At 37.8% G+C, this 72,089-nt stretch overlaps 4 protein-coding genes across 7 annotated transcripts; 3 read left to right on the forward strand and 1 right to left on the reverse strand.

Annotated features, from left to right (window-relative positions):
* The first annotated feature begins 14,484 nt into the window (after positions 1-14,484).
* On the forward strand, positions 14,485-15,505 carry LOC131019869 (uncharacterized). Its single transcript, XM_057948477.1, has 2 exons — positions 14,485-14,618; positions 14,701-15,505. The coding sequence occupies exons 1-2, from the start codon at positions 14,568-14,570 to the stop codon at positions 15,346-15,348; spliced, it is 699 nt and encodes a 232-aa protein (XP_057804460.1). The 5' UTR covers positions 14,485-14,567; the 3' UTR covers positions 15,349-15,505.
* A 29,337-nt stretch (positions 15,506-44,842) lies between these two features.
* LOC131019883 (protein SOSEKI 3-like) lies at positions 44,843-47,781 on the forward strand. 2 transcript variants are annotated; one of them, XM_057948489.1, is made up of 6 exons: positions 44,843-45,527; positions 45,625-45,694; positions 45,784-45,899; positions 46,210-46,990; positions 47,081-47,331; positions 47,435-47,781. In XM_057948489.1, exons 1-6 carry the CDS (start codon positions 45,287-45,289, stop codon positions 47,458-47,460), a joined length of 1,485 nt encoding a protein of 494 aa, XP_057804472.1. In that variant the 5' UTR covers positions 44,843-45,286; the 3' UTR covers positions 47,461-47,781. The 2 variants fall into 2 exon arrangements, with proteins under 2 accessions (XP_057804472.1, XP_057804464.1); XM_057948481.1 differs by having other exon boundaries at positions 44,851-45,527; positions 47,078-47,330; positions 47,433-47,781.
* A 37-nt stretch (positions 47,782-47,818) lies between these two features.
* LOC131019895 (E3 ubiquitin-protein ligase RZFP34-like) lies at positions 47,819-50,209 on the reverse strand. 3 transcript variants are annotated; one of them, XM_057948511.1, is made up of 13 exons: positions 50,023-50,209; positions 49,837-49,937; positions 49,663-49,750; positions 49,483-49,542; positions 49,365-49,397; positions 49,199-49,276; positions 49,075-49,118; positions 48,923-48,963; positions 48,772-48,854; positions 48,597-48,688; positions 48,389-48,458; positions 48,257-48,298; positions 47,819-48,181 (listed from the first exon to the last, which is right to left on the reverse strand). In XM_057948511.1, exons 2-13 carry the CDS (start codon positions 49,929-49,931, stop codon positions 48,056-48,058), a joined length of 852 nt encoding a protein of 283 aa, XP_057804494.1. In that variant the 5' UTR covers positions 49,932-49,937; positions 50,023-50,209; the 3' UTR covers positions 47,819-48,055. The 3 variants fall into 3 exon arrangements, with proteins under 3 accessions (XP_057804494.1, XP_057804485.1, XP_057804500.1); XM_057948502.1 differs by having other exon boundaries at positions 49,837-50,003; positions 50,093-50,198; XM_057948517.1 differs by having other exon boundaries at positions 49,837-49,942; positions 50,023-50,181.
* A 17,807-nt stretch (positions 50,210-68,016) lies between these two features.
* Positions 68,017-69,896, forward strand: LOC131019903 (transcription factor FER-LIKE IRON DEFICIENCY-INDUCED TRANSCRIPTION FACTOR-like). Its single transcript, XM_057948526.1, has 4 exons — positions 68,017-68,616; positions 69,014-69,199; positions 69,275-69,451; positions 69,560-69,896. Exons 1-4 carry the CDS (start codon positions 68,101-68,103, stop codon positions 69,653-69,655), a joined length of 975 nt encoding a protein of 324 aa, XP_057804509.1. The 5' UTR covers positions 68,017-68,100; the 3' UTR covers positions 69,656-69,896.
* Positions 69,897-72,089: the final 2,193 nt, after the last annotated feature.

Below are 72,089 nucleotides of genomic sequence, written 5' to 3' on the forward strand. Positions count from 1 at the left end.
TACCACCCTTTGCCACTAATCGACCCACCTTACAACAACTTTATCATTTTTATATTCTATATTTATTACACTTTATCACTAATGGACCCACCACACAACACCTTTAACACTTTAGTCAACTACTTTATCACTTTAGTCAACTACCCTTATATTTCACCCACAACACCTTTTTCAGCTTTTTTAGTCTCCGTGCCCACCCTCAAATGGGGCTTTAATTGGTGGACGGAGGGAGTACGAGACTTGAATATTCGGATGAAATATTTTTTTATGAGACGAGCAACGAAAAATGTGATACTTTTTTATGAGATGAAACGAAATACTCCCTCTATCCCACGAAGCACGACACAATTTTCTTTTTGGTTTTTCCCACGAAACTTGACCTGTTTTTAAAAATGGTAAAAAAATTACTTTTTATTTATCTTTTCACTTTTACACCTACCACACTTAACACACAAAATATTAATTTCTTAATTTCTGTGCCGAAAAGAACTGTGTCATACATCATGGGTCGGAGATAGTACAAAATAAACAAAAATCAAATAGGAGTATGTATTGTGGAACATAGTAAAAAGTTGAGGTGCAAATCACATCAGAGAATCAGACTTGTCTTTACTCCCGCATTTGCCGCTGATTTGTATTTCTTTCATCTCATCGCTGCCTGTGATATCTAATCTATACACAGTGAAAACCAACTCCTAATTAAATTATAGTCGCAATTAAAATTAGAGATACATCCTCCTTATTTTAATATTAATCTTTTTAGGTTTGGCAGACTAGCCTCTTCCCCTAATCTGTCTTAATCAACCCTACCCGAAATATAATGGCCCACGAATTTATATTTTTTCAAAACAAATGTCATGTCAAAACCGAATAAAGATACTTATTAAGATGAAATACATATTTAAATTGTGTGCCATACTTATAAAGAACAAATTACATGACAGTTTGATGGCATCTATCGAGTTCGAAGTTAGATATGTATAATTGTTAATTTCATTTAATTTAGAAGTTTTATGGTAAAAAAAAAAAAAATACGGACTTTAAAAAAAATTACAATTTTTATGTGAATTTTCAATTAAGCTAAAAATAGATTAATTTATATTTTTATGGCAATTTTCACTTGAGTTGACTTTCAGCGGAATTAGAGCTTAGTTGACAGTCGGAAATTCACTTGTTGTTGGTCTAACTTATGATGAAAATTAGTATTTAGAAGTTCGGAGGTCTAAGAAGACAAAAATTATTATATTTGACTTAATTTCGAGTGTCAATTAATTTTATTGAAAGTCAAACTTAGATGAAAATTGCAATAAAAATATAAATTCATGTATTTTTACGTTTAATAGAAAGCTCAAGTGAAAATTACAACTTTTTTAAAATTTCGTGTATTTTTTTTTTATACCATAATCCCTTTAATTTATACATGCCACAACTCAAGAAAAGCCCTTCTTGATTAAGAGTTGGTGGAAGGGATGAATGCTTGCGGAATGGGCTGGTCTTGGGTGCGACCGTCGCACAGTGTGCGACGGGTCCGACCCGGCCCGCGCCCGACCCGGCCCGCGCCCGACCCGGCCCGCAATCCAGACCCGAAATCCTAAATCCTAAATTATTACATTTGTTTATAATAATTATTACTTTTAATAAGCATGAAATATACATTTGTTCGTACAAATGTATACTTATATAAATATAGGTATTTTTCTTCATTTAATATATAGTATTAGGGCTGGTCTTGGGTGCGACCGTCGCACAGTGTGCGACGGGTCCGCCCCGACCCGGCCCGCAATCCAGACCCGAAATCCTAAATCTTAAATTATTACATTTGTTTATAATAATTATTACTTTTAATAAGCATGAAATATACATTTGTTCGCACAAATGTATACTTATATAAATATAGGTATTTTTCTTCATTTAATATACAGTATTATATTTTCTAAACCCTAAATTCTATAAAGTAAACCCTAAACCCTGTAAACTAAACCCTAAGCGTGAACACTAAATCCTAATAGGTGAAGACTAAACCCCTAAGTCTGAACATTAAACCTAATAGGAGTATTTACTTTTAATAAGCATAAGATATACATTTGGTCGCACAAATGTATACTTATATTAATATAAATATTTACCTTCATTCAATATAAAATATTATACATATCAATATACATTTATATGAACAAATGTATATATTATGTTTATTAAAAGTAACCATTATTATAAACAAATGTAATAATTATGAGTATGGGTCAAACCCACGCGGGTCAGGGTTCCGGGTCAGGAGGGCGGGTTTGGGCCGGGTCGACCCGTCGCACACCTGTGCGACGGTCGCACAGGAGAATTAGCGTTGCGGAATTTGTCTGTAAACCCCTCAAAAGATGAGAAAGATTAACATTTTTTTTTACATTTTTAACATAGTAGGCAATAAATTTTTTTTTTGGAGGGGAACCAGGCAATAAAATTTTATTTATACTTCATCTCCATTTTCTTGTGCTATGAACAACATATTACAAATATTGTCTTCAACTTCCTTTGTGTTAATTTTAAGTGACAATATATAGACAAGAATAACTATTTTGGATAAATAGATTTGTTTTATTTTTATTTTTATTTTGATAAAATTATACTTCCTCCGTCTACAGTAAAACTTTCTAGAAAGAAGTGACAGGAGTTTTAAAAAGTGGTTGTTGAGTGTATTGAAAGTGATAAAAATGTATTGTAATTAGTGTTGTATTGTTTTAATTTGTATTGAGAATGGTGAAAAAATAAATAAAAAATAAGGATAAATGAAGTATTATTAGTGGTGGGGTATAATTAAAAAAAATTATGGATAACTAAAAAAAAATATATGACAAAGTTTTGCCGTGGATAGAGAGAATATGTTTTATAGCTTTAAAAAAAATGGAGCCACATTAAAAGAGAGATAATTAATGAGAAGCAATAAAAAATATAAAAAATATGATTATAAGGTTCATAGTTTTTTTTTTTGACTTAGGGGAGTTGGGGAGGGGGAACAGTGGGGTTTGAACCCGAAACTTCACTATTCACACATAGGAAGTTGCACAGCTTGATGTCCCCTTTAGGACTATACGGTTCACAGTTAGGCATGGTTGTTTGGTATAAATATGCAGTAAGATTTATAGCATGCACGGTTGCTCCACGGTTGATGACTACGCATGATTGACGTTATTCGATACTCACAAGATCATGGTTGATTTACATTCCACGGTTGGATTAGTACACAATAAGCTTTATTACACCCATGGTTGATTTAAATTCCATAGTTGAATTACATCTTGTTAATAAATCTCGTAGGTTCAGGGTCGAAGGTTGTAATTTGTTGAGTTATAATACTACTCCCCCCGTCTCTATTTAATAGACGACAAGGTTTGGACACGAATGTTAATAAACGAATAATTTATAACAAAATAGAAGAGAAAAGTAACTTTTGCTGATGATATATTTGTCCAAAAAGTAAGAGAAAGAAATAATGAGTTATGTAAAGATATTTGTTATGTATTAACTTTACATTTTGAGCGCATCTCCAAAAATTTACAATTTTCTAGTGCCGTACATGATCGTTCTTGGTTGGCTTTGGTTGGCGAGATGGTCTTACAGCTGTCTGACAGACTAACTTTGCATTTTGAGAAGTAACTTATTAAATTGATACGTCTAAATAAGGAAACATGACTCCATTGAACTTTCTCCTATATATATATATATATTTATATGTATATATATAGGAGGGGCTGCTCCAATGAGACCCCCTAATTTTAGTGAGATCTATGGCACGATCTGGTGCGTTTATTTTATCAATCCTATGGCTGATATTGTATCTTACAGCTTTCTGACAGACTAACTTTGCATTTTGAGAAGTAACTTATTAAATTGAGACGTCTAAATAAGGAAACATGACTCCATTGAACTTTCTCCTATATATATATATATATATATATATATATATATAGGGGCCGCTCCAATGAGACCCCCTAATTTTAGTGAGATCTAGGGAACGATCTGGTGTGTTTATTTTATCAATCCTATGACTGATATTGTATCTGGAGGGTGATTTTTTTTTCGCAGGGTTCGAATCCTGGTGGGAGCATAATATTTTAAATTTTGTTATTCATCAGTAGATACTGCATTGTTCATCAGTATATACATTTTGTTCATTAGTATTATATGTCTTATTCATTGTCCTCATGTTACACGAAAAATAGGGGGTCTCACTGGAGCATGCCCTTATATATATATATATATATATATATATATATATATATATAGGGGGCGGTTATTCAATAAACCACCCTTATTTTAAGAATTACGAACCAGCAAAAATGCATGAATTTTATGTATAACACGCATGAATAAACTGTATAAAGGCATGAATTGCGAAAAATAATTTTTTGCTACCTTTGGAATTCGAACTCAGGACCATGAATTTATCCAACAAGGTGATGAATCAACCGTAGATCTTGATGATCTAAGGGCTGAAAATGGTTCCTAATTTATATTTTAAGAACCGTTCTTATTTTAGCCTTCTCATATATATATATATATATATATATATATATATATATATATATATATATATATATATATATAGGGGCGCGCTCCAGTGAGACCCCCTATTTTTCGTGAAACACTAGGACAATGAATAAGACACATAATACTAATGAACAAAACGTATTCCTAATGAACAAGATGTATATACTGATGAAAAATAAAATTTTAAAAATTGTTAATGAACAAGATAATATATATTAATGAACAATGCAGTATATACAATGAATAACAAAATTTAAAATATTCTGCTCCCTCCAGGATTCGAACCCTGTGAAAAAAATCACCCTCCAGATACAATATCAGCCATATGATTGATAAAATAAACGCACCAGATCGTGCCCTAGATCTCACTAAAATTAGGGGGTCTCATTGGAGCGGCCCCATATATATATATATATATATATATATATATATATATATATATATATATATATATAGGGGATGGCTATTCAGAAAACTCCTCTTAGACTATAAACTATAAACTAATTAAAATGTATGAATTATATGTAGAACACCCATGAATCCGCTGTGTAAATGTATGAATTACGAAAATTAAATTTTTTGCTACCTATGAGATTCGAACTCAGGACCATGAATTATTCCAACAAGGTGATGAATTAACCGTAGATCTTGATGATCCAATGGCTAAAAATGGTTCTTATTTTATAGTCTAATTTTGATTTTTATTTTAGCCTTCCCCTATATATATATATATATATATATATGGGGAAGGGCTAAAATAAGAGCATTTCTTAAGATATAAAATAAGAATCATTTTCAGCCCTTAGATCATCAAGATCTACGGTTGATTCGTAATCTTGTTGGATGGATTTATGGTCTTGAGTTCGAATCCCAAAGGTAGCAAAAATTTATTTTTCACAATTCATACCTTTATACAGCGAATTCATATGTGTTCTACATAAAATTCATACATTAAAAATTGCTCTTATTTCTTATTTTAATATGTGCTCTCACGGTAGCCCACCCCTATATATATATATATATATATATATATATAAGGAATGGCTAAAATAAGAGCATTTCTTAAGATATAAAATAAGAATCATTTTCAGCCCTTAGATCATCAAGATCTACGGTTGATTCGTAATTCTGTTGGATGGATTTATGGTCCTGAGTTCGAATCCCAAAGGCAGCAAAAATTTATTTTTCACAATTCATACCTTTATACAGCGAATTCATACGTGTTCTACATAAAATTCATACATTAAAAATTGCTCTTATTTCTTATTTTAAGATGTGCTCTCACGGTAGCCCACCCCTATATATATATATATATATATATATATGATTGGGCTACCGTGAGAGCACATCTTAAAATAAAAAATAAGAGCAATTTTATGTAGAACACGTATGAATTCATCCAATAGGGTTACGAATTGTGGAAAAAAAATTGCTACCTTTGAGATTCGAACTCAGGACCACAAATTCATCCAACAAGGTTACGAATCTACAGTAGATTTTGATGATTTAAGGGCTAAAAATTATTTATATTTTATATTTTAAGAAGTGTTTTTGTTTTAGCTCTCTCCTATATATATACACACACATACTAACTTAATTATCATATAAAAAATATAAGTACAATAAAAAATACTCCATCCATTCTTATAAAAAGTATTCATTTCTAAATGGCACAGGTTTTAATAAAGCAGTTGAATGTGTTGTGAATGAAGCAAGGATTGTGAGTGGAAAACTTACCAAAAATAAATTGGTTACATTTTATGTGAACATAGGAAAATGACAAATTGGATACATTTTATGAGGATGGAGGGAGTATAATTTTAGCCAAATATAGAAAAAAAATTACATTAATAAAAATTGATATTATGAAAAAGTAAAAGAAAATTAAAAAAAGAAAATAACTTAAAAGTAAAAAAGAAAGAAAAAAAAATGAAAAATAGTCTTATTAAAAAAAAAGTAGTGGAGTGAGATTTTTTTTAAGGTTTTAATCTTTAACAAATACTCCCTCCGTCCCACGAATCTTGACACGTTTTCCTTTTTGGGCCGTCCCACGAATATTGACATGTTTCCATTTTGGATAATAATTATTACCTTCTCTCTCCTCCTTTATCACCTTTATTACCTTCTATCTTCTACTTTATTACTTTTATTACCTTCTTTTGACACGTTTTCCTTTTTGGGCCGTCTCACGAATCTTGACACGTTTCCATTTTGGATAATAATTATTACCTTCTCTCTCCTACTTTATCACCGTTATTACCTTCTATCTTCTACTTTATTACTTTTATTACCTTCTCTCTCTTACTTTATCACTTTTTTACTTTATTAATTAAACACTTAAAACACTAATCTACAACTCCTTAATTCTCGTGCCGAAACCAAACGTGTCAAGATTCCTGGGACGGAGGGAGTTAGTTTTTACATTTTGTATTCAATATTTATATACTCCTAAAAGAATAGGTCAGTGGTGCCTTTTTTCGTAAATAAGAGTATTTGTAAAAATAAAAAATAAGGAAAAGACGTGAGATCATGTCCTAAAAATGAAAATATCATACTTTTGGTGGACACCAAAAATAACGAAAGTATCATATTTTTTTATGGACAAAGTGACTACAATATATCTAATTAAAGTTTTTGTAGTGATCTTTAATTTGCTATGCATATCAAATATTTATAATTAACTGAATTTTACAATTTTAGAAAAGTATAAAAAGGTTAAATATAGTATACTAATAAAAATTTAATTTTATTATAATTTCAAAATTATCGCTCAATTTTGGAATTGATTTTAAATTGAAAGTTGCATTTTTAGCTTTTATATTTGGGCAAAATCGCAATATAGTATAGATCATAAATTAATAAACTTAATAATTTATATTTACTGTAAAATTTAAAAATATTTTATTGTTGATAAGTAGATACGGGTGATATTCATAACCGTTTAAAATTTGGTACATTTGATTTTTGTACACGATTGGCATGATTAATATTCGTACACAGTTTACATAGTTAGGGCGTGTTTGCTTCATAAGGTAATGCCAAATTGTTATTTAGTCTTGACTTGCTTTCATTGTTTGCTAGCTTGGGTTATTTAGCAAGGAGGCCCGACGGAGCCCGTTGGCCCGTAGTTAAATGCCAGAAATCTCTAGCTTAATTAACCAGCGAAGGGCACTAGATTCAGTGTTTGGAGGGCTTCAATACCTCAGACTAATTTTTTGAATTTCAATATTACCCCCAAAAATTAGATTTTCGAAATCAAATAATGAAAATAACAGCCTTGGACACTCCGCCATTCCCATAGAACAGCAGTCGTCGTCTTCGAGCTTCCATTAATTTGAACTTCGATTTTCTTCGTCAGACTGTAGTCCAGGAATCGATTTGCCCCTCGCAATTATGTATCTAGGTTTGCAGTGTCGGATTCGGTATGTAGTAGGGTTTTGTTTTCCTGGTTTGGGGTTTTATTCTCCTGGTGCCTGATTTCGTCATAGGGTTTCATATTCTTTAATTTCTCTATTGTTTCTTTTGTTATTTTTGTTCTGAAATTCGAACTCGTGCATCCATCGATATGTTGTTCGGTAATTTATAAACTTGGATTTGGGTAAAAAAGGCGAAAGCTTGCTTGAATTGTTCTGAAACCCAATAAAATCTTTTATGTTTGAGCATTCTCTCATACTTATTTATTTTCAATTCCTTTTGATAATGAACAAGGTTTGGGTTCTTCCACTTGCTATCGAATAGAACTTCATTTGGCTCGTCGGATACATAAGGGCAGAATCTCACTTGATTGCTTGGAGGTTAGAGTTCAGCTCTTTTTTAAATTCATTTTTACAACTCTTGCCATTATAATGAATCAATTTTAATCATTGTCTGAGGTGTATAATCTGGAAGTTATTTGCTATAAGTTTTGTACCGATGGTTTGGATGAATGAAGTGATATTAAGATGGTTCTTGTGTTTGCATATTTTTGTTGAGATAGCTATTTGATTTTAGATGGTTCTTTTGTTTGGATGATTTGGATGAATGAAGGGATGTTAGATGGTTCTTTGGTTTGCATATTTTTGTTGAGATGTTTATTTGATTTTAGATGGTTCTTGTGTTTGGATGATTTTGGATGAATGAAGGGATGTTAGATGGTTCTTGTGTTTGCAACCTCTGTTGGTACCTAATTTGAGCTACTCGTGTTTATTCTCATATTTGCTTGGTACAATAAGAACTTAGTTATTATATTGTGATTGCATACTAGCTGATGACGAGTGCAGCATTGTTGTTGTTTTCATTTGTTGAATGTGGTTGATACATTTTCATTGATAGATTGCAGATTACCCTGCTGGAAATTGTTGTTGGGTTTATAAAAAATGAGAAACGACAGACTTAATAATAGGATGCAAATATCATGGTTGATTGAGGAGAATATGCGTCAATTTTTATTTCAACTTGTAGTAATAATCGAGGTACTTATTATGCTGAAAACACAAAAGCGAAAACACAATGAATCTATTGAGCCGTATGCAATATTGTATAAAATTCCGACCAAATCAAATGCCTCAGTAGGATGACGAGTGTTAGCTATACAGATTGCATTGTAAACCTTAGGATGGATCGCAACACGTTTAGTCTATTGTGTGGTTTGCTTAGGCAATTAGGTTCCTTAAAGAAAGGGAGATTTGTTAGTGTTGAGGACAAAATGGCGATGTTTCTATCTATTTTGGCTCATTATAAGAAAAATAGTGTTGTCTGTTTTGATTTTTGGAGATCGAGGTAGACGATATCTCGTTATGTCCACACGATCTTGAAAGCAATTTTAAAGCTCTATGTGATTCTAATGGTGAAACCATAACCAATCCCCGAAGAGTGTGATGATCCTAGATGAAAGTGGTTTAAGGTAAGAACACCATGACTCTTGTGTTTATATTCTACCGTAAATATGAATAGCATGATGTTTTTCTATATGTACAAATCCGTACACGCTAAGCTCTACGTTCTTAGTAAGTTGAAGAAAAAGTTTGACGCAAAGCTTAGCCTTGTCAACGTCGAACAGAGGCTATCATTCTTGCAAGGGTGGTACGAGACGTTCAAGCGAATCTCAAGCCTCACTGCAACTCACTTCGATGTTGAGCGGCATATGATAATTGACATTCCACCCGTGTGGGAAAAGATAATTAAGGTAAGTCGTGTTGAGGCCGTTTTTAATATTCTTGATTTGGAAGAATGAATATATAGTGTCATGAATATAACTATGATAATTCTTGTGGCAAGGATGATGAATTTTTCGAGGCGTGTTACCACAAGGGAGAGCCCGAATACTATAGGTTATGTAGTTTATTCGAGCCGGCGATATCAAGACCGAACTAAACTATTCTCGAACAGTGATTCTTATTGAGGACTCCCCAACGGCTAAGCTTGTCCCGAGATTGCGCGCCGGAGGCTATGAAGACTCCTCGGAGGATGAGGTGACGTCCCCACCGCCTAATACTATTTCAAGGAGTTGTCACCGTTTGTTTCAAGATAACTGTGAGCCTATTATAGATCAACCACAACAGTCGACTACCAACACGATATGGCCACAAATTGAGAAAAAAGCTCAAGTTCCCCGGAAAGAATGTTGCAGCGACGCCGAGTGATGACCACGGTGTTGGTGATAGCTCTTGTGCGTCTTCATGGAGCTCGTGGAAGTAGTATAATCGTTTCAAAATTCCTTTCGTTCATTTTATTTATGTTATGTTATCCACGTCTTCATGTTAGCTTTTGAATTAGTTCCATATTTCTAAGTATTTTCTTCTCCCTAATCTTCATATATTTTGTGTTATCCGAAATTATATGGGATTACTAATATGGGATGAGTATTTTTTGGTTTTCATATCTTCTGACTCTTGCGATGCTTGGCAAATCTTCATATTTTTTCCATTGTTTGTTTACCAAAAGTTGTAATCTAGATGCATGGGAAAGATGTTTGTGGGAAGAAGTGTGCATCTTTGTTGGGCTGTTGCGATTTTCTGTAACTGGTTTTCAAGTTTGGCATAATCAAAATTTGATTAATGTTTCGTTCACTTGATTAAACTGAAGAACTAACTAAAAAACAAGTTATTTTTCTTGATCAAAGACATGGAAATATTTACTGATATATTGAATGATGCTTTTTTTTTTCGGACTTTACAACTCATAGATATATGCTACCAGAAACTGAAGGAGATTTAAATAGCATTGTCATAACTCAACATAAAAATTAAAGCAAGAGACGTGTTTGAAACTTTTTTTAACAAGAAATATCTTACAAATTCAATAGTGTTCACCTTCAAATCCTCATCATCAATAAGTAAAACCACAACCACATGCAATATAACTCAAAAGCCACCATAAACAACCAAAAAGGCAAATTCACCAAGTCAACCAATAACATTGAGTTCCATACGGAAGAGTACTTAGTATTATAAGCAACAACAAGTAAGCAACAATTAGCAACTATTCAAAAACTTAATCAAAAGCCTACGAAGGTCCAACAATATCATAAAGTGGCTTAATGCATAGATGCATTCCATACCACAAGACAAAAAGCAGATATAATAATTATACTGCCCGCGGGTCTCGAGAACGCGCAACAAGTAGTCAGATCTAGCTTCCTTCGGAAGACTCATGAACAACTCGAGTCTCTCCACCTTGTCACACAATATCTCGCACACTTTGAATTTCTCATTCTTGGATAGACCCGAAATTGCGACTAATGTTTCATAGACTTCAGTGTGTGCCTTGCTAAGATCGAATTTGTAGCCAATTCTATTCATGATGTGTTCGAGCCGCTTATCCGTGTTGCGCCTGAGCTCAACAAGCAGCTCATACACTTCATCTAGTCATTCATCATGTTTGCGCTTCTTTCTCGGTGCCCATGCCCTTTCACCTTCTTTCTGACTTTGACATACGCCATCCTCGGCTGCATCAATGTCAATCTTATCCTCCACATGTATATTTTGTCCATGTTTTTCCGAAATTGTGTCCCGTGCAATATTATCACGACTTGTCATGTCGTTGATGGCATTCATCAAGTCCTCTGCCTTGTCACCAATCGAGCGATCCTTGCCAAAGATCTTTTTCCAATCCTCGAAGAGCGGCCAACTCTTGTGACGCATGAGACGCACAGCCGGATCACACTACACAACATTTGAAATAGTGGTTATTACATACACACGGCGGATAATAGTTCAATCTTCAGCACAATATCCATTCACATGAAACTAAGACAATCAATCCTCAAAAAATATGTCAGCATCCAGAGATATAACAACATAGAATTAAAGCTCCAATGGAGAAAGGACCAGAGAAGATTAAATTCGTCAAAATATATGTCAGCTTCCACTTGTAAGTTGTATCAGTTTATCACTAACACTTGAAGTCGAGAATATTCACTAGACAGAAACAGACTACAATAATTCACGTGTGAAGATAAGATTGGCTAAGAGAGACAAACTTTTAAACAAACAAAGCATTTAAATCAATTTGTGAGGTAAATTTTGTTGTACCTATAATAGCAATAGCAATAATTATGAAAAGCAAAAGGTCACATTGAGCTAAAATAAAATGACCTAATTATTTTACCAATACCCAGAAATCACAATCTTCTCTAAAGTAAATGAAACAACGATTTGCTCAATTTGAAATACCTTAACGACTTGTTCCCACTGATCGTTGTCATAGTCGATCATGTTTGAATTGAATCCTTTCCCACTTTTCCCTAACATGGCTATCAAGGAGTAATAGTTCTTTTTCCAAGTTTCGATTTTGGAATTGATATGTGGTGTAGCTTTTAAATAGGTGCCCGAAAGCTCCTTCTTCAAGGCGTCCTCAAGTTTTCCGAGGAACCCGTCCCGAAACCCATCGTCCGACTTCCAGCCATTCGCAACTAATTCTTTCAACGAAGACAGCAACACATGCTCTTCCCTTGTAGACCAAGAAAGGCGAGTCTTTTCCGTTTTGTTTGCCCGACTACGACTCGCATCGTTGCTCCCCGTCTCAACTCCTTACCAAATATAACATACAAATAGATCAAACAGGGGCCTATACACTCCAATCATAGATGGTCAAAAGCTAACTGATGACATCGACAAATTCAGTTTTTAACCATGATGAACTGCTTAACAAATAGTCGAAAAAATCACACACAGAAAATACACTCAACATGCCACATTTCAAGGTGTAAAGTATTGTATCCAATCTAACAAATACATATTATATAAATAAATAAAAAAACAGTAAAAGAGCAAGCTAGAATTTAGGGGAAAAAAATCCAACCCACATTCATTCGCATATTGAACCACATTGTCTGAAATGCAACGACATAGCCACAAAAATTGAAACCTCAATAGGTAAAAACGAGTGTTATTCATTTTCCACATAATTCCGCACCAAAATTCGAAAGTTTATCAGCGAATTTCATAAACCCTAAACACAATTTTCAACTAATCGCCAAGCCGTTACCTTGGATATAAGAAGACATCTAGAAAATCAACAACAGTTAATCTCAACCTCCAATTGCAAAGTGCCAGTTATTGAGGGTTTGTGGCGCAGATGGCAGAGCAGCGGGAAAACGCTAGAACGTGAGCCAAAACTTTCCCTCCAAAGTACCAGTATTTTCGTGTGCTTTTTTCTTGAATCAGGGATGACGATTGTAATTAGAGAGGGGTAGGGAGTGTCTTTATTAAATTTAAAAGAGGGTAATACAGTAATTTCGCGTCCTATTATTTAATTGCAGAATGGGTTACCAAATGAAAATCTGTTATTAAATGCCAAATAAGCTCGTTAAGCTAATACAGATTAAGACTAATAACCAAGCCTTGTGAATAATGGGCCTTCCAAAAATTATTAATCAAGTATAATCTTGTACTTAGCAAACACGCCCTCAACATGTGAGGGCATCTCCAATGGTACTGCAAATCTCATTTTGTAGTACCAAATTCACTCCAATGGTGCTTCAAATCCAAACTTGGGGCCACTTTTTGAACATTAGAACACCAAATTTGGTGTTGCACTATTCACCACACCAAATCACTTTATTGAATTTTAGAAATTGCAAACTAACTCATCTTCTTGGTGAATATTGAGAAGGCGTCGACTTGAGCAAATGTTGAAATATTGAGAAGATGATGAAGATGTGCAGCGGCGGTTGAAGAAGACTCGTTGAAGAAGAAATAAGGCTCCTTTAATTTGTTTTGGACTTTTAATTGGGAGTTGGAGATTATATTGTGCTGTAAAAATAAGGGCTCTATTTAATAAATCAAAATGGATTCCAAAAATGAAATTGGAGTTCACAAAGGTCGAACAACATAATTAATTTCAAAATTGGATTCCAAAATGAAATGGTTCCGGGACTATGTAATTTTAATGAATTTTATTTTAAAATTTTGTATCTTTTTCTTATTTAATAATAATAAATTAATTTTGGTATAGTATTTAATTTAATATGAAATTATTAATTAAAAATTTGGGGCGAATGTATAATTTGAATGAAATATATAAGTATGATTAAAGAAGTATAAAAAGTAAGTGGAAAGAGAATATTTAAAAAATATTCTTTTGGGTTTGAGTTTGGTGTAAATGGTTGGAGAAGAATTACTGTTGAAACTTGAAAATAACATATACTGTAAAATGAGTTTGAGTTTGAGTTTGGTGTAAATGGTTGGATACTCACGTGGGGTAAAATTTTTATTAACTTTTGATTTAGAAAAGTACAAAACGACTAAGAAACATAAACTTTTATGAAATTAATGGTTGAAAAACATATACATTTATCGAGTAGTATTAATTTCTCCCATATTTTGAATAGGAAAAAAAGGCCACTTCAACTTCAAGTCTTCAAATATGAACACTCAAAAAGAAACAGTGATTTTATGGCACGGCGCAGACAGAAATAGAATTATCTAAAAAAGAAACAAACAGGATTGAAGGGAACAGTTCCAACAAGTCGTTATTATAAAAGAAGCAGAAATGAGTTCCCAACCCCACATTATCTCATTTGTAAATTAAGGAAAGATATATTCATGGATTTTGATGATCACGCTCTCAACTCCACCTATTTTCACCAACAAAAGGTAAATAAATCATTTTCATTTCAATTCCCACCTAATTATTCACGTCTGCATTTCTCAATTTCTGAGCGTTGCATGGCTAAAGCAATTGCTTGTGCTAAGCATGGAGCTGCAAGAAACCAGGCTCCGAGCAGAGGAAGACCTCAAATCGCGCGACGCCCAAATCCTCCGCCTCAAGGAGCTGCTCGCCGCCGCCGTCAAAGAACGCGACGAAGCTCGAGACAACTGCAAGAGAATCTTGTTCGAGAAGCTTCTGCTCCACCAATCAGCTCCCAATTCCGCCATTTCCAGCATCGAAGAAGACGACCCCACGCGAGGAATCGACTCCGCCAACGCCTTCTCCTCCTCCGACTGCGACGAGAGCATCGCCTCCTCGCCGCAGAGACTGCCGCCGCCGCCGGAGTTTCCGCTGGCGATCAAGGGGCCGTTGCCGGAAAAGGGAAAGCTGCTGCAGGCGGTGGTGCGAGCGGGGCCGTTGCTCCAGACCCTCCTCCTCGCCGGGTCTCTTCCGCAGTGGCGCCACCCTCCGCCCCCGGTGGACCCCTATCAGATCCCGCCACCGCCGGTGGCGGTGCCGCCGACGTCCACTCTGCCAGCGCTGCCCCCACACTTCTTACGTCACGGTGACGACATTGGCACCGTTAATGATTGGACAGGTGCAAAACGAGGTCCGCCTGAAATTTCTAATTGGTCTAACGAATTCAAACGACAAAGAACTGATGTATTAATTTAGTGATCTTAGTTTGTGAGTCTTGTCATTGTAATTTTAGAATTGGTAGTCAAGATTAGGAAGATTTGAGAAGTTGATGTAGAATTTGTACAGTGCTTCCACTTAGGAAGGGGAAAATTAAGTGAATTGACCATCGGAGGCTTTCTTGGGCCAGCATTTTTGGTTGGGGTGTCTCAGTCTCTCTCCACATATAATTAGACGTTTAAATCCTTGTTTCGTTTTGAGTCCATTTTTATAGTTAAATTATGGTATTTAATTTGGGCACCTTCCAAAGCTCTTTAGGTATGTATATTGATAATTGGAGAAGTATTGTATAATCTCTAGCATATTTACCTCTTTATTTCTTAATTTTGGGTCGTTTGCTCATCGACATCTCATAAAAAGTGCAAATTAAATCCTCTCTATTTTTGACGGACACTGAATTTCGTTCAATATTTTTATTTTTTTTACTTCTCAAGCAGGTCCCACTCTATATTTATCAATTTATTAGGAATAATGAACTTTTTTTTATTTGGTATAATCCTTAAATATTGTCTCAAACTTTGTTGAATCAGACATGTTTTGTGCCTTAATTTTTATTGCTTCATTTAGTTCTATTTTCTTTTGCTATCAGGTTTCACTGGATTTTGCTATGTTAAAGAAGAAAATTTTCATGTTTTTTTCTTTGGTTTATTTTTACATGCATTTTATTAATATGGATGCTAATAATTTGAGTAATTGATATTTTCAATATTCATGTGTGTTATTTTGTAGATTCAATCACGAGTTATAAAAAATATTTTGCTTATATAATGGTTGTCAGTAAGAATATAATCTTCAGTTGAAACTTTAAGAATTAGGGATCTTATATGTATTTTGCGCTTCTTTTTCCTCAGTTGACAGTTTATATCCCACTTGAGAAATAGAAAAAAAAAATATTGGACGGAGTTAAGTGTCCATCAGAATTAGGAGGAATTTTACACTCTTTATGAGATATTGAGGGGCTAACAGCCTAAAATCAAAAAATGAAGAGACAAATATATTAGGAGGTTATATGATAATGAACTATTTGTTAATTCTCCCGTGGTAAATATCTCTACACTAATTTTGGACAATAACAATTTCTCTTCAATATATGTATTCTTTTAGATAAGCTCGTGCATAGAACATGCTTAACTTAACATTAAAATTCATACATGAAACATATACTGTGTACCCTATATATATATATATATACTGAAAAAAAGAAGAAGGAAAAACTATAGTAATAATCGGAACCAAAATTAGCATCACATTTTACATATTACTGCTTTACCAATATTTTTATAGGTTGGATGAAAGGGCTCATACCAATTGATTAGTTTGAAAATCTAACTATTTATTTGATATTTATTACTAGTGTATATAAGAAGTTTTTCTTTTTTATTTTATCTCAAGTTGATAAAATGTCAGGAGTAAGTTGTAATTTATCCTCACATCTTGCTATTTTTGGGAAAATAAATCTTAATTTCTCTACTACATTTTCAAGATAGTTCGTGTGCACTAAAATTTTGGGAATTAAAATATACTCGTAGTCTTGTAAATGTAGAAGAGAGATTTATTTTCCCATTAATAGCAAGAATGTGAGCATGATCTATTTTTTTATATATCTTGAATTTCACATTCATGAAGATGCATGCTCGTAGCCTTGTACTCACATTCTACTATGTTTTGGAAAGAAAATTGTTTGTGTTTTGTACTTTCTAGATAGTTCGTCGGCACCCGCTTTGTATGGGATTTGGAAGCTCAATATGCAAGATTTTAGTTTTATATATTATACTATTAGGGCATGTTCTGCGATAAATATTTGTTTCTATATTTGACTATGTGTGTGAAAAAATGAATTTGATGGGTATGGGCAACAACCATGAGGTGGAGATGGGCCGGCATGTCGGGAGGTTGAGTGGGTCCCACAAATCACAATTAGGATCTAAACCCCTTGTCTTAAGTTGAATTTATATCCCTCTTAATCATTTCTTTCTTGGACTCTTTCAACTTTTGCTTCTGTCATTTAGTTTAACCTGCCTCCAATTTTTGCCACCTTCAATTATTGTGTTTCAAATGCCTTTTACATGAGAGAATATAAGAGCATCCGCATCGATTTACACGATGCGGCTTATTCGAGTAGGCTCGGCATCGTGTAGAGCGATGTAGCCCTCCATCACTCGAGAGCCTCGCGATAGAACAGGTGCCTCACGATCTCTTTAAATTCGGACGCGTGTTTACACGCGCCAATTTTTTTTAATTGAAAATCGCCGATTTTTGCAACGGCTATTTAGCAAATTTCCATTTTTTTTTTCTTTGTTTCTAACGGCTATTTTAGCCGTCCAACTTTAATGTTTTTATTTTATTAAGTTTTATGTAATTTTTAGGATTTCAAAATTAATGTAATTTAAATTTGAAGTAAATTGTGTGATTTAAATTTATGCAATTAAACTTAAATGAAAAATGGAAAAATCAAAACTAAAAAAGTCATGTAGGTTATCATGTAACTCCCAATGCGGCCTCCTTACTCAATATGGTCCCCCTCTCATCAGGTAGGCTATCATGTAACCCAATGCGAATGCTCTAAAACCTGTCGTCCAAAATTCGTTTTTCTTCTTTGTAATTGCAATTCAGAAACACACTTCAAATTAAGGAAAGTTCTGCTCACTATTGTAATATGCACTAAATAATTAAGCTCTGCTCACATCGTAATAATCTGTAAATTATAAATTGAAATATATTTTACTTAGTGTGTATGTCGAGTAATTGAACTTTACTAATAAAAGAATCAAACAATCATTTATGACAAAACCAAGATACATTAAAAATCAAACTCGTGACATAGATTATGTCGGCAACGGCAATATATGCTTCTGTCATTGCAAGTAAGCTATTCGTGTAATTGATTATATATTATTAGCGCCAAGACACCAATAATTATGAGGTACAGACAAATGTGTTACGAGATGCACGAGTTGGGAGCTTCGAAATAGTATAAAGGATTAAATTAATTAACTATTATTAGAGCAACAATTTCTTTTATTATTACCGTACGTCCCAAACGGCTGCAGTACTTCACATGTCCATTTGATTAAAACTTTTAAGAGCAATTACATCCCAGTTTGAACCTTGAAGGATTCTGAAATGGAGGCGTGCTCTCTTTGATAGAGAGATCGAGATGACTAAAGATCTTATGGTTGCTATCTCTCCTTTTTCTCCGAATGCAGGCACTGAAGACTCTTGGCGATGGAATGCAACGAAAGATGGTTTTTTCTCATCTAAGTCAGCCTATGATTTGATCAAAAGCGCAGGGATTCCGGATTCACAAGCGAGCTTCGACAAAGAGCTGATGAAACAAGTGTGGGACACACCGGCTCCACAGAAAGCAAGAATTGTGACATGGAGAATTCTGAGAAAGTGACTTCCAACGTGCGACAACCTTAGAAGAAGGAACATTCACCTCGGAGAAGAAGAGACCATGTGTAATGCATGCTGTCACAAAGTCGAGACAATGAATCACCTGCTACTGGAATGTCCGAAGACGACGGCGCTATGGAACGGAATTTTGAACTGGTTGGGGATCAGTGGCCCTTGGCCACGCAATGTCGAAGAGCACTTTAAAGCTTTTGCCAATTTGGGGAAGATAAAGAGCCGAAAATTTCTTACAACACTTTGGATGTGTGTTATCTGGATACTGTGGAAGAACCGGAATGATAGCCGCTTTGAAGGGAAACCCTGGGATATTCAGAATGTGATCCGCGACATCAAAGTTAGATTTTGGAGTTGGAACAAGATTTTTAATTTTTCCGATACTGAGCTCAGTTTTTCCTCTTGGACGAATGGGAAGGTGTCTTGTGAATTTGTGTAACCTTGTGTCGGTACTACTGGTACCATTTGTTTTATAAGATTTCCTATTTTCTGATTAAAAAAAAAAACATACGGTGTGTCTTAAAAAAAGAAAAAAAAAAGGACATGAATGATCTCCCAAAAATTTAAAAAGAAATCTTGAACTTGACAAATGGAAGAGACAAGATACATGTACAACATGTTAAATTTGGGCCTGAATTTCTGTACGACCCAAATAATATAGTTGGAAGATATAAGTGTTTGGCCCACTCATAAAAGAGTTCAATTTTGGGATGGAATTCTAGCTATAATAAGCCTATTAGCACCCACCTTCCCCCCAACCCGACCCCCACCAATAGAACACACACACACACACAACTTTACAAAGTAGTTAAAATTAATGCCTGATGGAGTTGCAGACTTGCAATCAGCCAAGAACTTTCTTCCCCTTTGGAGAGGTAATCTTCCACCTAAATCATGAAACACAACTTGACTAGAATGTTGTGCCATTAATGTTCCTTTGAATTAATTGAGGAATGATAATGATGTAAGGTTTGACGAACGAGTCGAACCAACTCATGACTCAATGAGCTATTTAGGGAAACGACTCCAAGATTATTAAATATATAGAGGCTTAGCTAGCTCGTAACTACTTTGTTCGTTATATTTAATACCTAATTTTATTCTATTTTTATACAATTAATTGAGTTGCACGAACTGAACTCGAGTTTTGCAAACTTTTAACTTGGCAAGCAAGTATTTTACTTGAATTTAATTGTAACATCTCCTCTTAAAGGGTGTTTGGCTAAGCTTATTTTAAAGAGTTTATACACGTTTTTGAAGCTTATAAGATGTTTCAAGAGCTTATAAGATATAGTTTCTTAAGATCTTATAAGTTGTCAAAGTGTTTGGATAATTAAGCTTATAAGCTAGAAAGATAATTTTTAGTTAAAGAGAGATTTTTTTATTAAAGAGATAAAATTGAAAAGAGATAAAATTAGAATGATATATAATGCAAATAAAAAATCATAGTTGAGTTATTTTTGTAAAATGAGTGTTGCTTATAAAAAAATGAGAAAATAAGTTCGGATAGAGAAACTTATTTTTTGGAGAGTTTATAAGCTCTTAGAGCTTAATTTTATAACTTATAAGCTCGTTAGGAGCTTATTTTGCCAAACACTTTGAAGGTGCTTATAAACTCCTAAACAACTTATAAGTTGTTTTAAAGAGCTTATTTGTTTAGGAGTTTATAAGCTCAGCCAAACACCCTCTAAATCTGATTGCAATTTTAAGAGAACCAAACGTAGGACAACATGCATTATTTGAATATTTTGGTTTGGATTTTTGTGGTTAAAATACACAAATTTTGGATCTATTTTAATTTTTTCCATAAACTTTGAAAGTTGTAGAAAATACACAAATTTTATGATTCGAGCAATTTTAATACTATTTCAAATTACATTTGAAACTAACATGACATCTCAAGTGGCAAAACATAAATGAGTTGTCAGAATCATGAAAAAAATAAAATGATATATGCCAAAATTATATGTTGTATTCTTCACGACATTTAGTCGAGTAGGTGGTGGGTGTCGAGCAGCTTCATGTGCTTTGCTAGGTGGAAGGACAACACCGATTTTAAGAAATGTTTGGTAGATATTATATTGAGTGGAGAAATGGTCTAACCATGTAAACATAAGTGGTTGTGGTTAAATTGATTGTGTGGTCGTGTAGAAATGGGTGATTGTGATTAAAAATAAAAAATAGGGTCATGTTTCAAAATAAACGTGATACGTTCTTAGAGCACCCACATTGGTACTCGATGGGGCTTACTCGAGTAAGTTTCCTGATGAGATAAGTATCAACACCTTTAAATAAAATGAACAAAGAACACAAAGATCTTACGTGGTTCGATCGAATGATCTACATCCACAGGAGATTGCCGAACATAAAGAATTTACACTTTACATATTTTCTGCTTTTCAGAAAGAGATGCCTGATCTTGATCTAAATGAATACAATACACTATTTATACAACAGATACAAAGGGGTAAAACGATAAATCTAACAATGTTCACGTACACTGCATGGTGTCTAACCAACTATATCTTTAGTAGCACTAATGAAAACCGATCGGTCAGCTTTTGTCGAGTGTCATTATCTTTGCAATGTTGATCTTCGATTGTCTTGGCTAGGTCAGTGCGGTCGCGACCTAGTCTTGCCTTTGTTAGGTTTTCGGTTGTCTTGGCTAGGTCAGCGCTGGCATGACCCAGCTCTTGACTTCCATGTTGGCTTTATACCTTTCATTCTTTCCAAGTCGAAGTTAGTATCGGTTCCCACATTTCATAGGGGTCAGCCAGCGTTGGCTTTTCTCTCTTGCTGGAGATAAACTTATGTATATACAAGAAATAATATAATCAATTATCCTCTATCTCGATTATCATCAATATGATGTATATTTCACTCCTCATCAGCTACTCCCCCTGGTGACAAAAATGAGTTGTTACAACGAAATTTTGTCTGAGTGTTTTCTTTTATCATCAGCGCTATCGACAAATAAAGATAATAATTTTCCTTGATTTTAGAGTCGTGGTCACTAACTCGATTTCCCTTTGGATTCTTTAATGTTGTCAAAGATAATCAACTTTCATTTCTTTGAGCGCATAAGAAAACCCAGGCTTGAGAAGAACAATACATAACCATCACCACTGAGTGATTGATGCGTCTTCGACTTTTGGGCCATTTGACCCTATTTTTCTCTTTATTTGTGTCAGTACAGGTCTGTCCAGGGGGGAAACGAAGTTGTGGAGGAAGGAAGGTCAGTAGGGCGGAAAAGGAGAAAATGTGGTCGGAATGGGCATTACCAAGTCCAGATTGCAATGTTATGTTTACCAGCATGGAGCTTCGGCCAACAAGTACCTCCCCAGTCTAACTTGGGGCATGGGAACCTGAAGAAACCCACCTGGTATGAATCACACCGAAGGAAGCAATCCGTCTGACCACTACCATGAACAACAGACAGCCGAAGCCAATAAAGGAAAGTAAATATCGGAGATTTTGAAGAAGCAAGTGGAAGAGGGAGGAAGAAGCTAGAAGGATCTGAAGAATGGGAAAGGTTGACTAAGCTTGCAGCTGGAAGCCATCTTCAATCTGATCAATCAAAGATTGAGCTAAAAAATGAAAGAAGATCCCGGCAAAGATTTGAGACTGGCGCAGCTAGGGTTAGACCTCGACCATTCGGCACTATAAAAGATTGATGATGTGCAGCGTGTACAAGCTCTTGGCACCTTTTGAACTTCTGTTTTACTTTAGCTACTACTTTAATTCGCCGTGTGTGGCATCCAAAATAATTTACGTTTCAGTACTATTTTCCTATTTCCGTTGTGTTTCGCATTCGAACAAGATTGAAGGTTCGAAGCCTTAGGTATTATTTTATCTACTTAAGTATTCCCTTTTGTTCCATAATGTGTTTAATTCATTTCGCATTTATGAATTCTGCTATGTGTGAGTAATTCCTTAGGTGAGGTTTTAGGGGTGGAAATAATTGTTGTTAACATGTAAACATTCATGAGGTATTTGTTCTTTCGGTTGAGTCTCGTGGTTTCGGAAGGATCTGTTCGAAACCATGGGCAGTAGAGGCCTAACGGGTGATCTCCGTTCGGTAAAACGCTGTCCGTGACAAGCAAAGGCCAGGGAATACCAGGGCGTGACAACCGGTATACCCAAGACCGAGTAGCTGAGCAGCGTCAACAAAAGGCGTTGTAAATCCAGAAGGTGGGGAAAGGATTGATGGGATACACTGTCCTTCCTCAGTCTTGGGCTTCTCTAGAGACTATCCATCAACTGTGACGAGGCATAAAGCCATGGTTATCAAACGAGGAAAGCAATCTCGGCGCCGTAGCATGTCTATGACTGGTCGGCTGACAAAGCCGGAAATGGTTGTGTCCAGGAGGCATGTGTCACTCAAAGTGCGGAGTTGGGGACCTCAGGAGAGAAGGTTGATGAGGGCCATACTTGGTGAGTAACGGGTATGACTACCATCTAAGGAGAAGTGAAGCACTGCCTTGTGACCGGGGAATGTGTGACCTTCGGACCAAGTGACCACAATGGGATCAACCATCCCAAATGTGAAGTATAAACTCTTGAAACGCCCCAATGTCTTTGGGCCACGCCTCGGTTTTATATGGATCATGGACGGATTATCAGTATGCCTATGACCGAAACGAATGTTAACAACAGTTATGACCTAACCGAATAACCTCACCCCTTTGTTATTATTGATCTTGTTAGTTTCTTGTGCAGAATATACAGATTGAGAACTGTGACACCTCAGTTTGTCGTTGGAGAACAAAGTGGTTCCTCACTCCCTGTGGGATTCGACCCTACACTTACCACTAAGACTGAGTTCTTGTTGTGAGACGTAGGAGCGTGTATTGTCTGTACTGGGCATACACAAGTATTTTGCCCGCACCGCACGACGGGTGAGTGTCAAAATTGGCGCCGTTGCCGGGGAATGACGCGCAGCAATTTTGTTCTCTCCTCATTCCATTTTCTGCTACTGGTGTATGCGTGGAACTCGTAGAGCTGTAAGAGCATTGGTGTTTGATCCTGATATTGATCGTACAGAAAGACGACTGCGCGCAGTCGCACGAATAGCGAGACGCGAAGCTATGGCAGAGGCTGAGCAGGCAGAAGCCGTACCGGAGCAGACCCTCAGACAGTTGGCATACCCAACTAATCTCAACCTGAGGCCGAACGGAATCACCCTACCCGCAAATCCGTTCGCACCTCGTCGGTATGACATGAAGCCTTCATTGCTTCAGATCTTACCGAAGTTCAATGGATACCAAGGAGATGACCCTCACACTCATCTCCAAGATTTTGAGATGACAATCATGCATCAATCCAATGATGAGCAGCAAGAGTATGTCAAATTGATACTCTTCCCTTTTACCTTGGTGGACAACGCAAGAAGATGGCTGTATGACCTACCCAAAGGCAGTGTCACTACATGGGCACAACTGCAACAGACTTTCTTGGAAGAATTCTTCCCAGCATCACGAGTGGAGCGGATGAGATGGGATATCCGCAGCATAAGGCAAGATGGGTTAGAATCCTTCTACGAATACTGGACAAGATTCAAGAGAATGTTAAGCTACTGTCCTCATCACCAAATCTCTCCAAAAGATCAGGTGGAGAGTTTTGTAAAGGGCATGCGGAGGAATGATCGCAGTTTGGTTCTAGCAGCCTGTAATGGATCGTTGATGAGTAAGACTCCCTTGGAGATCTTTCAACTGTTGGGCACCATGGCAGAAGAATCACGCGATGAAGGGCATGAAAGGAATCTGGAAAAACCAAGGAAAGCTGAAGAGAATGAGGAGATGTCCAAACTGGAGAAAACTATGGAGAAGAGCATGAACGAACTCAAGGAACTTCTGTCAGGCTTGACTATACCGAAGAAGATTCGCCAGTGTGGCCTTTGCGATGCCACCGGACATCAATCTGAAAATTGTCCCAATTTTGGCGAGGATATTGTTGATGTCAATGCCATCGGAGGACATGACGGGAATCCACGGAAGTATGATCCTTATGCAAATACTTACAATCCAGGGTGGAGAGATCACCCTAACTTTCGGTGGAAGCAAGATGGTCAGCCCCAACAGCAGAACAATATGGGCGCACCGGTACAACGTCCCCAGTATAATCAGAACCAGCATCAACAACAGTACCAGTTGGGACCACCTCAACACCACAACCAGAATCAACAACAACCCCCTTACCAACCACCACATCGGAGAGCACCTTGGGAAGAAGCCATTGAAAGCATGGCTAAGGAGAGCGAGAAGTTTCGCAATGAAATTCGTGCCGGCATGAACCAAACCAACCAACAAATTAGTCACTTGACTAAAGCAGTGGCCAAACTGGAGGAGAACGCTGGTAAACTCCCAGCCATGGGAATAAACCCCAGAGAACATGCCCAAGTTGTGCTAACTGAGTTTCCCGAGGGAGAGGAAAAATAAGAAGAGTTGTTAGCAGAGGCTGAATTGCTTCGAGGAAGCTGGAATAAGAGTGGTAAAGGTCCAACTAAGGAACAAGATGGAGGCAGCAACCCAACCGATGCACCCTACCCAGGACGCCTGAAACAGAAAGCTAGAGAGAAGGAAGCAAGTGAAATGATGAAGATGTTTCAAAAGGTTGAATTGAGCATACCCCTACTCGATGCTATCAGGCAAATTCCAAAATATGCCAAATTCTTGAAAGACCTTTGTTCAAGAAAAGTCAAAATGGAGGAAGAAGTCCGATACGTGATGGGAGAAAGTGTTTCGACAGTGATCCAACGGAAGCTACCCACGAAGCGAAAGGATCCAGGGATGTTCACCATTCCATGCAATATAGGAGGAACCAACATGGATAAGGCAATGATGGATCTGGGAGCCTCCATTAATGTGATGCCATTGGCTGTATACAAGAGATTGAATGTTGGCGAGATGAGGAACACCCGTGTGGTCATACAGTTGGCTGATAGGTCCAACGCTTACCCTGAAGGAGTGGTGGAGGACGTATTGATCAAGGTTGGGGATTTGATTTTCCCAGCAGACTTCTATGTTCTGGACACTGGACCCGAAACATGAGAAAATGCTATACTATTGGGAAGGCCATTCATGATGACCGTTGGAACTAAGATCGATATGAAGACCGGAATTTTGACATGTGAGTTCGATGGAGTCCAAGTGGAATTCAACATCTATGAGACCATGAAGAGGAAACAAGCAATGGAAACGGTGGACATGATCGATGTATTTGAGCCCTTGGTGCAAGAACAAGGAATTGCTTTCGGTTCCAGGGATACCACAGAGAAAGTAATTCAGTATGGTCTGACTGATCGGGATGCAGAACATATGGAGGATGATGAGATGAAGGAAGCCATCATGGAACTTTACTCTCTCCGAGAAAGCACTTTGGAAGCCGAGGTGGAGGTGGATCAGAAGATCAAGGAATTAATCCAGGAGGTCTACCTAGCTGGGGGAACAGAGGCAAGCAAACCGGAGTTATTGGCTCAGTATGGGCAGAACGAGAAGCTGTTACCTTCAATCCAGAAAGCACCCGTTTTGGAGCTCAAGCAACTACCCAAGCATTTACAGTATGCTTATTTGGGACCAGAAGAGACACTACCAGTTATCATCAGTGCTGATCTAACCGTTGTGCAGCAAGATCGATTGGTCAGAGTATTACGAGAGAACAGGGAAGCCATCGGTTGGACCTTAGCTGATATAAAAGGCATCAGTCCCACGGAGTGCATGCATCACATTTATCTTGAGGAGGGAGCCAAACCCGTTCGAGATTCTCAAAGGAAGATGAACCCGATCATGAAGGAAGTAGTACTGAAAGAAATTCTTAAGCTGTTGGAATTGGGAATCATCTATCCCATATCCGATAGCCAATGGGTGAGTCCAGTCCATGTCGTACCGAAGAAGTCGGGAATACAGGTTGTGGAGAATGATCAAGGCGAGCTTGTGCCCACTCGATTGCAAACAGGATGGAGAGTTTGCATTGACTACAGGAAGCTGAATGATGCAACCAGGAAGGATCACTTCCCATTACCCTTCATCGACCAGATGCTGGAAAGATTAGCTGGTAATGCCTATTACTGTTTTCTCGACGGATATTCTGGATACATGCAAATCTTTGTGGCACATGAAGACCAGGAGAAAACCACTTTCACCTGCGTATTCAGAACATTTGCATATCGGAGAATGTCGTTCGGATTATGCAATGCACCGAGAACCTTTCAACGGTGCATGATGAGCATATTTTTCGATCTATTGGAGAATTGCATTGAAGTTTTCATGGATGACTTCACCGTATATGGTAGCTCTTTCGACACATGTTTGAAGCATCTAGAGCTTGTATTAAAAAGGTGTGTGGAGAAGAGCCTGGTCCTCAACTATGAAAAATGTCATTTTATGGTAAAGGAAGGAATAGTGCTGGGGCACGTGATTTCGGAAAGGGGAATTGAAGTGGATAAGGCGAAGGTTGATTCCATCGCCAAATTGCCTTTCCCGACAACGGTAAAGCACATACGGGCATTCCTTGGCCATGCAGGTTTCTACCGGCGATTTATCAAGGATTTCGCCAAGATTGCCCAGCCCATGACCAGACTTCTTCAACAAGATGTGCCGTTTGAGTTTGATGACGATTGTAAGGAGACATTCACAATTCTGAGAAACAAGTTGGTGTCAGCCCCCATTATTCAACCTCCGGTTTGGGACTTACCATTTGAGATCATGTGTGATGCCAGCAACCACGCCGTTGGAGCAGTACTGGGACAGAAGAAAGGCAAAGAGAGTTGCGTGATCTACTACGCATCCAAAACTCTGAATCCGGCACAATGCAGCTATACTACTACTGAGAAAGAACTATTAGCAGTGGTGTTTGCCATAGAAAAGTTTTGTTCCTATCTTTTGGGAACAAAGGCGGTGGTCTACACGGATCACGCTGCGTTGAAGTATTTGATGGCCAAAAAGGAATCCAAACCTCGACTCATCAGGTGGATATTATAGTTGCAAGAGTTCAACATAGAAATAAGGGACAAAAAAGGAGCTGCAAACCTCGTGGCGGATCATTTGAGCAGGTTGCAACTGGAAGAGGATGATGGTATGCCCATTACCGATACCTTTCCAGACGAAAAGTTATACTCCATGAGCACCCGAGAGGAAGAAGAAGAACTGTATGCTCTGACCAAACAGGAGCCCTGGTATGCTGATATAGCTAATTATCTGATCACTAAAGAGTTGCCCCCAGGATTGACAAGGTTCGAACAGAGAAAGTTACATGTGCAAGAACGATTCTACAACTGGGAGGATCCATATCTTTGGAGAACTGGAGCAGATCAGGTCATACGGAGATGCATACCTGAGGATGAGCATGCCCAAATTTTGGACATGTGCCATGGAACAGTAAACAGTGGGCATTTTGGAGGAAAGCGCACGACCTACAGAATCTTGGAGAGTGGATTCTACTGGCCCACCATATTCGCGGATGCAAAAAAATGGGTACAGAGCTGCCCGAAGTGCCAGATGACTGGAGGTATTACCGCAAAAGATGAAATGCCACAAGTTCCAATCATGCCAGTCGAAATTTTTGACGTGTGGGGAATTGACTTTATGGGGCCCTTCCCAAAGTCAAGAAATTATGAGTACATTCTGGGGGCAGTGGATTACGTATCAAAGTGGGTTGAAGCCAAGGCAACCGCAAGCAATGATGCTCATACAGTGGCGGGGTTCTTGAAGGAGCAAGTGTTCGGGAGGTATGGTATACCCAAAATCCTAATTAGTGATCAGGGGTCTCACTTCTGTAATGCCACTATCAGAGCATTAACCAAGAAGATGGGGGTGACACACAAGGTCACCACTGCATATCACCCCCAAGCAAATGGCCAAGCCGAGATTTCCAATAGAGAGATAAAGAGCATCCTGGAAAAGGTGGTACACCCCAACCGCAAGGACTGGAGTAACCACTTGGGGGATGCGTTGTGGGCATACAGAACTGCTTTCAAGACACCCATTGGAATGTCCCCGTTCCGCTTACTTTATGGGAAAAGATGTCATTTGCCTGTGGAAATCGAACATAAGGCGTACTGGGCAATCAAGCAAATTAACCTCAGTATGACCCTAGCTGGAGAAGCAAGAAAGTTGCAGCTGAGTGAGTTGGAAGAGCTTCGGTTGGAGGCTTACGACAATGCGGTGCTCTATAAAGAGCGAACCAGGAGGATCCATGATGCCAAGATCAGGAAGAAGGAATTCTTGGTGGGACAAAAAGTTCTACTTTTTAATAAGCGCTTCAAGATGATGGCTGGGAAACTTCGTTCAAAGTGGTCAGGACCATTCGTGATCAAAGAAATTTTCTCAAACGGAAGCATAGAAGTGTACGATCACAATAGAGTTGATACGTTCGTGGTAAATGGGCATCGCCTAAAGCCCTATCATGAACTTGCTGAAGTGGAAAAGGAGAAGGAGGAATGCCACCTTCTCGACCCTGTGTACGAGTGAAGAGTGAAGGAGAGTCGAGCTCAAGACGGGAAACAAGAGCGCTTGCTGGGAGGCAACCCAGTGCGGTTTCTTCGGTATGGTCTTTACCGAATTTTCTTTTCTTTTCTTTTAAGTTGTTTTGTTTTGTTTGGATGCACTAACCCTACAGGGAGGCGGGCCAAGATGAATTTGGAATGAGACCCAGAGGAGAATCCGAGCCCACTTTGCGTTGCCAAGTGTATAGGTGGAGAGTTGGGGGTTGGAATGATCTGGAAGAGGGCTTACGAAGAGGGATGATGTAAGCGTGTCAGCAGCAGGCGGCGATGTGACTGCAGCCCTTCGGTTTCTGCAGAAATTTGAAATTCAAATTTTTGGCCATGATTTCTTTCCTTTAAAATTTCTTTTTTCTGCCATAACCGCCATTCTTACCATCTTTAAAGCCTTAACCCACATTTTTTCTCCCACAAACCCTAACCTCCGAAAACTGCTACACCACGATCTCCACTCGCCCCAAACCCTAAATTTCCATAACTGCCGATCACCCTTCTTAACGGCCAACTCTGCTCCCAAAAATCCCCACAAAATCCAAAACTTCCGCGCGAACTCTAAACCTTTTGATCTTTGCAACTCACAATAGCAAAAACCAAAGGAGGAGCTGGCTCCGGAAGCACCCAACCCCCGAAGAAGAAAAGCACCAAACCTCCACCTCCAAAGCGTACCACGAGGCGAACTGCTTCGGAGGAGACCTCCACCAAAATTACTGAAGATCCTTTTCTGAATATCCAGCCCGAGGACAAAGGGCGTGCCGAAGTCCTCCAACTAGAGGAACAGGAGGCAGCCAGAACAGCCGTCGAGTCAAAACAACCGGAAGAAGGGGAGCCCGAGCTCACCCCTCATGTGAAGAAATCGAAGAAGGCCCAGGCGGGCAAAGCAACTCCGGCGCAACCCACTGTCGCACCACCACCTGTTCAAGCCCAACCTCAACCGCAAATTCCAGAAACCTCCATGCAAGAAGGGAGAACTGCTTCCGAGGATACGGAAGAAGAAGAACAAGAGAAAGCGGAGGAGGAGAAGGGGGAAGAAGAGAAGGTGGACGAGGAGGAGGCTGATGAAGTAGAGGAAGTCGAGGCCGTTCAAGAGGAGGAGGTAGAGGTCCCAACACCACAGAGCAAGAGACCTGGAGTGAAAAGAAAGCTTGATGTTGCGAAACCCCCACTGCCAGTTAAAGCCAGACCAGCGCCGACAGGCAGTAAGACGAGAACCAAAGGCGAACAAAGTAAGAAACAAAGGATGCCCACTGCAGCCAAAAAGGGAAAGGCTAAGGAGATGGAAGAACCGATGGAAGTAGACCCAAAAAGAACTGAGACGGTGGAAAGCTCCAACTCAGAGGATGTGGTCGCCCCTGCTAAGCCGGTGACGAGCACAATCACTTCAAAACCCAAGGGCGTCAAGCGCAGGGGGGTGGTACGACCCAGCACTATGGAGACGGTCATACCGAGGGATAGTCAGAGGTATGCTGTTTTGTAGAACCGGGAAATAACCCCCTGGTATTTTCTGGTGACTGAAGTGTTGGATGATTTCGGGATAAAAGAACGTGTGGAGGGATATTTTAAAAGCATTGGTTGGGGGAAAATTCTGAAATGGAACGTGTTGGCGTTCAAGCAAATATCGGAAGAGTTCATGAGCACGGTGGAATTCAAACCGAAGGGAAATTACTCGATTGAAACACCAGGTACCCTGCGTTTCCAATTGCGGGGGAAGATGTTCCCACTTTCCATCAACGACTTGAACATCCACCTGGGAGTGATCGAGGACAAGGAGGTATACGATGATGAGTATAAGCAAGCTGAAACCATGGCTCCACCCGAGTGGAGAAGTCAGATTGACCATTACTGGTCTCAACTCTCGACGGGGGCCAAATACGTGAAAAATATCAGCAAGTCCAACGAACTCCGCGACCCAGCCCTGCAGATTTGCCATCGTTGGTTGGCCTACAACATCTACGGCTGGATTGAGGGATCCAACGTAGTCACGCAGCAAGAGCTCTTCCTGCTCTGGTGCATGGTGGAGAGAAAGAGGGTGAACTTTGGGTTCACCGCGGCACTGCAGTTTCAGTATGGGGTAACCCATACCAACAAGTACTTCTCCCTATGCCAGCTGGTGACTCTCCTGGCGAAGAAGCTTGCAAATTTCAACGATAAGGCCCCGGATAAAGCAGCTGTAGCAGAAACCCGACTCTTTGATATCGGGCGTCTTGTGCGTTGGCGGATTGTTGAGGTGGATGAAAGAGGCGGCTACCGTTTGGTCCAACCGGATGGCAGCTCAGTTAGACCTGAACCGAGAATTGCACAAGAACAGGGAACTTCTCGCCCGACCAGTAGCGAGATTGTCATGCTGACGGTCGAACTGAAGGAAATCAAAGACGAGCTGTTGATGCTGGGAGGAGAAGTGGCCACGCTGAGGGATGCCATGGAGGAAGGATTCAAAGCAATGGAAGCTGGTTTTAAAGAAATCAAGGAAAGGCTGAATGCGGAGGCGAGATCCTCTGACCAAAATGACTAAGTTCTTTTCCCCTGAACTCTTAGATTAGGTTTTATTTTGTCTTTTGATTTTTCTTATTTTAGTGTCTTTATAGTCTGTGTTTGAGTCGTACTTGCATTGTTTGATGGTGATGAGATTATGCATGCTGAATTCAGTCTTGGTGTGATTTGGTGGATTGAGTATGAGATGCATGATAGTAGTTGTGAGGTTACTGAGAGTACCCTACCAGTGAGATCAGGGCCAAATTGAAAAAAAATTGCATATTTCTGGTGAGATTTTGCTGTGCTAGGGAATCGAGATTTTGCTTGAGAACTTATATTGCTGGCAATGACTCGTGTGATTAGGGCAAAATTCTTTGATTAGGGCCCCAGACTCTTCTTTGTTGATAAATGTGAAAAGAATCCCTTGTATGCCAATTTGAGCCGAATTCATTCTTTCTTGAGCCTTTCTGTTACTATATCTAGGAGAAAGAATTTATGAAGTGCATAAAATGGTAAACAAGGAACTGGAGAAAAGAAAGAAAATCCGGGCACAAAAAAAATAATTGATGAATGAAAATTGATGCCGAAAATCAAAGAAAAGATGAACCCCATTGAAAACGAGGGAATAAAGGGTTGGTTGTTGCTTTACTGAACGTGTATACTGAGTAAGGGTGATGCTGAATTAGCCACTGAACCATATTTACCTCACCTTAGCTCCGTATACCCCATTACAACCAAACAAAGACCCTCTGATGAGTCATACTAGTGTGTTCCACTTGTAGTTTTCAATCAAACTCTTAGAAGAATTGGCACAGCAAATTTAGAGTGTATATACTTAGCCCGGTACTTGAGCGAAAGAGAGACTACTATCACACTTTATGCATGATCATTACTCTGGTTTGTGGTTTGACTGAACTGAATGATGCATGATAGTATGATCTGATCCTGAATTTGTGCAAGTTTCGTGTCTCTTAGTTTTATTTCTTTTCTTTCAACCTTTTTCGTCCGTGTCTTCTGTGAATCCACCTACATACTTGAGGGCAAGTATGCTTTAAGTGTGTAGGTGTGATGCGTCTTCTACTTTTGGGCCATTTGGCCCTATTTTTCTCTTTATTTGTGTCAGTACAGGTCTGTCCAGGGGGAAAACGAAGTTGTGGAGGAAGGAAGGTTAGACCTCGACCATTCGGCACTATAAAAGATTGATGATGTGCAGCGTGCACAAGCTCTTGGCACCTTTTGAACTTCTGTTTTACTTTAGCTACTACTTTAATTCGCCGTGTGTGGCATCCAAAACAATTTACGTTTCAGTACTATTTTCCTATTTCCGTTGTGTTTCGCATTCGAACAAGATTGAAGGCTCGAAGCCTTAGGTATTATTTTATCTACTTAAGTATTCCCTTTTGTTCCATAATGTGTTTAATTCATTTCGCATTTATGAATTCTGCTATGTGTGAGTAATTCCTTAGGTGAGGTTTTAGGGGTGGAAATAATTGTTGTTAACATGTAAACATTCGTGAGGTATTTGTTCTTTCGATTGAGTCTCGTGGTTCCGGAAGGATCTATTCGAAACCATGGGCAGTAGAGGCCTAACGGGTGATCTCCGTTCGGTAAAACGCTGTCCGTGACAAGCAAAGGCCAGGGAATACCAGGGCGTGACAACCGGTATACCCAAGACCGAGTAGCTGAGCAGAGTCAACAAAAGGCGTTGTAGATCCAGAAGGTGGGGAAAGGATTGATGGGATACACTGTCCTTCCTCAGTCTTGGGCTTCTCTAGAGACTATCCATCAATTGTGACGAGGCATAAAGCCATGGTTATCAAACGAGGAAAGCAATCTCGGCGCCGTAGCATGTCTATGACTGGTCGGCTGACAAAGCCGGAAATGGTTGTGTCCAGGAGGCATGTGTCACTCAAAGTGCGGAGTTGGAGACCTCGGGAGAGAAGGTTGATGAGGGCCATACTTGGTGAGTAACGGGTATGACTACCATCTAAGGAGAAGTGAAGCACTGCCTTGTGACCGGAGAATGTGTGACCTTCGAACCAAGTGACCACAATGGGATCAACCATCCCAAATGTGAAGTATAAACTCTTGAAACGCTCCAATATCTTTGGGCCACGCCTCGGTTTTATATGGATCATGGACGGATTATCAGTATGCCTATGACCGAAACGAATGTTAACAACAGTTATGACCTAACCAAATAACCTCACCCCTTTGTTATTATTGATCTTGTTAGTTTCTTGTGCAGAATATACAGATTGAGAACTGTGACACCTCAGTTTGTCGTTGGAGAACAAAGTGGTTCCTCACTCCCTGTGGGATTCGACCCTACACTTACCACTAAGACTGAGTTCTTGTTGTGAGACGTAGGAGCGTGTATTGTCTGTACTGGGCATACACCGCACCGCACGATGGGTGTGTGTCAGTGATTTAGAGAATAACACACTGAGAAGAAGTGGCTTAAGATAACCATTGCTGAGAAGCGAATGCACACTAAGAAGTGACGTGAAGTTACCATCGTTGAGAAACAAGTGAACACTAAGAAATATTGTGAAATAACCATCGCTGGGAAGTGAATGCACACTAAGAAGTGGCATAGAGTACACCCAGAAGGGACCTAGAGCTCGCGGTTTGAGCAGCTAAGGATATGCATGTGATAACTTATAGCTCGTGGTCAAGGCAGCTTATAGCTGGCGATTTAGGCGGCTTAGATCCCTTCCGATTATTCTTTAAGAATTCTTTCAGCTATGCCCCATCAAAGGTGACCTTGGCAAATCTGACCGGTCAGGGATGACCTTAATAAGGTTTCCGTCCAGGCAACCTCAAGTGTTTTGACTTTCTTGTCTAATAATTTCATTTTATCAAGTCTGACTCTTTGCCCTAATTCCATAATGTCATTACGTTTCCCAGGCGTGATTGGCATACATTGCTCATCAATGACTTGATCAATTCATTGTATGTATGAGAGTGTCACTCTCTATTTTTGCCCCCACATACCCGTCAACATTGTTGCCGCATCAGCGTTGGAAAACTTTATTCCAACCAACTCGACTGTGATTCCATTTATTTATGGGTTCTTATTTTCTAGTAATTTTATCATACTTATTATGATTATCGAAGCTTGTGATTGGTTCAATCATGCATCAATGATTACTTGTGAGAGCATTGAATTTCTCTCCATACTCTCTATTTATTGATCCAAGTTGTCGCCTGTCAGCGTTGACAATCCTTGGTATTGGCTTTAGTTGTCCTGTCAGCGTTGGCAATTCTTAGCATTGGCTTGATTGTTCTATCAGCGTTGGCAATTTTTAGCATTAGCTTGATTGTCCTGTCAGCATTGGCAATTCTTAGCATTGGCTTGGTCATTGTGCCAACGCTGGCTATCTTTGACAAATGCCTTGGTTATAGTGCTAGCGTTGGCTATCTTTAGCCTTGGCTTGGTCATTGTGCCAACGCTGGCTATCTTTAACAAATAACTTGGTTATCGTGCTAGCGTTGATATCTTTAGCCTTGGCTTGGTCATTGTGTCAGTGTTGGCAATTGTTGGCCTTGGCTTGGTTATCGTGCTATCGTTGGCTATCTTTAGCCTTAGCTTGGTCATTATGCCAGCGTTGGCAATTCTTAGCCTTGCCTTGGTTATCGTGCTAGCGTTAGGTATCTTTAGCCTTGGCTTGGTCATTGTGCCAGCGTTGGCAATTCTTGGCCTTGGCTTGGTTATCGTGCTAGCGCTGGCTATCTTTAGCCTTGTCTTGGTTGTCGTGCTAGCGTTGACTATCTTTAGCTTTGGCTTGGTTTAGATTTAGTTGTTTTAAGTTTAAAATATGCTTGAAATGGTCACAACTCAGTTTGAGCAACAATTCTATCTATGGCTTGCAACCACCATAGCTCATGCAACTCCCAATTTAAGCAATTCATTCTATGACTATAACTCACGATTGAGGTAGCCTATCCAGCTCATGACTTAAACAACTTTATTCTCGCTAGTAGTTCACGATTAAGGTAGCTAGTGTAGCTCACGGCTTAAGCAACCTTGACTCGCCTTATAGCTCGCGGTTAAGGTAGCTCGTTTGGCTCATGACTTAAGCAGCCTTGATTCTCCTTGTAGCTCGCGGTTAAGATAGATTGTCTAGCTCACGACTTAAGCAGCCTTGTTCCCACTAGTAGCTCGCGGTTAAGGTAGCTTTTATAGCTCACGATTTAAGCAGCTTTGACTCACCTTGTAGCTCGCAGTTAAGGTAGCTCGTCTGGCTCACGACTCAAGCAACCTTGATTCTCCTTGTAGCTTGCGGTTAAGGTAGCTTGCATAGCTAACGACTAAAGCAGCTTATACTATGCCCGCACCAACTATTCTTAAAAATTTGTCAGCTCTGCCCTCGTGTTCATGAAAAAAGTTTTTATTATAGGCATATGAAGGTATATACCATACTTCCCCTGGTGACATGTGCATGACTTAAATAAACATGTCCTGCTTGGTGCTTGTTTATGACAAAAATGTCAGAGATGACTTATAGCTCGCGGTCAAAGCAACTTATAGAGCACACTGAGAAGTGGCTTAGAGAATAGTACACAGATCATTGAGAAATCATTTAGAGAAAAACACTTCACATAGCTGGAGTACCAAGGCTGGAATATGAGGCATGGCCGAGATGCCATAATATTTTATTGATCTCATGAAAAAGGCACACCTCAGAGGTGGCTTAGATAGTCATCGCTAGACGATTTTTATTTTCCTCATTCAGCTCTGTCAATTGAATTTCCCGTCTGTTGTTGGAGTTTTTTACAGCCTTGATTTTGCTTATTTTTCTCCCCAAAAGTTGGGCCCCTGGACCCAAGCACGTAGCGAGCAGAGCTGTCATATACCCCTAATCCCAAGAATAAATACAGGTCAGGAAGTCCCTATTATACTAAGCAGTCCCAAGCAGGACTATCGTGTGCCTCCTTATGTCAAGAATTCCCGTGAATAAGCGCAAGGCTGTTGCGTCCCATCCTCTTAAGGAATAAATATTTCAGGGCTGTCGAGCCTAGATACATGGCTAGCTTCATGGCCCTCATTCCCGCAAAGCTGGGTGGTCACAAAGTCTCGATAATAAGCAAATGTTGAAATGCCCACCTCAATAGCCCTTGCTCAGCTCGAGAGTCCCACAAATAACGCAGGGTTGTCATTATTTTAGAGATTGAAGCGGGGCTGGCCCTTTAACTTGAATCTCCCATTCCCATCTGAGTTTCAGCCCGAGCAGGGCTGGAAGTTCCCGGTGCGTCGGGAAATCCCGTGCAGGGCTGGAAATTCTGTTACACGATAGAGACCTGAGCAAGGCTGAGATCCTGTTGCACCGAGAAGTCCCGTACAGGGTTGTCGCATAATATCTTCTAGCTCAAGAATAGATGCGGGGCTGTCGTATACCCCTCGACTCAAGAATAAACGCAGGGCTGAAAAGCCGTTGCTCCGAGAGATCTTGAAAGTCTCTGCTGCACCCAAGAAAACCCGAACAGGGATGCTAATACTTGAACATTTCTTTTTATCGAAGTTTAACAAGGCGAAAAGAGCAATAAATAATGCACAACTGAGATAAATGCGACAACGGTGACACCTAGTATCCCTTTCTATCCATCCATTTGCACCAAAAACTTCGTCAAAATCCTAATGTGCCAGAGCTGGGAGCTTCTTTGTCAGCTTTAAAATCCCGCGAATGAAGCGTGAGGCTATTGTGTGACCCCTATCTAGGGATGCCACGGTTAAACCGGGACCGGCGGGCCGACCCTGAACCGGCCCGAAAGTCAACGGTCCAGGCCCGGACCGTTGACCACGGGCCGATTTCAGGACCGGCCCGCCAAGGAGCTCAGTTCGGTTACGGTTCAAGGGGAGGGTGGCCCGCGGCCCGCTGTTCCCGACCAATTTTTTTTTTTTTTAATTTTGTATTCAAATCCTACATATTTTAATGTAGGATAATTTTAACTAAATGTAGTTTCACTATTTATAATGTACTACACATGGTAGAGAATCCTACATTTTTCAATGTGGGATAATTTCAACTTAATGTAGCTTCACTATCTATAATTTACTACACATTGTAAAGAATCCTACATTTTTCAATGTGGGATCACTCAACCTAACTTATAAATATATAACTTATATTCATGTAATAATTTATAGCTTATAAATATATAACTTATAAATATGTAACTTATAAGGTCTAGGGATCAATTAGTTATTTAGTTAGTATTAGTTAGTTTACTTATTCAATTTTGAAGATTATGTAATTTATATCCTTGTAATATTTTTTTGGTATATAGAATAAATTCAATGAAGATATCTATTTTTATGAATTCATTTGAATTTTTTATTCTCAATGTGTTAATTATTTTTCCTTTATTTTATTTCAATTCAATTGTCATTTAAAAAAAAGATGACATAAAAAATATTATTATATTATTAAAATTTTTTAAGTTGAGTAAATTTGAAAATTATTTAACTTGGTAACTTGAGTAATTACAAGCTTTAAAAAACACAACATATATTTAAAAATTATATATTTATATGACAATAGTATACAAGTTATTAAATAATTTAAGACTTTAGGTTGAGTAATTTTAACATTTTAAGTTTTTTACATCATACTCCCTCCGTCCACGAAAGAACTTCCTATCTTTCCTTTTCGGGACGTCCACAAAAGAACTTTCTACCTATTTTCGGACTATACCCCACCACTTATAATCCCTTACTTTTCACTTTTCACAACTCCCAATATTAATTATAACACTTTTTCACCACTCTCAATACACTCTACTACCTTTTATCCACTCTCAATATATTCAACAATATTTTTTCTTAAAACCCGTGTCACTCACTCCTAGGAAGTTCTTTCATGGAGGGAGGGAGTAATTTATAAGACTATATAGTATAAGTTGAGTAATTTTAACATTTTTCAACATTTGTAAAGTGAAAATTATGAAATTTAAACACAAATCATTTAATTTCATTAAAAATAATACAATTTTTTCAAAAAAAAGTGAAAAATCGGGAACCGTCGGTTTTCGGCCCAGCCCGGAACTGGCGGTTTCGGGCCCGAAAACCGGCCCGCTCAAATCCAATAAGGGCCGGTTCAAGTTCCATGGTTCCGGCGGCCCGGAACCGGCGGTCCCGGCCCGGTGGCACCCCTACCCCTATCAGACTAGAGATTCATCAATCCAACACAAGGCTGTCGTGCAATGTCGGCATTCAGAGCGCTTAGCGGATCATGAAAAATGTGATTATTTGAGTTAGCATACACAACCCTGGCTACTGAAACATTCTTCTTTTGGCCCCACTATTGTTCACTCCTCTTTTATCAAAGGGTATATCCCATCAAAAGAAAGACGACTCTGATAACTCGAGCTTCTCAGAACCTATATCAAATTCGGGCATGAGGGCAGCGCTGGCTTGTCAGGAATGTGTTCATACGTCCCCGTACTACTTTGATATCCCTCTCTAGCCATCCTTTTTGGATAAAAAATTTCTTGAAGACAGCCCGACTCTTGGTAAAGCTGACCCCTTGTCGACCAGCAATGACTTGAGTTGAGCTGCCAACGCTGGCTTTCAAGATTGACACACATATCAACATAATAATACATGATTCTTCCCTGAAATAATTTGGGAATAAATGATCGGAGGTCAGCGACACGCACGACAGCGGTACGCAACAGGCGGAGTCCATGTGACCGGCGGCAAGGCCGAATCAAGCTGTGAGAATTTTTTGAATTTTCCCCATTTTTCCTTTTCCGGCGATGGCTTCGCCGGCTCCATAATCTATGGCATAATCAAAATAGAACAAATATTCATAGATTCAAACAAAGCATATGCAATTTTAAACTAAAGTAGACCCATCGGGTGTGATCATGAGAGCCAAACACAGCAAGCAACCCAATTAAACTTCACAAAATTAGATATAAGTTAGCCCATTCTCCTTGATTAAGCCCAAACCAGATTCGATTTACAGAAAGAAAGGCAGAGATAACTTATCTTCTTAGCAGATTCAGGAAGCGCATTAGTTGTGGATCTTTGCCGAGAAATTAGAATTCTGAAAAACAACCGGAACCATTGTTCATGGCCGACAAGCCCCTCAATCTCACCCCCAAAGAAATCGTTGTGAAAGGAGATCCGAAAAAATTAAGGCTTGATTCACGAAATTCCAAGCAACCAGATCTAGATCCAATTTCTAACGGAAATAACAGTAGAGCGGATTGTCACGATTTTTTCGATGAGATTTTTTCCAGAAACCAAAGAAGAACTTTGCTTGAAAAAGATGAACATATCAACGCCTTAGATCAAAATTCTCACAGACGGCGCCAGTTGATGAGATAAGTATCAACACCTTTAAATAAAACGAACAAAGAGCACAAAGATTTTACGTGGTTTGATCGAATGATCTACATCCACGGGAGATTGCCGGAGTTTTCAATATGTTTGAGAGAATTTACACTTTACATATTTTCTGCTCTTCAGAAAGAGATGTCTGGTCCCGATCTAAATGAATACAATACACTATTTACACAACAGATACAAAGGGGTAAAACGGTAAATCTAACAATGTTCACGTGCATTGCATGGTGTCTAACTAACTATATCTTCAGTAGCACTTATGAAAACCGATTGGTCAACTTTTGTCGGGTGTCATTATCTTTGCAATGTCGATCTTCGATTGTCTTGGCTAGGTCAGCGCTGTCACGACCTAGTCTTGCCTTTGCTGGGTTTTTGGCTGTCTTGGCTAGGTCAGCGCTGGCATGAACCAGCTCTTGACTTCCATGTTGGCTTTATACTTCATTCTTTCCAAGTCGAAGTTAGTATCGGTGCCCACATTTCATAGGGGTCAGCCAGCGTTGGCTTTTCTCTCTTGCTGGAGATAAACTTATGTATATACAAAAAATAATATAATCAATGGTTAAGTACCAATTTCTCCCTATCGATGGCGTCCCTATCGCGTATAGCACCCTATAGTCAGGGTAATTGCTGCTTATTACCTCAACGTGGCAAAATCGAAGCAAATTTCCCCCCCCCCCCCGCTACTTAACGGATGTTAACGCCGTTAGAAAAAATATATTTTTTATTTTTATTTATGGTGGGCCCATCTCTCTCTCTCTCTCTCAAAATCTGTCCGTCCCATCCTTTAAATCTGTCGTTGTGGCCTTCCTCCGGTGTAGGACCGTCGACCGCCATCGATAACTCTTCCTCCAACACCCTGTTTTCCTCCCGCCGCCCTTCCTTTGCCTCCACCGCAATCAAAGCCCTCTTCTCCTCCAACTCCAAACCCAGCAGCTTTCCCCCTCCTCTTCCGCCCCCGAAACCCTCCAAATTCGCCACCTTCTTCCTCCTTCAAACACACATGCTACAGTTGAGTTTGGCTGGAAAATTTTCACCACCAAGATGAGAGGATGATGAGACATTATTTGCTCCATTTTACGGGCCTCTGATTGGCAAATTAATTGGATTTGAAGCGGTAGAATGAGGGGGTCGGTGGAGAACAGGTGCGAAATCGCAGATGGACCGCACGGTGGTGAATAAGGCCGCAAGTGTCGGCTCAGAGAGGGAGAGAACGCGTGGCAACGACGGATGGTTTTTGCTGCTGTTCTCCGGCTGAAGCAGATGATGGAGGCTACGCTGGAGCATCCACGGGAAGTGCAAAACTGAGAAGGAGATCTGATTTTTTTTTTGTGATTTCACAAATATTGAGAACATAGGTGATCTTGCGAGGATGTGCGTGTCGGTGTGATTAAATTGAGGCGGCGGCGAAGAGGTGGAGGGCGGAGGGAGATCTGGCCGGAAACTACATGTTGTAGTTGAGTTTGGGTTCGATTCCGGCGTCGCAGAGAGATTTGGCTGGAATTGAGAGAGAGAGAGAGAAGAAAAAATATTTTTTTCTAACGGCGTTAACGTCCGTTAAGTAGCGGGGGGAATTTGCTTCGATTTTGCCACGTTGAGGTAGTAAGCAGCACTTACCCTGACTATATGGTGCTATAAGCGATAGGGACGTCATCGATAAGGGGGAAATTGGTACTTAACCCTATAATCAATTATCCTCTATCTCGATTATCATCAATATGATGTATATTTCACTCCTTATCACTTCCCATTGAGTAAGCTCGATGTGGGAGGACGCTTACTGGAGTATGACTCGATTAAACGAGTAAGGCTCATCCGCCATTTTCCCTCATGCGTGTAGTACACGCGCAAAATTTAAAAAAAAAAACTGAACATTACCTGGAGGACGGTTGCGGCACCATTGAAGGAGAGGGAAGAAGTGAAGATGAAGCGCAGGAGCAGGAGGCTGTCTTAAATGAGTAGTTTAGGGTTTTAAAATTATAATTGGGTTGAAATTAATTTGGGCTTCTATTTTAAATTAGTTTTAATTTTAAAATTACAATTGAGCTAAAAATGTTTGAGCTTTTATTTTAAATAAGTAGTAAAGAAAAATTGAAAATGTTTGGGCTTGTATTTTTTATTGCAATTTTTTCAATTTTTCAATTTTTAAATTTATATTTAAATTTTAGTAATTTAATGTAATTTAAATTTAAGTAATTGTGTAATTTAAATTGCTGCAATTAAAGTTAAATAAAAAAGGGTTAAGGTGCAGATCCACCTCCAAAGTAGAGGTCCCTATAGCGTTTAGCCCCCCATTCTCGACCTTGGCGCAAACACCCCCCCATAGTCCAAGAAAATGGTGCAATTAAACTCAAACCTCTAACACCGTTAACGTCCGTTAAACGTTTGGGTTTAATTGCACCATCTACTTCAGGGGTGGATCTGCACTTTAACTTCTTTTTTTTTTTTTTTAATTTCGGCAATCCACCTCCGGCATTAGCTTAGCCGCCCTTGTACTCATCGGATCCGACTTGCACCTTGTCAGCTCATACGCGCCCAATCTCTTGGTTGTCGACTGTCCACCGCCCACATGCAGCAGCGCCACCAGCTTCTTCACCGCCCCGCACAGTAGCATCTCCTACAATACCTTAACTTATTTAGTGCTTGATTATTATATGTTTACTTATTTTGAATTTTTATAATATTTTTTTATAGATTATGGTTTAATTATTTATTTTTGAATAATTGGTAAAACTCTAAACGATAATTATGATTTTATTTTTGGTTAATTCAATATTTATAAATTTATTTTAAAAGAGAAAAAATAATGGATCTGGGTCAGGACTCGAAATCCTGTGGATTTTATGGATCTGGACCTGGATCTCATTTTTTTTAATCCAATAAATCTGGATCGAATTCAGACCTAAGTAAAAAATACGGATCTGGATCTGAACCAAGTAGGATTCGGTCCATATTCGGTCCTGGACCTGCTTGCGCTGCCGCATGTCAACGACCGAGAGATTGGGCATGTGCGAGCTGACAAGGTGCAAGCCAGAGTCGATAAGTACAGGGGCGACTAAGCTGATACCAGAGGTGGGTTGCCGAAATTGGAAAAAAAAGAAAAGAAAAAAAAAGATAGAGTTAAGGTGCAGATCCACTCCTGAAGTAGAGGGTGCAATTAAACCCAAATGCTTAACGGACGTTAACGACGTTGGAGGTCTGGGTTTAAGTGCACCATTTTCTTGGACTATGGGGGGGTGTTTGCACCAAGATCGAGAATGAGAGGGTAAACGCTATGGGGGTCTCTACTTCAGGGGTGGATCTGCACCTTAACCCAATAAAAAATACAAAAATCAAAATTAAAGAAAATGAGTAAGATAATGAGTCACTGTTGGCTCCTTACTCATAAGTGGTCCCCCACTCTATTGAGTGAGGAGCTTACTCAATCAATGTGAGTGCTCTTATGGGACAAACGAAAATAGAAAAAGTTATACTTTCTCCATCCATACAAAAATAAAATAAAAATCCTACTTACCTTTTTTTTTGTCCACAAAAAAGAGTCATTTCACTTTTTAACCATCACATCATACATTCTCTTCTCATAAGTTATACTTTTATTCCATTTTTAATTAATAATATATTTTTATTTTATTTTTTGGTATTAATATCATCCCTACAAATTGTACATTTATTCTATTTACGATAACTTTAATAATTTTATTAAAACTCGTATCCACTCCTAAAAGCATCTCCAATGCTCGTTGCTTAGGGGGGATCGACGCGGGTCGCTGGGAGGGCGGCTGCGGTGGAGACACGGCCAGGTGCGAGGCGGTGTCTTGGCGAAGACCCGGGACGAAGGAAGGAAATGGTTGGCGCGTCCTCCGAACGCGCCCCATTTAAAAAAAAATCGAAATTCATTTTTTAAATTAAAATAAAGCCGTTGTAAATTTTTTTTTAATTCGACCGTTGCTGTTAAACGGCTATTTTTTATTTATTTATTTATTTTTCCTTTTTTCCCTTCTATAAATACCACTCTTCCACAATATCAAATTCACCACTTTCTCAACTACAATTCTCTCTTTAAAATTTTTCTCATCCCAACAACAATTCTCTCTTCTACATTTTGCTTGTAATGAATCGCGAATTCGATGAATACCTCGAGCAACAAGGCGGTTCGAGGCTTCTAGTGATGGGATTTGCTCTATTTTCACAAGCCTCCATACGATAAATTTTTAATTATGTTTTTAATTTTATTTTAATTATTGTAATGTTTAATTTTATTTTTAATAAAATTGAAAATTTAAAAATAAAAGCATAGAAATATGAATTTTGTGAAAATGAAAATCTAAGACACCCTCTACGCACCAATGCATTAGAGAGGGTGTGTCTTAAGTGGGGACCACCATCCAAGACACCCCCTAAAACACCATGCATTGGACGAAGTACATATTTCGATGGGACGACGAAGTACATATTTTGATGGGATGAGAGTAATAAATAAATTGTGCTCCATTTTGTAAAACTAGAGTAATGTATAATAGGTATAGATACAGACTAATGTAAGGCTTTGAAAAAGATAACGGCAATCTTATTTTTATGTTTACACAATCTGTTATGATGCTGTACATAAAATAAAGTCAGGTAGAAAAAAGAAAGTTATGGGCAAAAAAATGAGATTAACCCATAAATGTAAACCAAGTAAATTGTTCCAAATGTTTCACCGCAAACTAAACATTCTAAATCAACAAACATAATAAGTCCCGAAACAAAATCTTGGGTCCACAAAAACTCTCAACTGAATCAACAATAGCATAACCCCACTACCATACAAACCACACTGTATCACTCCACTCCCAAATTCATAAAAAGGCCAAAAATCGAATCCACAAAAGCAAGAAAAGAAAAAAGAGCCCAAGTGGAATCACCATAAAGATTGATGCTCCTTCCCCTCAAATTCAGGCACTCACTCCCCCATCCCGTCACTCTCATCAATCTCTCTGTCATTTCATCGAACATGTGCCGGATATAATTACATTTATTGCGGCTTCTCAAAGCTTGAGCTAGTTTTGATGCTTGGTTGCGTGGTCGTGGATCTGTTGCGTGATACCTGAGCTCTGGCGATGAAAAGATATCGAGGATTTAGTTGGTTTTGGCTTCTTGTTGATGCTTGATGATATTTGGATTTGATTGGGATTTCGAGGGTTGGAGTAATGGATGGGAGAATGAAGAAATATAGGCAGTTGAGTCCGGATAGAGCAAAAGTTTGGACTGAGAAATCTCCCAAATATCGATATAATCAACATTATAACTCTCCGCCTCCTCCGCCTCCTCCGCCGCCGCCGCATCATACTGGGAAAGTTCCGGTTGTTTACTATCTATGCCGGAATCGCCAGCTTGAGCATCCGCACTTCATGGAAGTCCCTCTGTCCAGTGATGATCTTTACTTGAGAGGTAGTAATGTGAATTTTGGAAATCATTTGTTAATTACAAATGTAGCTGCAGCTTGATTTTGATTTTTTTTTTCTCCTTTTAATGCTCTGTTTTGAAGACGTGATTGAAAGGCTTAATGTTTTGAGAGGCAGAGGCATCGGCTCGTTGTATTCTTGGTCTTGCAAAAGGTGAACTTAGTTATCTACGTAAACCTTTTATTTCATTTCTGAGTTTGAAATCCAATATATTTAAATTACCACAATTTTTGTGGCTGCAGGAGTTACAAAAATGGGTATGTATGGCATGATCTTTGTGATGATGATGTAATTCATCCCGCTCATGGCAATGAGTACATTCTCAAGGGTTCGGAGATCTTTGAAGATTCGGATCCCGGTAATCTAATTGTTGTTTCTCTTTAATAAGTTGCTGTTTGGATTGGATTGGATTGGATTGGATTGGATTGGATTGATGAATCTTGTTTCTTAGATCGCTTTAGGTCATTTTCATTCGAGTTCTTTATCATAATTTTCAGCTTGTTTGATGAATATGCAGCTTTGATGAATCTTGTTTCAATCTAATTGTCATTTTTATTTGAGTTGGTGAGCATAAACCTCCAACTTTTGAGATGAATGTGCAGTTCTTGAAGGGATTGAATAGGTAGATGTGCTTAGTTTCTGCAAAATTGACGAATCTTGTTTCTTAGGTCGCTTTAGTCCTGCTCCGACTTTTATGCCCTGCCCCCAGAACCAGGAGGAGTCGTCTTCTTCGTCTAGCTTGAATGGCGGAACTACAAAGAGTTCGCAGGATGATGAGCTGTCACCTCGACTGCAGCCCCCTTGTGCGTCCGCTGCATCCCCAGAATCGGGTGTGGGAAAGATTTCGTCTTGGAACGGTCCTTTATGCCTGACAGAGTACAAGAGTGAAGGCATTGCTAATGCTTCCACTCAGACAGATTCACAAGCCTGCGCAGTCATTGAGACAGGTGTTTCAACTGATGATGGCTCGTTGGAACCTCATCAAACTCAAGTCTCCGAGGATGCAGAGAGATCCGGGAACTCTGTTCTGCCACCTCCCTCTGCTGCCGGTGCTGCAGCATCAAGTGGTGGTGGGGCGGATACGTTGGAATCTCTCATTAGAGCTGATGTGAGGAAGATGAACAGCTTTAGGATACTCGAAGAAGAAGGGTACCGATTCCCATCAAGAACGAAGCTCAAGATTATTAACATGATAACACAGCTAATCTCCTGCGGCTATGTGCAAGAGAAAGATCACAGCTTTGTGCCAAGGTTTTCTAGCTCCAATTTTAAGTCCCCATTCTCGACTTCACTAACGTTGGGAGAGATCGATCACCTGCCTGAGAATCCTCGTGCGATGGGAAAGAGGGCTGCAGATAAGAAGTGCTTTAGTGGGAGTTTGGCTGAGAAGAGTTTGCTCGAAGAAGTTGCACCCACTCTTAAACGATCTTCTTCTTACAATGCTGATAGGTATCATCAGTTATTGTTTTTTCTTGAAATTTTGCTGCTAATCAATTAAAATCAGTTGAGAGTTAACAAAAATAATGTGGCATTCAGAAGCACTCAGCACATTGATTCTATCAATTGTAAGGAAGAAGGAAGTTCCACAAATTCAAAATGTGTCCCATTGTCAATCAAGGCTTCTCTCACTAAGCAGCTAAGATGTGAACTACTGAGATCCCCTAAATCTGAGAGACGACGTTCATCTGAGATTGGGGAAAGCTCGCGAATCACTGACCCTGACGCCTCAAGCCGGAGCAGGAGGACGACAGAGCCATGTTCTGCAGAGAATGTGATCAGAATCGAAGAAAGTTGAGTTTCATTTCCCCTAAACTGGCAGCTACCTAGTTCAGAGTTTCGTTCCCATTTAAACTGAGAGTTAAAATGTTTTCTCTATCACTTTTTCTTTTACAGGCTTGCTTCAGGAGCTCGAGTTATAATACAATCCAAAGCATCATCGTGGGATTAAGTGAGAGAAAATTAGGTACACTTTTTCTTTTTCTTTTCTTTTTTTTTTTGGGGGGGGGGGGGGGAGGTGGATTTTTATTGCAGAGATGAGAAGTGGGATCAATCTTGAAACATCCTAGTACAAAATCAAGAAACTGATATTGAGGTTCCAACTTAAACAAGTGAATCTCCAAATGTGGCCAGATCTGATTCTTGGTTTCAGGTTTCAAATTTCAACTTCTCCTTTGACAGTTGTAAAAGCATTAAACATAAATGAAAAGCATTAGATAAATTCCGTTCCTTTTGGTAGAGAATATATTCTGTATTCCAGTGCCCTACTTTATACCACTATTTGCTTGTTATAAATATGGAAACTTTGCATTGAAAGGTGTAAAAATGCTGTCAACATTATAAGAAAAAGTAACAGATGTTGAGTGATTGGGGCAGGAGAAACTGGGAGCTCTAATAAACCAAATATATATACTAAAGTAAAAACCTAAAAACAATCTCATTTTTCCTATGAGCTTTTGAGTTGATGCAGTCTCCTCCCCTCCAAAGATTACTCAGTCTCAAAGCGACGTCGTTTTATCAGCAGGAGGCGGGGGCACCTTGAATTCGTCGAGTATTGTAAGAATTGCAACCCGAGCATTTGTATGCTATAATGTGGAACTGCACCTCACATGTTTCCTCACAGTCATTGCATAGTATCCAAACCTATATCAATTCATGTATGCTAAGATACTTGTCTTAAATAAATATAGTAGTATGACACATCAATGCTCTTCTTACCATTTTATTTTTGTACATCTCCGGCATTGGAGTTGAAGCAATCTGTTGGAAATCAGATACAGTTAGTCAAATAACTAGAAGATTAATATATATGTAACAGAAAAGATGGTGTATATGCACACATACACACACCTCTTCGTCGAGCTTTTGCCATACGTTTGACATGTCACCGATGGACTTGGAGCAGACGGGACACGAGTATCTGGACACCACAAACACTACAAGTGAATCGGCTAGGGAATGGTTGAAATGTGTTTGGGTCTATAAACAATTTTCAGTTGTTAAATATTGTAATTAAATTGCAAGGATTCAAATTATGGTAGTGATTGGGATAGGTGACCTGTAGTGATGCTTCATCTCATGAACACATTCCAAATGTATGGTATGTCCACATGGTAGAACAGTGATGTTCTTGGTGGAATCGAATAAATACTGCACCAAAACATGTTGTAAGAAAATGCAAATTTTTTAATTGTTTGGCTTCTCCAACTAATTAAATGTAGATATGTTGTTACCTCGAAGCAAACTGCACAATTATGATGCATCGCTCTCTCTACACAACGATGTGTATCCTTAATGGATAACGCATAGCAGCATCCTGTGCAGTAAGCCAATGGATGAAGCTTTTTACAACCAATTTAATTAGTTAGGATGTATTTTTCATACCACATTTGCTGCAATGGAAAAATTTCTCCACCCCACCAGTTCTGCAATGAAAAAATGATTCAGAAAATGTATTGTATGGTTTGCAAATCATTGCAAGTGTTTAGACCGACGATTAATTAATAAAAAACATTTTGGTATTTAGAGAATTTCACCTGCATATTCCACAATCGTCACAGTGGTATTGCTTCTTCGACACCTAAATTCATGTTAAAGAAACAAGGTAAATTAAAGCATCGAATAAAAGATTGTGGGAAAGAGGGGGGAAGATGTTCTTACATCGTCATCAAAGAAATTGCATTTGTCGCAAAAATAATTCCCCATGCAAACTCCACAATTTATACAATTTTGTTGAACCTGAGATTTTATTCAGGCAACACAAATTGAATAAACCAACAACCAATTTTAGTTAATCATTGTATTCGAACAAAATTAGTGTGCTTACATTTTGTTCCGTGTCACAAATGGAGCATATAACCTGCACAAATTAATAGTCCAAGTTGTCCATCAACAATTGATTGCATTCCAAAATCAAACTATATACTAAAAGATTTATCAATTACCCTTTTCACTTCGTGGCGGGGAATGTCGTGCCGATCAATCGGATTGATTTCGAGGTCATTCTGCAAACAATACCAGAATTATTGCAAGAATATGAGAGAGAGAGAGAGAGAGAGAGAGAGAGAGAGAGAGAGAGAGAGAGAGAGAGAGAGAGAGAGAGAGAGAGAGAGAGAGAGAGAGACCTTAGCTTCATTATGGCAATGTCTGCAATCAAAAATCTCATCACAACAAGGAGCTCTGATCTTGCATCTCCTTCTGTAATGCTTGCACCTTAAATTCAAACATCCAATTACAAGGTTGAAATTTACAAAAAGAAGAAACTCAATTCATAAATATAAAAAATTAAAAAAAAATACCCATAATTGGCAGAAGGCAAATCCATTTGAATCCCATCTGTGTTCAGGTCGTCCAACACAAGGACTGGAGTTTCTTCCTTAAATTCACACATCATATTCAACTGCGCTAATAAATTCAACAGATCGTCATCCATTTGTTCAACTGTGTTTCTCCCTTAATGGGTTGCCTTCCAACAAAAAACATACCTTAAGAAAAAGATTCAAATATGTATCCTCTAATGAAAAGATTCAATTCAAATATTCAGGAGATATATACGAAAAAAATCTGGACGCGAAAATCTCTAGATTCTTTCCGTTTGCCTTTATTACTAAACGACGATTTGATCTGATGCGCAGTCAGACATCGCAAGCACACCGGTTTTATAGGGCGGGAAAAACAACGGCTTAAATCTGTCTCCGACAAACTAAAATGGGGAAAAGATCAATTACATTTTCGAAGCCAACTCTCAAGGCAGCGCGTGTCTTCATGTATTTTCTCTTTTTTTTTTTTTTGTTCTCTGGGAAATATATGGAGCTGTTGCAAGATCATACTCCCTCCATCTTAGCTAACATGATAAAGTTCTTTTTGACACGAAATTTAAGGAACTAGATGTGTTTGGTAATAAAATAAATGGCAAATAGCGTCAAAATTCTTATACTTTCCCCGTTTTCGCATATTTCTTCTGACTTTAAAAATTCGCGATAGAATCCTTAACCGTTGATTAATTTCGTAATTTTTCCTTAATAAAGTTTCCGGCGAGTAACTACAATGACGTGTCATTTGTGTGGCATTATTTTGCTGAGTCATCTAACTAAGTTTGCTTAGTCACGTAAATCAGCCAAAAACGTCGTCGTTTTCCCGGTTACTAAGCTGCCGCTGTCCAAATCCGCCGGTTTGACTCCCAACCACATGCTCCGGCGGCTTATTCAGACGTGGTGCGTCGCCAATGTGAAGAGCGGGATCGATAGGATCCCGACTCCCAAGTCCCCCCTCCACCGCTCCGCCGTCATCAAGCTCATCCGCACTGCGGGCAGCCGGCGGAGCAGATCGGAGAATCTCGAGGCCCTGAGCAAATTGGAGGAGCTCGTTGGCGACGAAGACGGTAAGAATCAGCAGTGCATGGCGGAGGCCGGTGCCGCCAAATCGATGATTCTTATGTGATGAAATGTTTCGACGACGGCTGACTTGGTCCCCCACGGCGGAGAACAAGCAGATCGTTGAAGAAAAAAACCCTCAATTTTTTCAATCGATTCTGTGGATTTTGAACAGCAAATTAGAAATTTCAGCCAAGACTGATGCCCTAATTGTACTATAAATGCCATAGAAGTGACGAGTTCGAATTTTTTGGAGAAATTGAAGTCGTGTTTCTTTAAAGAGATGATGAGAATTTTGAGGTCGCAGACGGCACCGGCACCGGCACCGGCGCCGGCGGTGAGGGCGGTTCTGAAAATTCTGATCCGGAAACGATGACGTTTTACGTTATTAAGTAAAACTACGTCGCTTAATACGCCGAAATTTAATCCTACGTGGATTTCCGGACTCCATGTTAGCATTCTATAAATCGCCGGTCATTTTTTAGGGAGAAACGCGAACGGGATTTAAAGTTAAGGATTCTATCGCGAATTTTTAAAGTCAGGGGAAATATGCGAAAACGGGGAAAGTATAGGGATTTTGACGCTATTTGCCCTAAAATAAATAAGTTATTATTCCCTCCGTTTCAGTCCAAATGTCTTATTTTCTATTTTGTGTTGTCTCACTCCAAAAGTCTCATTTCCTTTTTTGGCAATACACTTTCTCTCTATACTTAATATTTAAACAATTTCTACCAACCCACTTTATCTACTTTATACCCACTTTATTTACTTTATACATATTTCTTAATCTCTGTGCCCAAAAGAAAGGAGTAGATGATTATTTGCTTATATTTTATTATTATTTTATTTTATTTTTAATATTTATAAATTGACTTTTAGTTAACATTATTATAATTAATTTTATTATGATTAATTAAATAATTTCTGCATTACTTAAATAGGAAAAGGTTGTACTATTCCTTTCAGAGTTGGTGAAATACCTGAATATTGCATGAAAAAAATATAAAAATATTCGAAAATGAACATTTGACCGCATTAACATAGAAAACTGTATTCATTCAAAAGTTGGTGGCAGATTACAAAATTAGCAACTTTTCAGTTTTTGCCTCTAATTTTTTAGGCTTAACTTTTTCAACTTTCCACCAAAGCCAAAGTCCACCTCTATAAAATCCTAAGTACAAGTTAATAAATACGGCCACAAACACCAAAAATGAAAAAAAAATGGAAAGAAAAGATCTTTCAACACAAACACGAAATCAATATATGCAGTTCATACTCCAAGGTTGCTAATCCGTCATCTTTCGCAGAATGCAACAGCATTATGCCTTAAAAGCACCATTTGCCCAAAAATTAGGCCTGCCCTGTCCACCCAGGTGATTGACTCTAACAAAACAAAGGGAAAAAGACTCTATCTAGACCTAGAAAGACAAGAAAAATGAGCACAGACATGGGCTCATCGAAGATGGTTAGAACTCGTGAAAGATTATGACTGCACCATACAATATCACCCAAGAAAGGCTAATATGGTGGCAGATGCACTTAGCAGAAAAGGCAAAGGACAACTAGCTTCAATGATAACTCAACAAAAGACCTAGATAAGAGAATTTGAAAAGTTGAAACTCGAGGTAGTATCGGAGCTGAACCTCTCGCGGTTTGGTGTGGTTCGGGGATGAACCAAGCTGAAGCTGTAGGCATGTAATGCCCAGAGTAGAAGTAAGGAGTGATCGCCAGTGCACAAGGCATGGAAAAGAGCGATTCTTATTAAGCCTTCGAAGCGGAGGGGTACATGAACGAACCGGAACAACCAAAAAGAGAGAGATTCCAAGAAGTGTTAATAGGCAAAAATGCCCACATCCTGAAGTTTGATAGTAAAAATGCCCTAAGTTATAAAACAAAGCATTCTATGCCCTAATTATGTGAAGTACCTATTTCATTGATGCTACTCATACTAACAAGATGCATCTTCTTTTCTAGTGACCACGTGAAAGAAACTCGAAGGTTAAGCATGTTTGGCGTGGAGCAATTTCATGATGGGTGACCCCGTGGAAAGATTCTCAGGTTGCATGTGAGTAAAGACAAAACACACTAGAAAAGACTTGTGTTGGTCTATGGGGACAGCCGTCAAGTTTGGAGCCCGGTCGTTACACAGATGATGCGTCAATCGGTGTGGATGAGATTAAAGCTAGGTGTGAGTAGGAAGGAGTCTGAGATTCACCCTCTGCTTGGACTCCAATCTTTCGACGCCTCGTACGCACTGTGAGGAGCATTGATTCTTAGTGTATTTCGTCATCTCATTCTCTTGTGAATTTTATGTCTAACTTCTTACCTTCTTCATTTCTATGTGAGGAAAATGGAATGATATGGTTGGTAGTCACATATTAGAGGTAGATCCTGTTTGTCCGGGCTTGATGGATGAATCCCCGATTGTTATAGTTATGATGAAGATTTTGCTTTTGCCTTTGTTTTGGGTGAGATTTTCCCTTTTACTGTCTTTTTATGTTACTGTGGAATGCATGTTTGGGTTCTTTGGGTGATGAATAATTGATTTTGAGATGATATAGTTTTGTGCTCATTATATGTTTGGTTATTTTTCACATATATGATTATCTTCAATGTGTGAGATGTTGCCTCTTTGTGGTTGTATTTGTTGTTATAGGCTATGTGCGGATGCTGTTGTGTTTGTTGGCCATGTGTGGTTGCATGTGTTGATGTGTACCATGTGTGGCTACATAGGTTAGTGTGTACCCTGTGTGCTGTGTGGCTACATTTGTTGGTATGTATATGCCTCAGTGTGGCTGCATGTATTGGTATATACTATGTGTGGCTGCATAGCTTGGTATGTGCCCAAGTTGTCCTTGTGTGTGTGTTTACTGTGTGACAGTGTGCATATATGGTTAAAACAACAAACTGTTCTTCATTTCTTAATTTGTTTCAAGTACAAAAGGCATATCTGCATTCACTTACATTCTTTACAAAAGATATCTTTGCCTGAGACAAAAATGTCATGTAGAAACCTACACTATTCGTGGTTGTTGAATACCTTAATAATTCATTTGGTATTCAATTCCATATAATGAATGCTTAGTTAAACTGAGCTCATTCATTAGATGGTCCATACTTTTTACAATTCCATTCTCCATAAGGTACGAAATGCATTCCTTTACAAACTGGTGTGGAACTTCCAGATTAAATGAAAATTCATTATGTCTAATTAATGCTCATTTCTTCATGTGAGATTTTGTAACTATTATGTCCATTTACCTTCAAAATCTCCACCATGCAACCTTGTAGGCTTGAGAACACATTATTAAGTATAGTTGGAGAGAGTTTTTCAAATGAACTTGTAACTACATTCACTAATGAGTCCACATTATTACAAAATGACTCATTTTGTAAGCTTTGATTTGCTTTAAACCAACCTAGATCATTGATATTTGTATCCGGAGAATTCGGTGGTTAATGAATGACGAAGTTGTCATTTCGACTTCATGCAAAAAAAATTATATTCTCATTGCCCAAGATAGGCATAGTGCCAGTGATAAGCTAAGGTCGATCCGAAAGGGAGTTGGTGTAGTCATGAATCGATGTCACAAAATAGAAATAGAAAATAATGGGGTGTAATTAATTTCGCTTACTTACGAGAAACTCCATGAAAATCTGAAGGGACTAAACTCAACTTGACTCGAATAAGCTAAACAAACTGAAAATATTAAACAAGAAATATCAGTAATAAAAGGCAATCTTGTTAAGATGTTGAATCCATGGATATTCACTTTTATCGTTCCTTGATCAAGATGTCACTACATTATGTGTCTACCAGTTATAAATTATCAATGGCATGCATGTGCCCCCATTCTCATTTGTCATGTGCACATCCATTGTATAATTAAATCTATTCTTACTTGTGTTAAAAGGCAAGTGATACCCTATGCCAGAAAACTATTTTGACCAACCATATACTAGGACACCTCAGTACATGAAATTAAACTAAGAAGCATTGAGCCCTAAAAAGACCTGTTATTGACATAGGCAGACCATAGTCTACTTCAACTTCCCATAATATTGGATTAAAATTCGATAGAGATTAAATTTGAATTAAAACAGTTGACCCACCTCACTTTTTAATTTCATTTCTTTGACCAATTTGAAAGATCATTTAATGTAGTTGAAATAACTGAAATTTCAGTTGTTCGATTTTTGTTTTGAGGGAAGTTAGGAGAAGAGTTCTGCTATTGTCCTTGACAACCGACCGTGAAGGCTTTTATTAGAGGGAGTGCTTTTGGCTTATGTCGAGAAAGTCAACGACCCTCACGTAAACACCAACTCAATCTAGATATCAAATCATGATTAGGTCACAAATTGGAAGAATTTGTACTTGGCTTAAATTTCCGAGAACATTAAAAACCTTTTCTCGGGATCAGGCCCCACTTGGGACAATAATGAAATGAGATGAATAACTATGGCTTGGAAACGGAGACATTGTCTTCTCTCAATCAACAGCTACCATGCCTCCTCTCCTACGAGCCGCTGCAGAACACCACTACCATCAATTCTTCGGTGCTGAACCATGGATCTGAGGCGGATCCGAGCGGGAAGCGACCGCGGCGGAGGCGGATGTGCAGTCTGAGTGAGAGAGCGGTGGCGTTGAGAGAGAGAGGCCGACGACGATTGTTTTTGGGGATCTAGGGCTTTCAAGCGAGAGATAAAGAGATGAGGGTATGACCGCAACGACAAGAAGAGTCAATGTGACGTCAACGATTTCTGCTAGAGAAGTGGAGACAGTGGCAACAAAAGAGAGAAATCGGTGAGGAGAGATACGGTGAAAGAAGAGAGACAATTAATTAAAAGAGACAAAATAAAAAATTATTAATCATACATTTATAATTCTAAAAATCTGACTTTTTAATGCTTCGGGATAGTTGGAACTAGAGTTATCAAATGGGTCGGGCAGGTAGGGCTGAGCATGAACCGAACCGGATCGAAAAAACCGACCGAACCGATCATTTTTGGTTCGGTTCGGTTTTGGTATTTCTGGGTCGGTTTTCGGTTCGGTTTTCAAAGTGAAAAACCGATGGGATATCGGTTCGGTTTCGGTTTTCTGTTTATGGTTCGGTTATAAACCGAACCGAACCGATGCATTAATATATTTTAATAAAATATATTATATATTATATATTTTATATCTTTTAGCCTAAATTTTGAAACCCTAGTTCTCCCCTACACCACCCGCCGCTCACTCATTCTGTTTCATTTCTATTCCCATTTCCAAATTCAAAAATTTCGAACCCTCAATATTATTTCTCTTCGCCACTCACATTCATTTCTCAGTTACATTCTTTGGAAATTTCTGCTGATTTTTGCAAGGTTTGAAACTTCCCCTGCAGCAATAGATCTGCTGAAGAACACTCAAGTAATGGCAATTTTCGGTCTCAAACATGACTGCAATCTCCCCTTCTGCTCAAAATGATATGATTCTTGAGAAATTGTATGAGTTGAAGAAGTCGCAGACAAGGGTGTTTGTTGTTCACATGCTGCCCTCTCTTCCTCCGCTGTTCCGCCACCTCCGACGATGAAGCACGAGCAGAGCGGCGGCGCCCAACTTTTCCTCCGCGGTTCCGCTGCTTCTCCTCCAGCACGAGCCACGTGCAGACCCCGCCGCCCGCGTCTCCTCCAACACGAGCCACGAGCAGATGGCTTCTCCTCCGCCGACTGCCGGTGAAGCAGACCGCCTCCCCCGGCTTCTCCATTCTTCCCTCCTCCGAACGGTTCGGTTCGGTTTTGAACCGAAACCGATCGGTTTTTAGCGGTTCGGTTTTGGTCGGTTTTCGTACTTCAGTCGGTTTGGTTCGGTTTTCATTCTTCCAGGGTCGGTTCGGTTTCGGTTTTTTCAAAATTCATCGGTTCGGTTCGGTTTTGAATCGATGCTCACCCCTACGGGCAGGCTAGCCCGGCCCGGGCCCATCGGGCTTTTGGATAATATTGGGTCGGGTTGGGCCGGCCCAAAATTTGATCGGGCTGCAATTAGCAAGTCCAACCCAGCCCCTCTTGGGCCATCGGGCGGTCAGGCCAATCCCGTCCAATATTTTTTTTAAATTTTATTTTTTTGTTATAATTTTTTTTTAAAATAAAATAAATTAAATCGACTAACATCAAATTAGTCATTAATTCACAAATATAAATGATCATATGTTGCGTGATTTGTTAGATAGCCACATCAATAACACAATTTTGACATTTAACTGTAAGATGAAGAAAAAAAGAAAAAAACTTACACAATCAAAGCATCACAAATTCATGCACTGAAAGTCTTGGACTCCATATTCTCGATCTTCACGAACAAATTAATTTCTATTACACAGCTAAATATACACAGTTTGTGTATCAGTTTTGATTTTCTTGATTTTCAGTACATTGCTAAATCAATTACTTTTTCACTTTTCTTATTTTTCTTCTGCCGTTTTTTTGAAAAAATCAATTATTATTTATACTTTTTCAAAATTTTATGTATATATAAATAAACGTAGAACACACTAATCTAGTATTTTAGTATTTTAGGGATTTTTTTATTTTGTATATATATATATAAATTAATAAAATAAAATAAATAAATGGACGGGTCAAAAAGCCCGAAACTCGGTTAGGTCGATGGGCTATTTGGACGGGCTTTTTAGGCCCGATTTTTTTTGGGCTTCATTTTTTTCAACTCTAGTTGGAACGAGAGATTACGATAAATGAGAGATGATGGTTTAATGGGAAGTGGGAACGTTGTTGGTTTTGGCGCGTGAGCCACTTTGAGCATAGAAGAGACTATTGTTTTTTATTAGACAAAAGTTGTTGGATACATACAGAGTAGGATGACTCACTACCACGTCCTCCTTACTCACTTCTATTTTAATCCGTCTTTTTTTTTTTTCCCATGATGTGAAATTCTGATGTAATCGCCTTCTATTCATGTTTAATTAAATAATTCACAAATGTATTTGATTTGGATATTAGGATATGCGTGTTAAAGATATTTGTGTTTAATTTACTGCGGGGGATACATGTTTGAACTAATTGTGGGGGCGGATGCTGAAAATATTCCGTAAGAGTAGTATATTATTTTAACTTTTCAATATTTTTTTTTAACTTTTCCTTGAAAAATATATTAGTAACTAATTTTCAGGAAGAGAAAAAAAAAAGAAAAAAAGAAAAAAAAAAGGAAATATCTTATTAGACGCAGTATTATCATCTCAAGATCCTCACTAAATTTTCAGGGGTTTGATTTACAGATTTGTTTGTTTTGGGCTTCATTATTTGAACATAGCCATTTTATGAGTTCATAGCAATCAACAATGTGGTCCACAACGATGATACTGCCATACTTGAAACAATAATGGGCTTGGGCTTAGACTAATAAAAAACCCCTCTTTACAAGATTTGAGACCCAAAACAAGGGGACTGTTAAATAATACTGATAGGAATTTCTCCAATGATCTAAATACTACTCCCTCCGTCCGCCAAAATTATGTAAAATTGCTTGGGCACGGGATTTAATAAAATTGGTGATGATTTTGATGTAGTGGAGAAAGGGTCCCACCACTTTATGAGATGTGTGGTTAAGATTGAATTTTGAGTGAGTTTTTTGTAAATAAAGAGTGTTAGTAAGGATAAAATATTAAAGAGGATGGTGGGACCATTGCCATAAAAGGAAAGTGACATAATCTTGGCGGACGCCAAATATAGTAATTTTTACATAATCTTGGCGGACGGAGGGAGTAATTAATTTGTAATAATAATTTTTGGGCTAGCGGTTAGGGGTTCGGTAGGATTCACTTACATTTTTTGCAACCTGCCGTTGCATCCCACATATCCAATATCATATCTATTAAGTTAACAGTAATATTTTTTATGAAAATAAAATTCATTATAATAATGTAAATCATACTTAAATTCTATTTAAAAACTTATATATTCTAATTATGAAAATTTCAATCCTAATAATGAATTATTAACTAATAAACATAAAATTAAATAATAAAAATAATTATATACAATGTGAAATCAATTTTAATTAATAATTATAAAAAGTAAACTAAGGTATACAAAATTAAAATTGAAGACAAAAAGAAGAAAGTGAAATAAAAAAATCAAAATTGAAACACCAAAATTGGTACAGTGATCTCAAGTGCTAAAATTTCGGCTGATAAAAAATTCGGTTCAGTACCGAACCGGAACAGATAGACAAAAATCTGAAATTGATGAAAATTACAAATATAACTAAGCTAGTTTATTTTAAATAAAATTCAAATCGAACAAAAATAACTGAAGCTGAAATTACAAAACGATATGAATATGAACTACAAAATAAAATAAAAAATAATTGAACGTGATGCGAGGACGAGGCTTGGCAAGCCTGTGGCTGGATGTGGGTTTGGATTATTTTAGTATATAAATGAGATAAAGGCACGTGCCGCCATCATTAGATCACACAATAACCACAATCTGCATATTAAATTGAGACTTCAATTGGATAAGTGGCGACAATTAGATAGTGATTAAGTTAGTTAAGCAGTGTGATGCCATTGGCTGGAAATTTTAATGTTGTCTTAATCCAGTTTTAGGTCATCTCTTACGCTAATACATTAGAATAAGGTCGAGCGAATATCTTTACCGCCATTTGCGTTCACATTAGTAAGCTATCATGTCCAATTTGACGCCAAAAGTCAACCAATTGAAAGCTACGAACACAACTGAAATTAAATACAGATTTGAATTAATTTGTTGTGTGGTAGCGAAGTTGATTGTGTTACGCATACGAGATCTGAACTAGTATAAAAATACCTTGACGATCAATTAATTTTTGTTTATAAATTAATTAAAGTGGGTGTGACAACTTTCATTGTCGATGTCAAACTTATCTTGAAGAATCTATATATCATGTATAACTCGAAGTTGATTTTTTCAAGTTTTTCAGACAGCATTTCCCCAGACGGGAACTTAATTTCATTAGTGTATTTTCAATTGAAACCCTCAACTCGTACATATAAGCCTTCTGAAAGAGTTAGGGTAAGTTGGGTAACAAACTATTTATGTACGGATTCAGGATTTGTTGATAGAAGATTAAACATGTTGAAATATGAAGTTCGAAAGTAATTGTAAAAGGTTCCGGGGCAATAGCTCCTCATGAGTCAAAACAATTTGAGCGGTTCATAGAATATATTTTTGAGCCCAAATAGAATTAGTGTTAATGGACTTAAAATTAGGCATTATTAATAAATAATTATTCTCTTTTCATTGATTCAATAACATGTATATTGGCAACACAGAAGAGCCACTTTGCATCTTTTTTTTTATAAAAAAATATTGTTTTACCTTTTATAAATATAAATTAATTTTCATTAATATTAATAGTTCATGATCTTATTTTTTCTACGGGATTGACTTAAACTCAACATTAAAACATAACTAATAAAAGAAATGACATAAAATGTTACAAATTTAATTAACAAACAAACAAATCACTATAAATTATTAAGGAGTAATTAGTATGGATGCTATGATCTGAAAGAGTTTTTCGAGAACGGGAGGATCCCCAAAGGAAGTAATACTTCGTTCATTGTTCTAATTCCGAAAAAGGAAGGGGCAGAGAAGATGGATGAGTTCAGACCGATCTCCCTGATCAATAGCTTATACAAAATCATTGCAAAAATCCTTGCAGGGAGGCTGAAAACGGTTATGGGGTCTATTATCTCGGACAAACAGTGCGCTTTTATCAAAGGACGGTTCATTCTTGATGGTGTGGTTATTCTCAACGAAGCAATTGCGGAAGCAAAGAAAAAGAAGATTGGTCGTATCTTCTTCAAGATCGACTTTGCTAAAGCTTACGACTCCGTTCAATGGGATTTCCTTGATGCTTTATTCGGTCTTATGAACTTCGATCAGAAATGGCGTAATTGGGTTAAGGGATGCCTCGACTCGGCGTCAGGCAGCGTGCTGGTGAACGGATCGTCCACAGGTGTATTCAAAATGGAACGAGGTCTAAGGCAGGGGGATCCGTTGTCCCCTTTCCTCTTTTTAGTCATCGCCGAAGGGTTAAATGCCTTGATGGAGAGAGCTACTGATCTCCAGCTCGTGTCTCCGGCTGTTTTGGGAATGGATAAAATTTCTGTGTCACATCTTCAATATGCAGATGACACAATATTCCTGTTGGCAGCTAACGAGGGGAATGTGACTTTTATTAAAAGGATCCTTCTTCTCTTCCAATTCCTTTCAGGGCTCAAAATCAACTTCGACAAGAGCAACTTAATGGCAGTGGGTGTCGAAAATACGTGTTTAAGGAGGTGGGCAGGTTATCTCAACTGTAAGGAGGGATCTCTTCCTTTCAATTATCTCGGTATCAAGGTTGGGGGACGGATGAATAGCAGTGTGGAATGGAGTTGCGTGGTGGAAAAAGTGTTGAGGAAAATCAGAGGTTGGAAGAAGAAATCTCTTTCTTTGGCAGGGCGCATCGTTCTTGTGAAGTCGGTCCTTCAAGCCATCCCAGTGTTTCAATTGTCTTTTTCCTTCATTCCTAAATCGGTAATTCACGACCTCAACTCCGTTTTTGGAAAATTTTTATGGGGGGGAAGTGGCGTGTCTAGGTCTATTGCTTGGTTCAAATGGAAAGACATGTGTGTCGACAAGCTTCAAGGGGGATTGGGCTTTCGAAACATTGAATGGTTTAACAAGGTCTTGGTGTTTAAATGGGTGTGGAGGTACTTGGTCGAGAGGGAGGCGTTGTGGGTCAGGGTGATTAATTCCTTGTACGGGGATTTGTCAAGAGGGGAGGGGGGGAGTGGAGGGTGGAGAAAAGAGGCGGGATGAAGGGATGGTGGTCGAAAATTGTTGGGAGGGTGGGGAGGGAGGAAGAAAAGTGGTTTAGTGGCAATATTCAAAGGATTATGGGGAATGGTAGAGAGGTTAGTTTTTGGGGTGAGACGTGGGTGGGGAACAGCAACCTCAAGATCCTCTTCCCTAGACTTTTTAATCTTAGCCTCTTTAAAGATGGTAATGTGGAGGAGGCTGGGAAATGGACGGAGGAAGGGTGGGTGTGGGATCTCAAGTGGCGAAGGGAGCTGAGGGAGAGGGAGAAAGAGATGGAGGAAAATTTGCGGTCAGTCATTGGGGCGCTTTCTCCTTGCCCAGACCTCAAGGACGGCTGGAGCTGGAAGGACGCAGCGGGGGGAAATTTCTCGACTAAAGCGGCCTATGAGGAGTGCGCAAAGGCGGAAGGTGATCATTTTGGGAGACACATTGAAGCTAGCGCACAACTGTGGACGGCACCGGCCCCTAACAAAGCCAGAGTGACAGCTTGGAGAAGCATTTGTAACAGGCTGCCAACATGCGAAAACCTTCTCAAAAGGAATGTCCTCATCCCGGCCGAAGAACAGTGGTGCAATGCGTGTGTGTGGAGGGAGGAAACAACTGAACATTCTTTTCTCCATTGTCCGAAAGTCGATCGCGTGTGGGACAAAATCAATCAATGGATCGGAATGAAAACGGCTAAACCACAAAAAGTCGAACATCATTTCATGTCTTTCATTGGAGGAGGAAGAGGTAAGAGAAACAAGAACTTCCTTAAAGCTCTTTGGATCGGGACTGTTTGGCTGATCTGGAAGTATAGGAATGAGAGTAGGTTTGAGAACAAGAATTGGGAGGTGTCCAATCTTGTTAATGAGGTCAAAGGGAGGCTTTGGAGTTGGAACAAAATCTTCCATGTGGTCGAGTCAAATGTTCCTTTTACCTTGTGGTGCTCTAACGAGTACGCACCACTTGTATGATGTTTTTGGTACTCCTGGTACCGTCCCAGTTTTTTAATATATTTTTAATTGATCAAAAAAAAAAGTATGGATGCTATGACGATTATTTAAAAAATGTATTATTTTTATCTCTCTATCATCTTATTTCTTATATGCATGGGTAAAATGAGAATAAAAATTAAATATATAAAATTTATTTAGTGCATATAATTGAACACAAAAATTCATTGTATTAGGCGACTGGTCAGGTACCTCTCGCCCTTGACCCCATGAATGATACATATAATTAAACGCAAATATGCATAACTTTGCATAACAATGCAATGCATTTTATGTGGAAATTATGCATATTTATGTTTGATATATATGCATTTTTTGTGATTATATATATGTATTTTTGAGTTCATATATATGCACTAAATAAATTTTAGTATAATTTTTTTTTAATATACGAATTTTTTATTCCTATTTTACCACTGCGTGTATTTTGCCTTGGAAGCCATATGCCACATGCAGCGTTATTAGCGCGCCACATGTACAAAATGTGTTGTCTATATTTGGTATTACATACTACCAAGGACACGGTACTACCGAAACCCAACTCTATATATAGGAGAAGGCTAAAATGAAAATACCTCTTAAAATAAAAAGTAGAAACCATTTTCAGTGCTTTGTTGGATGAAGTCATGGTCATGAGTTCGAATTCCATAGGTACCAAAAAATTTATTTTTCGCAATTCAGACATTTACACAAAGAATTCATACGTGTTTTACATAAAATTCAATACATTTACATACAATTTCTCCAAGATTCGATCTCATCCGTTAGATTATGGGTAGATCAATGGTTAGGTTCAATTGAGAAATTAAGTATTTTGCAAAATTGCGAAACCTTGAACATATCAATAATTTTGATGAACTTGTCAATGATTTTGATGAAACACTCATTTTATATTGTCTTTTAGTGCATAAAGTTTCAGGATTATGCCTATTTGTGATGTCTTTTGGTTTGAGTTGTATATTCTTTTGTGATATTACGTTCCGGTATAGGTTTAGTTATTTTGATACAGGTTTGAGTGTTTTGAAAGCTAAATATGGATGATGAAGATCCAAGGATTGGGTTTCAAGTGTTCCGAGTGCAAGAATCGAGAAAATGACCTCGAAGAGCTCAAAAAATGAAGAAACGGAGCGAACCAACGAATCGCCGCCGACAATAGAAAATCTGTGAAGATGTGACGATCCAGCTGGCGACCGCCGTGCGGATCGCCGGAAATACAGCGTCAGCGGCGAGGGTCCCAATGACCGCTAGGAAGGTCGCTCGCGGAAGGAGGAATTTTGTGAAGAACGCAGTGACCGCCGTCGAGCCCGGTTGTGTTTATTTTGTGCGATTTTTCTGTATTTTCTTAACTCCGTACTGAATTTTTCCCCTGTGCCTATATATAGGTCCTTTCGTTGACCTATTAAACACCTTTTTTCTCCCTCTTTTCATATTTTTCAGTTTTACATTTAGAATTTATAGCTTTCATAGATTAGGTTTATTTTCCTGCAAGATTCAAGACTTTAATATTCAAACTGTCTATTCTGATTTCATTCCGAGTTTTATCAATTTCAATTCTTTTATTGCTTTCTTCTTTATTATGCTTTTAATTTATTTCCTGATGTCTGACTAGTTTTTTTATTTGAACCTAGGGTTTGTACATAGTTGATTGAATATATGTTTTTGATGTATTGATATCAATTTGCCCTCCAACTTGTGATTTATAATTACTGGTGCTTGATTTCTTGTAAATCATCTGGCCAATAGTTTGCATGTCTAGTTGTTTAGTATGAGACTTGAACGTGATAATTGCATGTCCAGCCAAATTAGGAATGCATGATATGGTTTTTCCTTGAGACATAAATGTGATAGGTGGGCTATAGAAAGTTATTGTTTGTGTGCTATTTGAAATTAATTTATTCATTTGAGACTTGAATGTGATAAGGGGTTTATTAATTTACTTTCATAGTTGTTCATTAGAGAAGATTATGAATATTATAGTTATAGCGATCTTTCATCAGGGCTAGACTAAAAGTGGTTGTTGAATCAATAGGTTGAATGCATGTGTTTGATTAACAATAGTACATTTTCTCTAGGGTCAGTCTTTTATACTTGATTTGTTTATTTGATTTTTATTTTGCTCTATTTTGCATTATTGAGTTTAGTTTTATTTCATTCATCATTTTGGTGTTTTGCCTAAATATTGTTAGAGTTTTTATTAGGATTATTTAGAGTGATTTCGTTTATCAGTACTCGTGAATACGATACTCTGTTTACTGTTTATACTTCAATTACACCGTTTTATTGCGGTATTTTTGTTGCTGATAAAATAGTGATCAAAATTATAGACAAAATAAAGTCAATTCGCGACTAAGGAACTTTGTGTTTGTGATTTGTTATAATAATAGCCTGAATTTACTATTATTACAAAACTAGCTCGTACTTATTTCAAGTATTCAATTTATAACCCATATCAAACTTTCAAGCTACTTTTCAGATTAGAAATATAAATACATCGAACTCAAATAGTCAAAATTAGGTCGGATGATCAAAGCTCAGTTGGTCAGATGTCTAGATGTATAGCACTCAATCAGATGATAATTTGGTTAAAAAAAATTGACTTGGATTATAAACGGAACAATAGAGATGAATCTGGGTTATTTTTGCAATAATCTTAAATTTCACCATGAGGTTAAGTTCATGCTATTTTTTAGAATATAATAATAAGGATAAAAATTGTAGAATTATATAAGTGACTATTTTTATTATTTTAATGATTTTTTTTATTATCTTTATTACTACATGTGGATATTTTTTTAGTTCACTCTTAAGTAATCTATAAATCTCAATGAACACATATTTTACGATTATACTATATCCTAATAGACTCGTTTTCCTTTTTGGTACATTCTACTAAAATAAGCTCGTTTTCTATTTTGAATAAAAAAATATACTTAATTAGTTTGAACCATATTACTTTCCACCTAAAAAATAAATTTTTTAATCTCCGTATTCAAAAGAAGTGAAGCTATTAGAATGAGAAGGGGAAGTATCAATGAAAAGATCACTGCATGGATAACTAACAATGAAATAGAATGTTTATTAGAAACAACAGAACAAATAGAACTAATTTTTAAATCTTAGACGACTAATAATATAAGTCATTTGAGCTACAAATTAATGACATTTTCATTTAAGATTTTAAATTAATACTAGATAATTTAGACGTTATGTTTCGGAACGATGATAGTTATGAACTTATGATAATAGTGTGAGCATACGGTCGAAAATCGAATCGATCGATCAAGATTTTATGACCGAACCAAATTAACCCTAATTAAACCCAAACTGAAATTCAATTGGGTTCAATTTCGACAGAATTGCAATCTGTTTAATTTAATTCATTTTCTTTCTTTATTTTTAATCGATCAAGACAAACAAAATATTTTTAAACTTTGGTAATATTAAATAATTAAAAATAAAAATGGTAGTATTGGTATTGGAACCAAATTCATCTCGCCAATGACTGAATCGATAATATATATATATATATATATATATATATATATATATATATATTCAATTTTAACTTAATTGATCTAACCTTCACCAAAGAAAAATTTAACCGATCTTACCCTCTCAAAAAATCTTAACCGACCTAAAAATCCTACATCAGCCGAGATATAACAAGTTCAAATATCGATTAGACAATATTTATTTATGTTGGTTTAATTATCACGTACGCAAGTGCACTTAAATCTGAATCAATTCAGATTTAAATTCGACCCGATTTAAACACGAGTTTGAGTTAGAATTTGAATAAGGTTCGAATCAAATTCAGATCGGGTCGACCCGCACTTATAGTGCAGTGAGTCTTTTGTTTGTCCAAGGTAAATGGATATAAACTTTCTTCTTATTTAATTAATTATATTATGATTAATGGTGTTTTATGTCCTAAACTTTCAGCGTTTTTCACAAAATATCCTGAACTTTTATTTTTCCCTAAAAAGCCCCGAACTTTCAGTTTTTTCATAAAATGTCCCGCTATACAAAATTGAGTGACAGAAATATGACTTATCTCGCCGAATGAAATATGGGGATCGTCATTGTTGAAAAACTATATTAGGAACCACCATTGTTGGAAAATATTGAAAGTTCGAGGGGTTTTTGTCATCAATCCATCATCAAATTTTGTATAGCGGGACATTTAATGGAAAAAACTGAAAGTTGTGGACATTTTATAAAAAATACTGAAAATTCGGGACATAAAACACTATTAACCCATTATATTATACATGAGTACTATTGGTCCCCCCACCCCACCCCACCATCTGGGGAAAGGGTTGGTGAGTTACAGGGAAAATGTCGCACCATTCATTGAACTTTAATTATGAGTATTAGCATTCATTGAACTTTATGAATATTACACTAAGTATTACATTTCTTAACTCCCTATATAGTTTAATAACTTCGACATTATAAAATTAGAATTGAAGAATATATCAATAATAACTCTAGTTCTCTAGTTTTAAGAGCCTATATGTAGTTATAATTTGTATATAACCGAGTTCGAGTTCGAGTTCGACCTCGACTCGTGTGATATGATACTCAATAATGTCGTATTTGAGTTTGAGCTTGAATTCAAACTCGATTCGTCTAATATTCTTATAAAAGGTGTTCGAGTTCGAGCTCCTTAAAAGCTCGTGAAAAGTTTGAAAAATATTCAAAATCAACTCTTAACTATATTTATATTTTCTACTTTTAGCATGAAGGTCGTGCATTAGCTTGCGAACTAGCTCGCAAAGATATACAAATGAATTCGAACATGTTTGCGAGCCCAACGAGTGAGCACCGCTAGGCTGAAACTCGCTCGACCAAGTAGCAATTTCAATTCGAAGAACTTGGTATACATGTGTACTCGATACATATTGGATCATACACTCACCCCATTCTATCATTTAGGACAAATCCAGGGAGATGAGGATTATTTTTTTCATACATTATTCCATGCTAATTTGGAAACTGACAATCAATTAAATATAAAAGAGGATTAATTTGTTTCTGTGGTCGGCCAATGTTTGCGGTGCATGTTGTGTAAGCACAAGTGGAGAATCTCATGAACATCTTAATCACCATAAATATATAAGAACATGAGTGATGTCAAATAGTATAGTATTTTATTTTAATGACATAAATAAATTAACAGATGAGTAGTTCTATATTCGTTTCAACCTCTTTCAGTTTATGTAAAAATTACTAGTATTTACAAATTAAATGACCCGCATATTAGATGCTTTTCACACCATAATTTCATAATATAAATACCCCAAAAAATAAACAAGAATCTTCACACCAAGAAGAGAAAGAAAAGAAAATGGATAGGTTTGATGATGAAAACGGAGGGATCCCATTTCCCCAATATTATGCAAGTGAATTTGGTTTGATCGATTTCATGGATGAAGCCAATGTGGATCAGTTCATCGATCTCATTCGTGGAGAAAATATTCAAAATGATCAACCTATTTTCAACTTGTTCGATCAAGACTACCAATACTGCCGCGGAGATGAGAGCATTCATGTCGCCGCCGCCGTTGAGGACTGCCATTTCCTTCCACCACCGCCGCCGCAGGCGGAGCTCTTCGATTTCGACGCAGGCCATGAATTCGGGCTGCTGAATGCATGCGAGATTACCCAGGCGGAGGAGGAGGAACTTCTCATGGATGAGGATGATCAGTCGTCGGGCTCAGGCACCACCACCACCGCGACCGGCTCGAGAAGCGCTTCCGGCAAGGCTGACAGATCGAAAACATTGGTGTCGGAGCGGCGGAGGAGAGGCCGCATGAAGGAGAAGCTCTATGCCTTGCGCTCTTTGGTTCCTAACATCACAAAGGTAATAGTACTAACAAAGGATAATTAATTGCATTTATATATACGAATTAGTTTTGCCAAATTTTGGTTTTGCACGTGAACTATAAATTTTGCCTCCAAACACACAACCTTTCATTTGCACATAAACTAAAAATTCAGTCTCCAAATACATAAATTTTCATTTTTTTTTTATTTTTCACAAGATCGTCGATTGCCCCTAAACTAATGCCTAGGTGGGCGCCCAAAATGTCTATGTGGCTTAAGAACTGATGTAGTTATGCTGATATTAATTTGTCACTTCAACTAACTAAAATGGCATTGATTTTTAGAAAATTGACAATCGTGTGAAAAATTAGTACAAAATTAGGCATTACTCAATAATCCGAGAGAGGCTAATTTAGTGTTGTGCATGTTAATAGATGGATAAAGCTTCGATAGTGGGCGACGCGGTGTTGTACGTGCAAGACCTGCAAATTCAGGCGAGGAAGATAAGGGCTGAGATCGCAGGTTTCGAGGAGAAAACTCAACATAAAAAAACTACTCAAAATGGTAGCAAATCCAATTCAACAACCTGCTTCTACCCCACAACGAAGAAGATTTTTAAGGTACAAAAAAATTAGGGTTTAATCAATTACAGTCTCGTAAATGAAGGTGATTATTTAAGTAATTTGTGTGTGTAGATGGAGGTGTCGCAAGTAGAGGATAGAGGGTTTTACGTGAGAATTGTGGCAAACGGGGGCCACAGCGTCGCCGCCCTCCTCTACCGTGCTCTTGAATCTCTCACCACCTTCGACGTCCGGAGCTCCAGTTTGGCTGCATCTTCTGATCAGAATTATGTCTTCACCTTCACTTTGCATGTAAGCATGCATGATTTTATGCTGTTTATATTTTTTTTTTCCTATTTTTGGAAAATTAATTAATTGATATATATGTGGATATGTTTTGTTTGTGATGAAAATGAGCAGACGATGGAAGGGGGAGTGGAGGTGAACTTGCAGAGTGTGAAGGTGTGGATTGCTAGCGCTTTTCTCAACCAGGGATTTGATTTTCAGACATCATAATGATCTGCAGGGATTTTACTAATTAACTAAACTTCCAATTGATTTTGATCTTGTAGTCTCTTTATTCGACTCTTGTTTTTCAATGTTGAGGCTATTACTATAATGCCAACATGAGAAAATTCCCCCGTTCGGATTCATGTTCTAGCTCTCACATTTTATGTGATATGTGTGTATGTATAAGGTAGAGTTAGATAACAATCTCATTTTAAAATTAATATAGGAATTGTAAATACATGATGAATTTTATGTGAAAAATAATGAGTTTTAAAAAAATTACCCTTATAAAATTCAAATTCGGGACTATAAATTTATTAGGCAAAGTGATTATTCCACTTTAAATCTTCATGGCGATCCAAGAAACGAAAATAACCTAGTTTATATTTAAAATAGATTTTTATTTTAGCTAATCCATATATGTGGGCTAAAATAAAAATACATCTTAAAATATAAAATATGAACCATTTTCAGCCTTTAGATCATCAAGATCTACAGTTGATTCATCACCTTCTTGGATGAATTCATGGTCCTAAGTTCAAAATCTCATAGGTAGCAAAAAGTTTATTTTTCGCAATTCATACATTTACACAGCGAATTCATAGGTGTTCTATACACAGAATTCATACATTTTAGTTAGTTCGTATTTTATATGTTAAGAGTTTTTATACCGTAGCCCTCCCTTGTATATATATATATATATATATGTGTGTGTGTGTGTGTGTGTGTGTGTGAACAGAGAGAGAGAGAGAGAGAGGCGTCCAAAGTTTCTTTAGATCCGTAACTTTGGCCATTTTGTGTAAATGTAGGAAAAAAAATTCGATTTTGCCATTGCAGGACAAAAATTCGTCATCCGTAGGACAAATTGAGTTCAATTGCCAAATTTTAAAAAATTGTCTTGCAAATGTAAATCCGAAAAAAAACTGTCCTACATTTAACGGCTAAGTTACAGACCTAAAAAAATTATGGGCTCTCAAATTTCATTTAATTCATCATACTTTATTTTCTTCCCCAATATATTATGTTCACGTTTTAAAGTTCTTTATCTCCCTTAAATATATTTCCTACAATTTTATATAAATATTATAGAAAAAATAATTTGAAGTAATTTGTCTCAAATGTACATTTTTAAAAGAAAAAAAGAAACTAGCTATACTTTTTGCCATGTAGTCGTAGCATCCGATCGACGACCTAGCAATTTGTCTAAAATGTACATTAATTACTTTTATTAATAAGAGTCAATTATATAAAGGTTATGAATAAGAGTCAATTATATATATGTATGCAATTACGCGTAGTGCAAAATTAATTACAAATTTTTAAATAACCCTTAAGTTTCAAATGTTGATCAAGTTAAATAGATAAAATACCTTGTTCGCGTTCTTAGCTTCACACGCAAAAAAACAAAAGAAAAGGGGAAGAAAAAAAAGTTAACATATATGAAAAAAGGTTATATAAACCAATTTAGATCAAAATTTATATTATACTCCCTTCGTCCTAATAATAATGATCAATTTTCATTTTTGAGTTGTCCCAATATTCATGACCTCTTTCTATTTTACGTAATAATTAGGGCATGTTTACCATTCACTTAATTCAACTATTCAATGAAAAAGGAAGAACATGCATGAAGATTAAACGAAAAAAATTACTAAACCTCTATGTATACAAGTTGAATAAAAGTTGAATGTATGAATTTCTGACGGTAATGTTGTATACTTGTATATATGATCTTTATGACTATAATAATGTACATGGAAACTTTTTTTTTTTTTTTTTGAAACCTACATGGAAACTTATTTAAGTTAGTATTTAATGCCATAATCCCTTAAATATAGTAGTAACTGATTAATTTTAAAAGTAAAATTAATTTAAAAAACCCATATTAAACTTGCGCACTTATATTAAAAACCCATAATCCCTTAAATATAGGACTATAAAATTGGAACAAATTTGACCATCCGTAATTTGTAATCTAATGGCCCGTAAGCGTTCCTATTTTATATATAGTGTAAGGAGTGTTTTACTTTAGCCTCCTTTTATATATATATATATATATATATATATATATATATATATATATATATATATATATATATATATGGGATTGCTAGGGTATAAACACTTCTTAACTTATAAAATACAGATTAGTTAAAATGTATGAATTTTATGTAGAACACGTATGAATTCGTTGTGTAACTGTATGAATTGCGAAAATAATTTTTTTTGCTATTTATAAGATTCGAACTTGTGATCATGAATTCATCCAACAATGTAATGAATCAATCATAGATCTTGATAATCTAAGGCTGAATGGTTCTAATTTTATATTCTAAAAGGTGTTTTTATTTTAGTCTAATATATATATAGCAGTGGGCTACCATGAGAGCACATCTTAAAATAAGAAATAAGAGCAGTTTTTAATGTATGAATTTTATGT

This window comes from Salvia miltiorrhiza, chromosome 1 (assembly GCF_028751815.1).
Source record: "Salvia miltiorrhiza cultivar Shanhuang (shh) chromosome 1, IMPLAD_Smil_shh, whole genome shotgun sequence".
Lineage (NCBI taxonomy): Eukaryota > Viridiplantae > Streptophyta > Magnoliopsida > Lamiales > Lamiaceae > Salvia > Salvia miltiorrhiza.

Bases quoted from the DNA above. Each gene is read 5' to 3' on its own strand.
- LOC131019869 (XM_057948477.1), top strand. From the start codon at position 14,568: ATGGATTTTGATGATCACGCTCTCAACTCCACCTATTTTCACCAACAA. The intron at 14,619-14,700 runs GTAAATAAATCA...GCATGGCTAAAG, and splicing joins CCTATTTTCACCAACAAAAG to CAATTGCTTGTGCTAAGCAT.
- LOC131019883 (XM_057948481.1), top strand. From the start codon at position 45,287: ATGGATGGGAGAATGAAGAAATATAGGCAGTTGAGTCCGGATAGAGCA. The intron at 45,528-45,624 runs GTAGTAATGTGA...TCTGTTTTGAAG, and splicing joins TGATGATCTTTACTTGAGAG to ACGTGATTGAAAGGCTTAAT. The intron at 47,331-47,432 runs AGTTGAGTTTCA...TTTTTCTTTTAC, and splicing joins ATGTGATCAGAATCGAAGAA to AGGCTTGCTTCAGGAGCTCG.
- LOC131019895 (XM_057948502.1), bottom strand. From the start codon at position 49,970: ATGGATGACGATCTGTTGAATTTATTAGCGCAGTTGAATATGATGTGT. The intron at 49,119-49,198 runs GTAAGAACATCT...ACATGAATTTAG, and splicing joins GCAATTTCTTTGATGACGAT to GTGTCGAAGAAGCAATACCA. The intron at 48,299-48,388 runs GTGTGTGTATGT...GATTTCCAACAG, and splicing joins GGCAAAAGCTCGACGAAGAG to ATTGCTTCAACTCCAATGCC.
- LOC131019903 (XM_057948526.1), top strand. From the start codon at position 68,101: ATGGATAGGTTTGATGATGAAAACGGAGGGATCCCATTTCCCCAATAT. The intron at 68,617-69,013 runs GTAATAGTACTA...GCATGTTAATAG, and splicing joins TGGTTCCTAACATCACAAAG to ATGGATAAAGCTTCGATAGT. The intron at 69,200-69,274 runs GTACAAAAAAAT...TTGTGTGTGTAG, and splicing joins CAACGAAGAAGATTTTTAAG to ATGGAGGTGTCGCAAGTAGA.